The following is a 71,835-nucleotide window of genomic DNA, read 5'->3' on the forward strand; positions in this document are numbered from 1 at the left end:
GAGGGCTAGAATCAGGTGGGGCTCAATAATCTCAATGCTACAGGACCACCATAGTCCCTGACACTACCTACAGGAATTGCCTTTGAAGTAGAACCATTGAGGAAGGGTATCAGCCCATTGAACAGCACTATAGTATACTGAAGAGTATTGTATAATTTTTTCTTCAGGCACCGGTGACAGCTGTTGCTTTGTTTAGTTTGGCTGTAATGAATGTTTAATTCCCTTATTCTCATCCTTGCATCTTTAGCAGAGATAGAATCCCATTGAGTACCATTTAAAACCCAAATGACATGAATAGCATGAATGTGGAACTCCAATATATGTTTTTCCTATTTAAAACCAGTCTGGTCATTGACTGATGGCTCCTTCTGGAAGGGGACAACCACCACCAGCATGGAAGCATTCAAATTTATAGGGCACCAAATTCTCCAAAGCAATGTGGATCCTCTCACATTTTATCACAACCACTTATACAATGCTCCTCTGTGTGCATTTATTTATACTACACCAGGATGTAGTGCCTTAGCTTATAGTTTGCAGGGTACAATTTATGTATTTCACATTCTCTTCAGCCAACAGAGCAGCAGACCGTGAATTACACAAGGACAAGAAGCGAAGGACAAGAATTTGCTCGGTAAATTACACGCAATCAGTTCTGCATCCCACAAGGGAGCCATTATGGCAGAAATATGCAACTTTTTTTTTCTTCTGTGCTCCCTGATGATTTGGCCCTCAGTTAAGAAAGTCTTTTGGCTCCATCAGAGGAAAACATATTCTGATCTTTTAAAATGTTATGAGCAACTTGTCGCAAGTGGCCTTCAGGGCTGATAACCATTGTTCTCCACAAAGAGATCCCTTAACTTCACATCATATATCCAGGTTTCCTTAACATGGAGCCTTTACCACTGATGAAAGGCAGTTGGTGTTTGCTGTGCTGAAAGTAAACGAGAGCAACATTTTAAAGAAAGTTCTTTTACAGACCTAAAGAAAGATCCATCAACAAGGTTCTGGTCATCCTAAAGCCTGGATACACAACTTTTATGGGTGATGAGGGGGAGACAACCGGGGGGGGGGGCAGGGAGAGAGATCTAAGAGACATGTATGTGGGTTTAGGGCAGCATTTTTCAAACTTGGCAACTTTAAAATGTGTGGACTTCAGCTCCCAGAATTCCCCAATCAGCAAATGAGGATTCAGAATCCTGGGAGTTGAAGTCCACACATCTTAAAGTTGCCAAGTTTAAAACACACTAGTCTGCATTATCTATAGATCTATCTATATGAAAAGGCACAGAACTTTCCTGATTACCCAATACTGTGGGTAATTAGCATGAATAGTCCCAAAAGGAGTAAGCTTTGGTTGTTCCAGCTTTCTCCCTTTTATATCCAGAACAGTAGCAGATTAGAGATGGAAAATAGGACATGGGGTGATATATCTTTTATTATGCACTATGAAGGAAACAATTTAATGGGTACGCATGATGTATCCAATACCTTTCACCATGGACCATTGTTATGGTGGCTGTGAATTCTCAGGTTACTCCAGAGCCCACCACAACCACCCAAGGTAGGGAGATTGAAGTCCTTTATCACCAAAACCCTGAGACACTCCAACACAAGACCCTTGATGAAGTCCAGAAGCTTTGGAAGGTCTGATGTCAGGCAACAGGGTAGTCAATACACCAGCAGTAGCCCCAGTGATAGAGGGCTTGATTGCTGGATTCTGTAGTAGGTTATCTTCATTATTCAGACCAGCAGTTTGTAAGACTGGGAGCACTGGAAGCACAGAAAATAGCTATATTCCCACAACCCACTTAGACAGGTTAATTAAAAATATAGTGGCTACACTGACATAGCATTCTAAGCTTGTTAGAGTTAACTTTGTGTGTGTGTGTGTGTGTGTGTGTATGTTTGAGCATATTGTGCAAATCCAGCCTGTCTGCTTGATTACCACCTCCCATCCCCATGGATGGCCTTGGATTGATGGTTATGCCTCTATTATCACCATGCACGGTCAATAACTTCAAGGAATGAAGGAAAACATGAAGATGGCCTCTTGACATTATTGTTGATTGGGGATAGCAATGTATTTGCTGTTGTGTAATTTCTTGATTTATTTTAGTGCTTTTCACACTTTTTCCCCTACTGGTTCTTATTCCATTTTTGAAATGATAGCTTAATTTTCATTTTTTTTTTCCGATGAGAAGAAACCTTTGATTATATTCTCACAGCAACACTTATTCAGTAATGAGACAACCATAGAGTATGTGTGAATATTTTATCTTTCACTGTACAATCCACTGTTTCATGATCTATGGTCTCCCTGGCTTCCCATATTTCCAACAGATCCACTGGAAGTCTTCATGAAGGCACTCCTCCCATTGGGCTTTGTCAGACTGGGAAGTATGGCCAGCCAGGAGAGGCTTCAGAGCGTCAGAAAATTATGTGATGGAAACAACAGCCACAAGACCTACTCCTGCCATCTCCATTAAGAGGGTAAGCCCAAAACACCCCCAAGAAAAAAATGGAAAGAAATTCTCATGCTGTCTGAGAATAAGGTAAAAAACATGGAACGGAAAATTTTTTGAGAAATGTCCACTCATATCTTGAAAGAATATGAATCCAAAGATGCTTGAGGGCAACAGCTAGATACATTCTAGGAACATTTGGGAAACGAAGTGGGATTTCTTTCTGCTTTACTTAACTCGCAGAGCTTTAGTCTGCATCCCGAGACAACATTTTAATTCATTTTCAGTGGATTTTGGCACATGAATTTCAGTATCTTGAAATTAAATTCAATTGAAAGGAGAAAACATCCTTCTAGATTCCAGAGTACCACAGTTCTTAATGCTTATCACGGAGCTGAGGTATTTCAATATGTCCTCCATTGCTTATGCTTTTCTGCCTCTCCAAATCCTAAACTGTTCCTAATATAACTGAGGAGTCTGTCGTATCCTGTTTTATTTTATTATTTTTTTTAACTCTATTAAGATCAGGATTAATTAATTCCAATCATGTTTCCATGAATGTCTTGTTCTGGAAAGAAAATGAGCTATGGCTGAACATACTTTCATTAGAATGGCATCTTTCTCGATCCTTCTTTCTCTCTTTCTCTCTGAATCAGCTTTTTTATCTTGAAGGGTTTTTTTTCCTCCACCCTATTTGTTTTTAATACTCTTTTGGCTATAATCCCAGAACACAAATACAACACAGATATTTTTGTCTTGTTTCATGCTGTCAGCACAATGATTTTCCCCAAGGTTTTGGTTTTTTTTAATTGCACCAGAATGAGCATAACCATGGTTTTATATACTACCTATTTTAGGTATCAGTTTTGTGAGATCAGAGGCCTTGGGGATCAGGGATGGACTCATTGTATAAGATAAGGAAACAGGAAAAAAAAAAAAAAGCAAAAGCAAAACAAGAAGTAAATTGGAACTTATTTCTACCTCATCTTGCAATTGAACAAAATCATTGATGTCTTTTCCTTGCCTTTGCTCTTTTTTTTAAAGATTTTTATTCCACCTTTTTTTTCCCATATACAACTTAAGGCAGCGAACATACCCAATACTCCCTCCTCCTATTTTCCCCACAACAACAACCCTGTGAGGTAAGTTGGGCTGAGAGAGAGCGACTGGCCCAAAGTCACCCAGCTGGTTTTTCATGCCTAAGGTGGGACTAGAATTCACTGTCTCCTGGTTTATAGGTCAACACCTTAACCACTACATCAAAGTGGCTCTCTTACTGTCATTGTTGGATTCTTTCTTCTTCTCTTAACAGATCTTCCCATTTCAACATTTTGTTATTTTCATAAGAATTTCACATATTGTTTGCCGCATATCCTCACTGGAGAGCTTAGAACACTGGAGGTGGAGGCTTCCAAATAGACAACATGAAAACTTGTGGATCTAAGGGCTGATCTTCCCACTGTGCATATCCTATGCAGTCACTGAACTTGAACATAGGTGAGCTATTGCCAAAAATTATAAGACCAGTCCTGATGTTTCTTTGATCCACATGAAATGATGGAGGCCACTAACTTAGGCTTCAAAGGGGATCCAAGAGATTCCCAGATATTCGTGATGATTAGATATTTGTGATGGAATGGAATAATGAAGGCCAGGCTCAGGGAGAAAAACATTTTCTTTCATCTCCTGAGGAGCGTGGGAAATACAAGAGGATGAGACTGGCACCCCCCTGAGGAATTCACAATGTTGTGGCTGGCATTACTTGGGTGCTGGGGTTTCAGTCTGGGAAGAGTCTTGCTACAGGTTGTAGCTAATAAACATAGCTGGACTGAATGTACATGGTCTGTTGGAGTTCCTTGGGCTAGGCCTGACAATACTACAACTAAGCAGCAGCAGTCACGGAGGGATTGGGTGGGGTGTAAAAAAGATGGCAGTCAGATGATGTGTCCCTTCTGTACATGCATCAATGTCACACACATGTACAAAGGAGCCAGGCTTTGATCATACTACTGCGTCCATCACCTTGAAGTTTTTTTTAATCCCCTCTGCAGAATACCATTGCCACTAATAAAACCACATACAGTACTAGGTCCATACTGTATGCCTTTCAACACAACTTGCTGGGGGAGAAAAAGTAGGGGAGTTATTTTACTCACGTCCACCTAGAGTCTTCCAGGAGGCACCAGTGCAAAGAAAGGATGCTGGATTAGCATAGTTTTACTCATAGTTCTTATGCTCAGAATTCTGTTGTTTGTTGTAGCAGCACAGCTTGTTTCAAAATAATGACTATAGAATGGACCTCCCCAAAGGTAGCAAGAGTCAAATATTCTGGGTCCAGTTGCGTATATCGCTTAGAAACACGATCCTGCTTTTGCTATCCTGACACCATCTGCTGTGCAATCAATATATCTGCACTGCCATAACATACGAAGACTACTAAGAAGTCAGGTCAGAAGCTTACTGATCATTTGTTTTCATTAATAACAAAATGCCTGGTAAATCACAGGAACCTCTGGAAGATCTGAAATGTGGTTCTTTCGGGTAAGGAACAAAACACACCTTACATCCATTGGATAAGGGGGCTTTAAAGCTTATGTTGCTTTGCTGCAGCCCGATGGAATTTTCTCTAGCAGGAAGGCATAAAAATGCAACCCAACCCAAGTCACCATATATAAAAAACGATCTTGGTTTAATTTGATTTCCTTTCAGAGGTTACATTCTAAGATGTCTCAAGACTGATTTATTCATTTAATTTGAATTCAAGTGGAAATATTCTTCTTTATCTTTTCTTCCAGGCATTTCATAATCAAATAGTCAGAAGCTGAAGAAGCGGAAGAACAGAACATTCAGATATTGGAGGAACAAATAAAGCCCCTTCTCCATAATCTCGAAATGTACAAGTCACATGCAAGGAAATGAAGGTAATAAATTAGTACACACGTCAGGCTATTCTACGATGGGGTAGTGACCAGTCAGCATTTTAAAAGACCATATGGAAATCAAGTGCCTTTTAATCTTTTAAATATTTGGGCATGGTTTTCTACAGCTCCACTAAATGCAGTGCAGACCAAAATTATGTTATACAAAACGCTCAAAAGACAGTGGCCACAATTCCGTTTTTCACTTCACCAGAGGAGCACAGCATATCCCAGCAGCACTGAAACTATACTCAGCTAAGGCTTGCGCATTACTACTTTTTGGCGCCCAACTAGAATCTTACACTTCCTTTACTCAATAAAATTATTTTTAAAAAATAATTTTATTGAGTATTACAATTATGCAGGTCAAACTAATACAAAAAAAAAAAATAGAAAGAAAAGATAGAAAGTGAAGAAAAGAAAAGGAAAGAAAAGAAAAGAAAAGAAAAGAAAAGAAAAAAGAAGAATATAAAAGGAAGAATAGGAAAGAAAGAAAAGACAAGAATATAACAAAAAAGAAAATATAAAGAAATAACTTCCTCTTTCATCACAATGAGTACAAACAATTTTAACAACTTGTCACTTTCTCTTAAAATACAACAAACAATATCTTCATCCCATATCACATCTCTTATCTATAGACAAATCCTTAAAACCTCATCATTCAGTCCTAGTCAGCAAAAGTCCATTAAGGGTTACCAGAAATAACATCTATTTTAACCTTGATCAAATAAATCAACCTTATACTCCTTCCCTTTATTTTTAACAATCTTCGTCTTTAATCCCTTCAAATAATGTCCTAAACTTGATCTCTTTTCTTTTTTTATTTGTCCTTTCCCACCAAGTCTTTCAAAACTTTAACAGGTCTCCTTTGTAAGTCCAATATAGGAAAATTATCCAAGTCATTCTCCTGGTTTGTTATTTGTATGTCCCTTTTAATTATTAAATTTAACTATTAAAACATCAGCCAGTTTCATTTGTATATCCAGTATTTTTTTTTTCCAGATCATTCTTATAGTCAGTCATTTTTAAATCCATGTTCAAATCTACTTCCATCTTGTTTATTAAAAGACAGAAGCTTTTGTGAGCTACAGCTCAGTGTATTGGATCTCCACTGCATCTGATGAAGTAAGCTGGAGCTCACAAATGTTTATGCCTTTTAATAAAAGGTGCTAGTCTGAAAAGGTGCTACCAGAATCCTTGGCTGCCATAGAATAATACGACTCTCCTCCTACAATGTTCAAAAGTATTACGAACTATCTGCATTCTTAACGTCTACTGACAAAGGACAACTTCTTTCAAAATGCCTTTATGCTTATGTTTATTCAAATGCTCATTTTACAGTTACTTAAAAGTGAGACAAAGCAAAAATAAAAACTATCATAGAACAAATTATAAACAAAAGAACACCAATGCTACATACATACCTATGATGGATGCCCACCACTGATGGTCAAGGAGATGTTGGAATAACATGGTTTTAACAGCTGGTTTTGAGATCACTTAGATGGAACACCTGTAACCCAGTGCAATAGGACTAGGATTCCTGGTGACTACATGGATTTATTCATTTAATGATATTTATAGTCCACCCCATACTACCCCAAATCCAGGTCCTGATGAAGATCATCAACTAATACAACCAATACTGTTTCCATCCCATAATCAAGTCTGATTCCTAACTGAAAAAAATCTAGATAAGATCTAGATGAGCTGTGAGGAAGTTTGGTGTGGCGCCTGGTGGGAAGTGTACCTTTGTTTTTAACTATATTGTATGGATTCTTGTGACATGCAATTCTAGAGTCATTGTATGAGATAGGCAGCCATACAAGTCCTGTAAATACAAGTCCTACAAACAAACAAACAAACAAATAAATAAATAAATAAATAATCAATCAATCAATCAATCAATCAATCAATTTCATTCAAATTGCCAAGGACTCTATCTACTTTCCCCAGCTTCTACAAGGTCAAAATAATCTCTACAAGGTATTACCTTGCTCACTACAGTGGACTCTCCCCAACTGGTATCCAGCCCAGAATGGATAAGAGTGAATTTATTTGTTAAGAAACCAACAAATTCATCTGGTATGTCTCCAGGGGTTTGGGGGGCTGAGGGGGCCAAGATGGCCACCATAACCATGGATCATAGTTCTACCACTTTGCATATGCATACAATGGGAATGCATGTAGATTGATCACATAGTTGTACCCACCATCTCAGCCCCCTTGGTACCCTATTGCAGGTACACCTGGAAGTTAAACAGGGCTGGGCTTAGTATTTCGATGGGGGAACCACCTGGGAATTTCATGGCTGTTGGGCTAAATGGGAAGTTAAATATATACCCTGGAAGAAGCTAATGGTATGCTATTTCTGTAACTTCATCAAGAGAAATGCATGGATGCAGTTATGAGCAGTTGAGTGGATTCCAAGGCATCTGGACCTTTAATTAAAAGGTAGAGAGCAGCAGACCTTTGAGAGTCTGTGGCTTCCAGCATTTAATACACTGGGTGGCAATCCTGAATGGCAGGTTTGTCCCAAGACTTTATCAAGCTCAGGAGGAGGAATTATCATTTCCTTTACAGGGCAGATAAGAGTCACAGGGAGCAATTCAGATTCAGAGGGGAAATTCAGCAGAAAAAGGATAAGGCCACACCCCATCATAGTGACCTCCCTCTAAATATCCCCACATTATTATAGGTATGTGTGTGCATTCAAGTGGAATATCTTGACCACCGTGTCTCCCATGTAACAACTGGCTTGGCCTTCAGCAGTATCAGCAGTGTATCCATGGGAGAAGTAAAAAAAACCAAGATGGTGGTTGCAGTAGCATATTGAAGTATTGTGTCTTTTGTATGTGTGCTGACTTTGCACAGGCATCCAAGGGGCAGGGCTTCAACCAAAGTGCACTGCTACCATCTTTATCCCCATGGATGCCAGTGAGTGCCAGCCTGACCATTATGCAAAATAAGGCAGCTAGACAGTTGATTTTAAGAATCAAGAAAACACAAGCAAGTGGAATAATTATTTGATGTATGGTTATTGGATAATTATAACTCATTATCAAAGAGAGACTCTGAGGTTTCTATCTTGCTTTGAGTTGGAGGGGTTGCATTATTTGCTTCCCTGTCTCAAGTATCAAATAACCTCGATTCTTACCTTATGATCCATCTTCTGAAGAGCCCACTTCTTTGAGTGTGTAATCTTAACTGACAATGCTGGCCCTATTAGTAGTTAAAGCAGTGTTTCTCAGCCTTGAGAACTTTAAGATATGTGGACTTAACTCCCAGCATTCCCCAGCCAGCCATGCTAACTGGGGAATTCTGAGTTGAGGTCCACATATCTTAGAGTTGCCATGTTTGAGAAACACTGAATTAAAGGGTTATTCTGAGCAGCAGATTCTGGAGACAGTAATATTATGCTTGAGAAGAGATCTTATATCGCTTACCTTGCCTTGCACTCCTAATTTAGCCTCCTGCTTCTCCATGCAGCAGAAGCCTTTCCCTATTGCTAGTGTTAAAGAAACATTCAGCTTTCACTCCACTCAAGGTTAGAGGGAGAAGTCCCTTCTTATTCTTTGCCTTATTCAGCAAAATATCCCCCTATGGCATCTCTGCTGAATAAAAGATGGATCCAGATCAGTGACCCATTAAGTGACAGGCAGCCTCTAATAAATGTTAGTCACCATTACATCTTTAAGTTGGGGCTGGCTGAAAGATTCAATTATCCTGGCTAGAGAGATGGATCTAAATTACCTTCTGAGAAGCTAGAACAATTACATTGCATGAAACACATGCCTTCTCTAAGAAAGCTGCTTTTGGCTCACCAGAAACATGGATTGTTCAGTTCATACTTCTCTTTTGCATGCAGTTTGGGACTGGCTGCCCTTTTCAATTGATTCCAGCATGCTCCAGATTGGGAGGGAGGAGATCTTTTTGTCAAAGTCAGTGTTGTAATTTGAGTCTTCTGTACTCAGGAGATCAAAATCTTCCTCTTACTACTCCTGTTCCTTTGATCTTAGCAGTAACTAACTAGGCGTTCAGACATGCTTCATTATCCACTCCTATTTGCTTCTTCTTCTTCTTCTTGTTTTATTCTTCCAAAAACAATTACTGATCATCAAGAGTGAAAAGGATCCAAGTAGAGGGAATTGACAACCGCCTGTAACTCCACTGAGAACAATTACTCATATTTCAAAATACAGCCAGCCTTGGGCTACAATTCAGAACTAGAAGTGTCTTGGATAATTTGGTTGATGAGTTGGAAGGCACCACCAGCTCAGCTGCATTTTTCTATGCAGAATGTGTGAGCCCTGCATTATGTCAAAGGACTGTGGGAAAGATTAGCCTAAAGCCATTTGGTTGTTCTGGATTTTTCCTGGAGACCTGAGTCATCACACACCCAGGCTATCAATCAGAGCAAGCTGCTGATGATTTTCTTTCTTCATAACTGTTGCTGGCTCAGTTTGAATTCTCTCTACTGTGAGGATGGGGAAAGATTCAATGTTAGCATCTCTTGACAACCATACATGACCACTTCATTTTGAATATTCTCAGTAGTGAGAAATACAAAAGTCTCTTCTGACATTCGTCATTCTACTTATGGAGGGGAGACAGGAATATGCACTGTAGCCCTTCAGTGCTGACATTCCAGTGCTGATAAGGAACATTTAAGCAAAGGGTGGAAACATATTTTAGCTAATACATTGACAGTATTAATTTCAGTTAGATACCATCCAGAATCACATGGCAGATGCAACTCTAGTCACTTGATGCGGTTACAGCATCTCTTCAGACCTTCCAATTCCCAGGAAGTCTGAAGAGGTCAGAATCAAAATATGTTCCTATTTCCCTTTTGTGATTAAAATAAGAAATGCCTAAATAGAACTATAGTAAAACCAAGAAAGCTATTGCCCACACAGAGGAAGAATACTTTACAGTATCAATTCTAGCACCCTAGCATAAGGAAAAGTTTATATTTGCCTTAGGGTAATATCCATCAGAAAATTCTTCATCCAGGCTACTGGGGTATATATCCCAAAATTATTTCTTGGGAGAGATTTAGGACCAAGTCCACTGTGAAGTTCTCAAGGACAAATCTTATGAAAAGCAATGCAAGCTGTCACTTTGGGAAACTCCTTATGGGATTTGCAAAATCAATTGCAGCCTGGATGGACATGTTTTGCCACTTGCTGAAGGAGATTTAAAGAAATATAGGACTTAAACTGTTACCACATTTCTTGGTTGGTTGGTTTCAGTTTGTGCTCTGCCCATTTCTGTGGGGCTCCAAGGCAGTTTACAAAGCCAGAGAATACATATAATAAAACAAAAGGAAATGACAACTAATTAAGCTACCTAAAATTAACTCACACACAATGAGGCCCCAAAGTTTGATGGAACAGTCAGATTGTAATTTGTGAAAGCAATTTATGAGAGGCAAGGAGAGTCAGAGTATTCTGGATTTAAGGGACAAGATGTTGCATGGCAGGAGGACAGCTAGAGAGGCCATCATCAGGCCTCCAATCCTTTGACTTGATATGAAGTGGAGACCTTCAGCAATTTCATTTAAGATCAAGAAGAAAGTTCTCTCCAAATTAGCCAGTGAAGATTTTTGTTTTTAATTATGTAAATTCAACTTAGGAAATTCCTTATATTGAGTCAAATCACAGGTCCAGCTATGGTAACACTTATTTATGGAAAGGCTGGGTTCTCACAACACACTTGACTGGATGAGCTCACCAGATGGCATTAAACAAATAGCTCTCCATTCATTTCAGTCAACACCCTAAAATGGGAAGATAACATTACAACAGCTTTACTGTCCAAATGATGATAGTACCATGTTGAACCCTATAAAATTCTAGGTCACATATTATTGTGTAACCAAATATATTTGACAATGGGCTGATACCTTGAAGCTAAATGAAACGTTTGCAGCCATGAGGTCTTTGAAGTCCCTTCCCTTAATCAACTTGCCTAAAGATAAATGACATTCATCACTGATAAAAATCTTCATGTAAATATGAGCACAGGCACACATTTTGAGGCCGTCTAGAATCTCTGGCAACACCCAGAGTTGGACAATCTCCAACTTTTCATCTATTCATTTTATTGTTTTAGTTTATTAAAAATATTTATAGGCAATGCCTATGAAATATTTCCAAGAAGTTTACAAGCAGATCTGAAGACAATCACAGAACAAAATATTAAAAACAGTCAATATAAAACATTCATATGCAAATGAATAGGACAGGAAAACAAACAAGCAAGCAAGCAAACTAGGTCTCTACCGGTCATATCATCCTAATTCAGTGTTACTGAAGGCATTTCATGGGCAACTCAAGGGCCTCTGCAGTCCTATACTACCTTCCGTGCAGTTTTATCAAGCAAGTTGCTATTTTTGTTTTCTCTACTCAGCAGTTGACTGAGATTTGGAAGAGTGGAGAAATGTGCAGATAGGCACATTTAACTTTTCACAGGGCCAATGAATTGGAAAGTAGAGGGAGATGCATAATAAGATCATTTAGATCCCATCATATGCCTTCCCCCAACTATCATGTTGTTCTTTCAACCGGCACTGGGAACATGTACGCGCTGCACAGACTTTTATTGTGTAAGAGACAACTTGCAAACCTTGAAAGTATTTCCAAAGTTGCTGCTATGCTGTAATAATTAGAAGGTAAATTCTAAAAATTGAGCTTGACTCCTAGTGCCTACATGGACACATTTGTGCAGTTTTCTTGAAAAGTCTAGAAATTATCCTCTTGTGGGATGTTTCTGACTTACCAATCTAGTGTACCACTCTGGAATGCCCTGATAGTTTCTCAACCAAGTACTGACCAGATGTAAACCCACTGATTTCAGAGCCCAGACAAGTAAGTATAACCACAGCAATTATATTAAAAGTCATATTCAGTGAATGCTGATTTAAAAAGCATGCATCCTTTTGCTCGGCAAGATATGAATCCCATCCCCATGAGTGACAACTCCCAAATATTTCACTAGCTTATAAGAGGACTGTGTTCTGACTCATGGCAAAGCCTGAGTGAGGCACAGATCAAGGCAACCTGGAGTAGATTATTTGTTAAATTCACTAGAGGCAGACAGACCCCTCTAGTTATCCTTGATTTACTATCCACAACAAGACTCCACCTCTTAAATATATTTGGAAGTACCACAGCATTGCAGAGAAAAGCAACACACACACACAGGGAGGGGGTATTTTCTTCCATGAAATGTTTTGGTAGGGTGGGATGAGAAAGGGAAGGAGGAAAATACTTCAAGGTAGTCCAAATTAAGAAACCAAAGTCATGTAGGCCAATACTACCTTTACTGTAAATCAACAGTAACAGAAACTTGCAAGTCTGAATGTGCCTCCCCCCTCCCTCTCTTTATCTTTGTGTGAACTAGAGAGAGGCTTGGCTAAGTTGTTTATGCATGCCACATTCCTGCCTTGGACTCAGGTTTCTTTTATCTGACCATTGCCTTGGCAGTGGCTCTTCCTTCTGTCCTTCAAGGCCATTCCCTCTTCCCTCTACAGTCTGCCAGTAGAGATCTCCTGTACAGAAAATCTACATACGTGGACACTCAGAAACCGTGGTGTGCCAAGCATTTTGAATTTGAAACAAGTCAAGTTCAGAATATCCTATTTCAAACTCAGAACTCTCTTTTCAAAAACTCAGAAGTGTCCCAGTATAGCTTCTACTTTTCTGGAAATGTATAGGACCTGGTTGTTTGAGGGATCTCCTGTCTCTTATAGTATCTGCCCAACCAATTCAATCTGGCAGAGTTGGTAAGCTCTGGGTTCCTTTGATTAAACACTGTCATTTATTGGGACCCCAGAAGTGTGCCTTCTCTGTAGTAGCACCTGTCCTCTGGAATGAAGTTCCCTCCCCAAGATCTCGAAGGCACCCACCCTGCTAGTGTTTCAAAGGACCCCTTTGCCCAGGCCTTTGGTAAGGTGACTGAAGTCCCTTTTGGGTTGCGTGGGTCTGTTTCTTTGTCGTTCCTGTCTGGTTTTTGTCATCTTTGCTCTCTTTTACTCCTTTATTCTTGTCTATTATGGATTTTTTTTTCTGGTTTTTTAATAGTTTTTACTTGTGAACTGCCCAGAGTCATTGGGAGTCAGGTGACAAATAAAATAAAATAAAATAAAATAAAATAAAATAAAATAAAATAATAAAAATGTCCAACCCCATTTCAAAACAGGGCCACATCATACTCAGGACTTTTCTGGAATGGTTGGGGCAGCATTGGAATATTTCTGACATGGTGAACATGAGTATTCCAAGCCCAAAATGCTTCTAGTTTAAGATGATTTATATTCTTCTGTTCTAATTCAGGGTATTAAATAGGGCCTCACCATTTTCTTCATTAACAAATACAGAGGGAAAAAAAATAGACGTGCACTCCTAAGAACAATGGGTATGTTTCTTTTAACACTAACTGGGGGTTGGGGGCGGGGGGCTGAGTCACATGCCTGAAGCAGGAAGAGTTAGAAAGAGTCAGGTAGGCGAGTCAAGAAAAAACAGTCTTGGAAACACATTAATGTAGTTAGGTATAATAACTTAATCCTGAAAGCCTATGACAGCCCCTCTCTGCTTCTATTTATGCTTAACACAGACAAGGCAAAGTGATTTTGAGATTCTTTCTCACACGTTCTGCTTTCCCAGGACTCCATGTCTTTTCTGTAACAGCTCAGTATTCTCTTTCCCCTTCTCTGAGTCAACCTCCAGCTTTTTCCGGAGCTGAGGATTCCACTGTAAAGCAGGTTCGGTGGTTCTGGCACCCTCTTAAGATCTAGCCCTGTCTACTGCAGACTCTCAGGCAAATGAATCTGAACTGCATGTTTTTTTCCTTTGCACCCAATCTCTTGCCATGACCAGAAGGGAGTTGCAAATGAAAGACTCTGCAGCCCTCCGAATGCTCCTCTTGAATATTTTCGTGCAGGCCTTGCTTATAGCGAAAGGAAAGGGCCTTACTGTGACTCTTCTGTTGGGAATTCTGCTTCAGTGGAGGACTGAATTCATCCAAGCACACAACAGAGAGAGAAATTTGTAGCTGTGAGAAACTCTGGTGGGATACCATTGAGTGCACAAGGGGACACTTTGAAGTGGATCCTCCTTTCAATTAATGAGGGAACCTGGGGCTAGAAAGAGATTTTGGCAGAGTTTAGCTTTTTCTTTGGTTTGGCCTTGAAATCAAAAGGAAAACTACAGAAGGAAAAGGCAAGGAATCCACTTCAGTCATACATGTACTGTATTATGATCGCTTTGCTTTGCACTAATGTGTGTACTTCAACATTTTATAAGGTATAACACTTTAAAAAATGACCTAGACCTCACCCCTCCTCCTTTAAGGCAGACTGAACTGCAAAAGTTATTTGGAGATTTGGAGAACAAATAGACAGACAGCTATTTGGGGTATGTAGGAGAGCCAGTTTGGTGTAGCAGTTTAAGGCACCAGGCTAGAAAACGGAAGACGGTGAGTTCTAATCCCAGCTTAGGTACAAAACCAGCTGGGTGACTTAGGGCCAGTCACTCTCTCTCAGCCATAGGAAGGAGGTAATGGCAAACCACTTCTGAAAAAACTTTACCAAGAAAACTGCAGGGATATGTCCAGGCAGTTCCCAGGAGTCAATATTGTCTCAAAGGCACAAAAAATAAAATAAAATAAAAAATAATTTAAAATAATTTAAAAATGTAGCTGCAGGTGGAAACAATCAGGCTATAAGAGGATAGAAGTGATTGCACAGCATTCCAGTCTTGAGAGCCAGTTTGTTTAGCTTGCTATTGAGGTTCATTAGCCCACTCACCAAATTGGGTGACTTTTAAGAAAAGCCTCTGGAGGCTGCACCCAAGCCTTTGGAGGGCCCCCATTTGGTCTCAGACCAGGAGCTGCCATACCACAGACAACTGACATAATTTAATGTCCAGAAAATTTAAAACAAGATCCAAGCAGAGGCAGCAAAAAAGGCACTTTAATTTTCCTTGCCAGCAAAACAAAGGCCAGGAGCTGCTGCTCTTCTCTTGGCTGGTCATTGGCAATTACCAGCATAAAACAAGCCATCTGAGCTTAGCTGGCCCGTTTTTCGCAAGCAAGACACAAAATATGCTTTTGTGGCATTCCAACATGCACAGTAATGTCACTATGTAGCTCCCCCTCCCAGCAGTGTCACAATGCAGGCGCATAAAGGAGGCACTTGCACAATGATGTTGTGTTACTGTCAGGCAGGGCTTTATTTCTTCAATTTATATGGCTGCCCATCTCACCATAGTGATTCTGGATGATTAACCCCACATTAAAAAGGACATTACAAAATGAACAACAATATAAAAAAACATATAATGGCAACCAAGGACAAAACTTGTCCCAATTTGTTGCAGACACCCTGTCTTAAACCCATCCCGATGATGTCATTCCACCTTCTAGAGAGGAGCCACTTGAATGTACTAGAAGTCACTTCAACAAAGAGTGCCTTTACATACTGGTTCCTAAATAGCCAACTGTTTAAACCCATATTGGCTATCCTACAAAGCCAGTTTGGGTCCATGAGCTAGAGATTCCTCATCCTTCCTATATACATTTTCTTGCCCTGTTGAAATGGATGAAGTTCATTACTGGGAAGACATGCATAAGATCATTGACCACAACTCTTGGGAGTTCTGAGAGACAATTTTATTGAATAGTACAAATTGCATGAGATTAGATGTATTGGAAGAATGTTGTAGAATATGCAGCAATAGGATCTGTGATAAAAAATATGACTTTAGCTATGAAAAGAAATCTTAAACATTGGGAAAGGCAAATAACCCTATGGGAAGTTTGGACAAAGGGATCACAAAAGGATAGGATCAGGCTTTTTATCAGTGTGGAAAATAGCCCAAAATGAGAGAGTGTTCAACACGCATGAAACTAATCCATTTTGGCTCAGCTCTCCTCTCCTCTGCACTAACAGTACCACCAAATAATGCCTTGGGCCATGACCAAATCTTAGCACCCCTTGTGTTAAATTACCCACTGTGGTTTCCAAGCACAATTTGCATCACTGAAGAACAGATGTGAAATGCAAGACAGACTTCATTCTTCTTTTGCAAAAATGCAACACTCCCACCCCTGCCCCCCTACCAGTTTCCTCTTTCGTAAGATTCCCTTAGCACCTTTTCTGTCTGAGTGCCAGACAGGGGTGCATTAAAAATTGATGGCTCGTGGTATTCGGTTGTAGGCTGATAGCTATAATGACATTTTACTCGGAAACAAGCAAACTCCCTGGGTGCTAAGGAATAGAAAAAGTTGGACAAAGATAAGCTGCTGACAGTGGCAGCTTGAAACAATAGATTCAGCCAGCATGAAAGGAAAGGTCTGGAGAAAAATAGCCTGCTTATTTGCTTTCTTTGTTCAGGGCCAACATTCTGCTTCCTTAATTTTGAAAGATAATGTGCAGAAAAAAATGTTTGCTTTGTTATTTTATTCTATTTCATTTTATTCTTAGGTTGCTTTAGCTATAAATTATGGGCAACCATGCCAGCTGAAGTTTGGCAGTTGTGCTGCTCAAATGTGGAAGGGTAACAGGTGGGGGAGAGAAGAGTAAGGTGGTCTTTTGCAGGGGTGTCTTTGAGTTAGTTTTTTGACTCCTGGTGACCGCCTGCACAAGTCTTGGCACAAGACCTGGCAAGGTTTTTCATATGTGGTTTGCCATTGCCTGTTTCCCAGGGCTGAGAGAGCACGACTGGTCCAAGATCACCCAGCTGGCTTCGTGCCTCAGGTGGGACTAGAACTCACAGTCTCCCGGTTTTTAACCTGTTGCCTTAACCACTGCCCCAGACTGGCTCTCAGGGTGGTCATAAAGAGCAGAAAATGTATGGGTTGGTCAAAATGGTGCAAAAAGAGCTTCAGAGGCTGCAGATTAATCAAGCTGGCACTCTTGACTTAATTATGAAGAGGTTAGTTTTGTAGGTCCAAAAGCCATCTTTACATACTGTATCCAAAATATTATGTGAAGATGGTTTTTGGACCTATAGGAGTAACCTCTTTATAATTTCTTAGGAAAAGGGCAAAGGATTTGACTTCAGCCATCAGATTTCATCCAGCTGATGGAAAGTACTTCTTTAGTTTTCAAGTGGAGTCATTCAAAGTCCTCCCAGGGAAGAGGTTTCAGTCATTTACTAAGGAGGAAATTCCCAAGTATGCAGCGGTGTCCGTTACAAGCCACAATGACATCCAAATGCCAACATGTGCATCACGATGTCATCACTCAAACTATGTCATTATGTAATTATGTCATGATTTCTGATGCAAGTAAATCATGTCATATCTATGATGGTGCTGATATCAATGAATATATTATTTGCCCATGTAAGTATGTTTTTTAAGCAACAAGATTGAACAAAAGGCCATCTCATCCTTCTGAATATTCTCTTGCAAGCACATATCCACTTTTCTGTTTTTGCCTTCATCAAAAGCATTATCTACTCCATCAGTGAGAATTGCCAAATAATCAAAACTTCAGCAAAATGACATTTTAAAAGAAATGCTGAGGTGGGCCCACTGAAATCATCTTTAAATAATGGAGAAGACATGCCATTAAGTCTGAGTAAGTCCAAAGTAACATTTAACAAACAAACATGCCGTTTCTTCTAAAATGGATGCCCAGCACTGTCAGCTAAGCTAGGCTTTTTAAAAGTTTTCAACAGTAGATTTTTACTGTGAAGGGATAGGGGGTCTGGCAAGATTCTTCATCATTATAAACAATGTGGAGAAGGGAAAACAAGCATATTCTTCTGAATGTCTTCCTTTCAGTCTTTTCTGAAAGATTGAATCATAAGCTAACATTTATAGTTTTAGTTTTCTACAGTTGCAAACATTAATATGTCGATTGATGGATAGATCACATGTCATCAAATTGATGTCACCTTTTAGGGAACACATAGATAGATTTTTCTCCATGACAATCTGTCCATAACCTGGTCTTTCAGGTCTTCCAGTGCTACTGGAAGCATCACCACTGTGACTGAGTCCATGCACCTTGCTGCTGGTTGTCCTCTCCTTCTCTTTCCTTCCACCTTTTTCACCATTAGAGCCTTTTCCAGAGAGCTGGGTCTTTGCATAATGTATCCAAAGTAGGGTAATTTGAGCCTGGTCATTTGTGCCTCAAGTGAGAACTCTGGGTTGATTTGTTTGATGATCTATTTGTTTGTTTTCTTGGCTGATTATATATGTTACTTGGCTTATATCAAGAAGCAAAGCAGAGTTAGACTTCATTGCTACATATGAGAGACCACCAGGACTTCCAAAGGTTTTAGGTTACACTGAGAAGTCAAAATATTGTGCAGGCCTATCAGAGCTCAGAGGGGAGGGTGTTCCATAAGGGGACGGTGTTCCATAGGGCAGGATCTGCAATGGAAAAGCCGTATTTGTGGACCCACAAGATGGCAATATTTAAGGGAAGGGACCTGGAGCATGCTCACTCTATCTGCTCTGGCAAGCTGAGTCAAAGTCAGTTCCTCCCCATCAAATTTAAAAGATAAAAATAGTATGTGCTTCACTAATTGGATGAAAATAATAGAGATCAATTTGCTCTCCTTTGAGCTGTGCATGACAGAACACTCTGTGTTCTTTTTTTTTAATTAAAAAAATAAGCTTCTGTTGTCAGCTTTGTTTAGGTTCCGTAAAACAATGCCTTTATTAAGGTAAAGCGATATGTAATGGCATGTGCAGTTAAATGATTAATTTGTCAATTACAATACAGAGAGTTACAATCTTTAATTAGTCGTGAGCTCTCTTCCCCACCAGCAAAATAATAAAAATAAATCTTTAGTAAATGGTAGGCATAAATAGCAGCCCACTTCTGCTGCCCAAGAGCCCCACTAGACCATGTGGGCATCATGAGGGCTGTGTGAGATTTGCCCCGTTCGACAGAGAAACTCTCGTGACACGTGTGGTTCACAAAGAAGGTTTACTCATGCGTAACGTAGTAGTCACAAGCAAAGCCAGGACTGGCTTGGTACAATTGCATCACTTGTTATATTCCCCCCTTCCCGCGCTTTTTCCCGCCTCGTGATCGCGTTGCGGCTGTGGGCTATTAGGCCCCCCCAATAATCCCCCTTGATTGTCCATGATGGCAGGTTCGGTCAGGGTCCATTGTCCTTGATGGGCAGTCCCCCCCGGCTTGGGTTGGTCCCTCCCCGTTACGTGCAAGCCCGCGGGTTCTGTGCTGCGCGCGATCTTGTTTCGCTGCCTGCGGCCCCGTTCATTGTTGGCTCGCGCCGTTATCAGTTTATAGTTAAAAGCTTCCGCTGCGGTTTTCCTGTTTGGCTGGGCGCAGGTGGCCCGTTAATTAGCGGCGCTTTCAGTTCCTCTTTTCCTCGCTAGCTGCCGCCGGTGGAGTTCGCTGGCTACGAGCTTCCCCGAAGCCCCGTGCTGACCGAACCTGACATACCGCCCCCCTGAAGACAAGTCCCCCTCTTAATTGGGCTACTAGGGTGTTGCCCCCATCTGCCATAACGGTGTGCCTTTCCTTGGCTAAGTCACTTATAGGATGGGTCCCCGAAGGTTCTCCTTCCCCTCCTTCCCTTCCTTCGCCGCTGTGCACGTCGAGCAGCTGGCCACGTACTCCCTCGTATCCCTCCGGAGAGACGGCCACCAGAACTGTTCACGCAGGAGGTGGAAAGTCCTAACAAACCCACAGTGTCCCGTAGCGTCCTCGGTGTGCCCTCTCCGGAGCACATCCACCCGGCAAGCTTCTGGAACGTAGAGCCTCCCCTTGTGCTCCCAGCCGGTCCCTTGTTTCGTCAGGGAGTCCTTGTTGTTTACTAACCAGGGGTCTCCCTCGCTCGCCTCTGCACAGCGCCGCCTCAGCTCCGGCTCGGCTCCCTTCCCCTGCTTCTCCCTTGGGGGTTGGGCTCCGCCTTTCGCCTCCAGCTGGGTCGTCCTTGTTGGGTCCCTGGATTCGAGCGGCGGCTCCCTTAGTGTCCTACAACCTTCCAGGTTCCCCTGGCCGCGGCCAGGTCCCGGTCTATCGCCGGTTGCTTCACTCACGCTTGGCGCGGACCAGTCGGCTCCCGGCGCCGCTCCTGCCCCCGTTCTTGATGCCAGTGTGATCGCTGCCTGCTTTGCCACGGGGCCCTCGGGTCCCGCTGCCACCGTCTCTGCTGTAGCCGACCCCTGCGTTGCTGCGGGGCCCTTCGTCGTCGATGCCACCGCCACCTCGGCGGTCTCTGACCCCTCTCGTTTGTTGGTCGCCCTCGGCGCCGTCCTCGTATTCGCCTGACGGGCGGTTGGTCGCCCGGGCCCCGCTGCTGTCGCTGCTGCGGCTTGCCGGCCCTCGGCTCTCTGTCGCGCAGTCGCCACCTCGCCTAGCTCCGTGGGGTCCTCAGCTCCCGCGCCGCCTCCGCGGCTCAACCTGGCTTCCCCGGTGGTGCCGTCGAATCGCACCGTCTCTGCTGCCACGCTCTCTCGTGCGCTTGCCGCCTCGGCTCCTCTGCCGGTCTCCCTTGGCGCCGCCCTCGCCGCGTGTGCAGTTGGTTTCCCGGGCTCTATTGCCGCCGCTGCCGCAGCTCGCTGGCCCTCGGCTCGCCGTCGCCCAGCCGCCACCTCGCCGGGTTCTGTGGGGCCCCCTGTTCTCGTGCCACCTCCGCAGCTCGACCCCGTCTGCTCGGTGGTGCCGCCGAACCGCACCATCTTGGCCACCCAATCGATGTGCGGGTTCTGGCGCGTAAGCCATGCCAGCCCCAGCACTAGTGCATGGCCGGCCCCCGGGGCAACTACTAAGCCTAGCTCCTCCCGGCTTGTCCCCACTGTCAAACCGACCGGCTCAGTGCGATACTGCGCCGGTTCCCCCCCTGCCGTCGATCCATCCAACTGGCTGAGTGCGAGGGGCTTCCTGAGTCTCCTCACGCTGAGCCCCAGCGCGGATGCCAGTACCGGGTGGATCAGGCAGTGGGTGCATCCCGAATCCAGCAAGGCATCGACTTTCGCCTCTGCTTCTGATCTCACCCCCTTGAGGTGGACCCTGATCCTCATGGGCGAGTAGCTTCTTCTGTCCCGCCCTTCCTCATGCTGCCACTCCGTTGGCTGCTCTGGGGTGCGCCTCAGCGTCGCCGGCCATCGCCTCCCGCTGGCTTGCTCTCCCCTCCTCGCCGAGCCGGGCTTCCTCGTGAGCCAGCCGGCTCCGCTGCACACCGCTCCACTAGCTGCTGTCTCCTCCCAGGATCGGTCGGGGTCCCTTATAGCCGGGAATCGCCGGCCCCCGTCCTTTGTGCAGCTCACCAAGACCCCCTGCCTCGAGGGGCACTGCACCATCCGATGCCCCTTGCCTCCACACCGGTAGCAGGTCCCTGCAGTCTGCCGGGCGTTTCCAACCTCGATCCTCTGCCGTCGGCTCCTGCGTCTCGCCTCCAGTGCCGCCTCACTTTGGTCCGCTGTGGCTGGTATCGGGGCTCGCGCCTCTCGCTTCCCCGGGTCTCCGGCATCCCCCGCCGTCTCCACCAGCCAGCTCCACTTCACTAGAGCCTCCAGGTCGTCCCTACTGGGTGCTCCCCCCTGGATCTCTGAGTGGAGCCTGTCCTGCACAGGGAGATAGGTTAGTGGCTTGGGGCGCCCCAAGAGCTCGCTCCTTGAGCTCCTGAATCGGGGCGCTTCTGCTGGCCGCCGACCTCCCTTCGCGCTCCCCGTCAGGCTGACCACTTCTGCTAGCCTGGTCTCCACGCCGCCCTCTGCGGCTGCCCCAGCCGGGGCCCTGGGTCCGCCACTCCATGCCTCCCGCATGCCCGGTACAGCTGTCGTCTGCTGCTGGAGGTCGCCCTCCAGCCCGTCCAGCCTCTCCTCCGGCTCCTGGCTCCTGGACCCTGCGCCGCTGCTCCCGGGAACCGCACATCCCGTCAAGCCCTCTGGCTCCGTCCCGCTGCTGAGCGCCCGCTTGTCGCCCCGCGAACTGGCCGTGGTTGTGGGTCCCCTCTTCCTCACGCTAGGGACTGGAGTCATCTGCGCAACCTCTGGTCTAGGCTCCGTGCAGTTTCTTGAGGTCATATCCTCACTGCTGCCGTTATCGCCCGATTCCTTCTTCGCCTGCGACTCTGCCCCTGGGGCCTTGCCCCGCCGGAAGATGGTCTGCAACATCACTTGGACAGCATCCATCCGCTGCTCGATCTTGGCCTCCAGTTGGGTGAATCGTTCCTCAAGCTCTCGGGCCTCGGGTTCCGAGTCACTACTCGTCGCGACCCCCATGCTGGCGACCCGTTGGGGCTCCTGCCCCCGCCGAACGACCACCCGTCCTCTGGCGCCCTCTTGGCTGTGTCCGTGCGCCATTCGCCCCGGACTGGTCCCGCCATCACGCCTTCGGATCTGGGCTCCTGGTAGCCCAGCTGGCACGCGGTTTCCCCATCGCTTGCCATCTCCTGGTGCCGTTAATCAATTCCTCTCCGGTCTTGGCTGCAGGGAAAGAAAGGTGAGCGCTCCTCGGTGTGTACCGGGTAGCACTCAATGTGAGTCCTGGCTTTATGTGAGATTTGCCCCGTTCGACAGAGAAACTCTCGTGACACGTGTGGTTCACAAAGAAGGTTTACTCATGCGTAACGTAGTAGTCACAAGCAAAGCCAGGACTGGCTTGGTACAATTGCATCACTTGTTATATTCCCCCTTCCCGCGCTTTTTCCCGCCTCGTGATCGCGTTGCGGCTGTGGGCTATTAGGCCCCCCCAATAATCCCCCTTGATTGTCCATGATGGCAGGTTCGGTCAGGGTCCATTGTCCTTGATGGGCAGTCCCCCCCGGCTTGGGTTGGTCCCTCCCCGTTACGTGCAAGCCCGCGGGTTCTGTGCTGCGCGCGATCTTGTTTCGCTGCCTGCGGCCCCGTTCATTGTTGGCTCGCGCCGTTATCAGTTTATAGTTAAAAGCTTCCGCTGCGGTTTTCCTGTTTGGCTGGGCGCAGGTGGCCCGTTAATTAGCGGCGCTTTCAGTTCCTCTTTTCCTCGCTAGCTGCCGCCGGTGGAGTTCGCTGGCTACGAGCTTCCCCGAAGCCCCGTGCTGACCGAACCTGACATACCGCCCCCCTGAAGACAAGTCCCCCTCTTAATTGGGCTACTAGGGTGTTGCCCCCCCATCTGCCATAACGGTGTGCCTTTCCTTGGCTAAGTCACTTATAGGATGGGTCCCCGAAGGTTCTCCTTCCCCTCCTTCCCTTCCTTCGCCGCTGTGCACGTCGAGCAGCTGGCCACGTACTCCCTCGTATCCCTCCGGAGAGACGGCCACCAGAACTGTTCACGCAGGAGGTGGAAAGTCCTAACAAACCCACAGTGTCCCGTAGCGTCCTCGGTGTGCCCTCTCCGGAGCACATCCACCCGGCAAGCTTCTGGAACGTAGAGCCTCCCCTTGTGCTCCCAGCCGGTCCCTTGTTTCGTCAGGGAGTCCTTGTTGTTTACTAACCAGGGGTCTCCCTCGCTCGCCTCTGCACAGCGCCGCCTCAGCTCCGGCTCGGCTCCCTTCCCCTGCTTCTCCCTTGGGGTTGGGCTCCGCCTTTCGCCTCCAGCTGGGTCGTCCTTGTTGGGTCCCTGGATTCGAGCGGCGGCTCCCTTAGTGTCCTACAACCTTCCAGGTTCCCCTGGCCGCGGCCAGGTCCCGGTCTATCGCCGGTTGCTTCACTCACGCTTGGCGCGGACCAGTCGGCTCCCGGCGCCGCTCCTGCCCCCGTTCTTGATGCCAGTGTGATCGCTGCCTGCTTTGCCACGGGGCCCTCGGGTCCCGCTGCCACCGTCTCTGCTGTAGCCGACCCCTGCGTTGCTGCGGGGCCCTTCGTCGTCGATGCCACCGCCACCTCGGCGGTCTCTGACCCCTCTCGTTTGTTGGTCGCCCTCGGCACCGTCCTCGTATTCGCCTGACGGGCGGTTGGTCGCCCGGGCCCCGCTGCTGTCGCTGCTGCGGCTTGCCGGCCCTCGGCTCTCTGTCGCGCAGTCGCCACCTCGCCTAGCTCCGTGGGGTCCTCAGCTCCCGCGCCGCCTCCGCGGCTCAACCTGGCTTCCCCGGTGGTGCCGTCGAATCGCACCGTCTCTGCTGCCACGCTCTCTCGTGCGCTTGCCGCCTCGGCTCCTCTGCCGGTCTCCCTTGGCGCCGCCCTCGCCACGTGTGCAGTTGGTTTCCCGGGCTCTATTGCCGCCGCTGCCGCAGCTCGCTGGCCCTCGGCTCGCCGTCGCCCAGCCGCCACCTCGCCGGGTTCTGTGGGGCCCCCTGTTCTCGTGCCACCTCCGCAGCTCGACCCCGTCTGCTCGGTGGTGCCGCCGAACCGCACCATCTTGGCCACCCAATCGATGTGCGGGTTCTGGCGCGTAAGCCATGCCAGCCCCAGCACTAGTGCATGGCCGGCCCCCGGGGCAACTACTAAGCCTAGCTCCTCCCGGCTTGTCCCCACTGTCAAACCGACCGGCTCAGTGCGATACTGCGCCGGTTCCCCCCCTGCCGTCGATCCATCCAACTGGCTGAGTGCGAGGGGCTTCCTGAGTCTCCTCACGCTGAGCCCCAGCGCGGATGCCAGTACCGGGTGGATCAGGCAGTGGGTGCATCCCGAATCCAGCAAGGCATCGACTTTCGCCTCTGCTTCTGATCTCACCCCCTTGAGGTGGACCCTGATCCTCATGGGCGAGTAGCTTCTTCTGTCCCGCCCTTCCTCATGCTGCCACTCCGTTGGCTGCTCTGGGGTGCGCCTCAGCGTCGCCGGCCATCGCCTCCCGCTGGCTTGCTCTCCCTCCTCGCCGAGCCGGGCTTCCTCGTGAGCCAGCCGGCTCCGCTGCACACCGCTCCACTAGCTGCTGTCTCCTCCCAGGATCGGTCGGGGTCCCTTATAGCCGGGAATCGCCGGCCCCCGTCCTTTGTGCAGCTCACCAAGACCCCCTGCCTCGAGGGGCACTGCACCATCCGATGCCCCTTGCCTCCACACCGGTAGCAGGTCCCTGCAGTCTGCCGGGCGTTTCCAACCTCGATCCTCTGCCGTCGGCTCCTGCGTCTCGCCTCCAGTGCCGCCTCACTTTGGTCCGCTGTGGCTGGTATCGGGGCTCGCGCCTCTCGCTTCCCCGGGTCTCCGGCATCCCCCGCCGTCTCCACCAGCCAGCTCCACTTCACTAGAGCCTCCAGGTCGTCCCTACTGGGTGCTCCCCCCTGGATCTCTGAGTGGAGCCTGTCCTGCACAGGGAGATAGGTTAGTGGCTTGGGGCGCCCCAAGAGCTCGCTCCTTGAGCTCCTGAATCGGGGCGCTTCTGCTGGCCGCCGACCTCCCTTCGCGCTCCCCGTCAGGCTGACCACTTCTGCTAGCCTGGTCTCCACGCCGCCCTCTGCGGCTGCCCCAGCCGGGGCCCTGGGTCCGCCACTCCATGCCTCCCGCATGCCCGGTACAGCTGTCGTCTGCTGCTGGAGGTCGCCCTCCAGCCCGTCCAGCCTCTCCTCCGGCTCCTGGCTCCTGGACCCTGCGCCGCTGCTCCCGGGAACCGCACATCCCGTCAAGCCCTCTGGCTCCGTCCCGCTGCTGAGCGCCCGCTTGTCGCCCCGCGAACTGGCCGTGGTTGTGGGTCCCCTCTTCCTCACGCTAGGGACTGGAGTCATCTGCGCAACCTCTGGTCTAGGCTCCGTGCAGTTTCTTGAGGTCATATCCTCACTGCTGCCGTTATCGCCCGATTCCTTCTTCGCCTGCGACTCTGCCCCTGGGGCCTTGCCCCGCCGGAAGATGGTCTGCAACATCACTTGGACAGCATCCATCCGCTGCTCGATCTTGGCCTCCAGTTGGGTGAATCGTTCCTCAAGCTCTCGGGCCTCGGGTTCCGAGTCACTACTCGTCGCGAGCCCCATGCTGGCGACCCGTTGGGGCTCCTGCCCCCGCCGAACGACCACCCGTCCTCTGGCGCCCTCTTGGCTGTGTCCGTGCGCCATTCGCCCCGGACTGGTCCCGCCATCACGCCTTCGGATCTGGGCTCCTGGTAGCCCAGCTGGCACGCGGTTTCCCCATCGCTTGCCATCTCCTGGTGCCGTTAATCAATTCCTCTCCGGTCTTGGCTGCAGGGAAAGAAAGGTGAGCGCTCCTCGGTGTGTACCGGGTAGCACTCAATGTGAGTCCTGGCTTTATGTGAGATTTGCCCCGTTCGACAGAGAAACTCTCGTGACACGTGTGGTTCACAAAGAAGGTTTACTCATGCGTAACGTAGTAGTCACAAGCAAAGCCAGGACTGGCTTGGTACAATTGCATCACTTGTTATATTCACCCATTCCCGCGCTTTTTCCCGCCTCGTGATCGCGTTGCGGCTGTGGGCTATTAGGCCCCCCCAATAATCCCCCTTGATTGTCCATGATGGCAGGTTCGGTCAGGGTCCATTGTCCTTGATGGGCAGTCCCCCCGGCTTGGGTTGGTCCCTCCCCGTTACGTGCAAGCCCGCGGGTTCTGTGCTGCGCGCGATCTTGTTTCGCTGCCTGCGGCCCCGTTCATTGTTGGCTCGCGCCGTTATCAGTTTATAGTTAAAAGCTTCCGCTGCGGTTTTCCTGTTTGGCTGGGCGCAGGTGGCCCGTTAATTAGCGGCGCTTTCAGTTCCTCTTTTCCTCGCTAGCTGCCGCCGGTGGAGTTCGCTGGCTACGAGCTTCCCGAAGCCCCGTGCTGACCGAACCTGACATACCGCCCCCTGAAGACAAGTCCCCCTCTTAATTGGGCTACTAGGGTGTTGCCCCCATCTGCCATAACGGTGTGCCTTTCCTTGGCTAAGTCACTTATAGGATGGGTCCCCGAAGGTTCTCCTTCCCCTCCTTCCCTTCCTTCGCCGCTGTGCACGTCGAGCAGCTGGCCACGTACTCCCTCGTATCCCTCCGGAGAGACGGCCACCAGAACTGTTCACGCAGGAGGTGGAAAGTCCTAACAAACCCACAGTGTCCCGTAGCGTCCTCGGTGTGCCCTCTCCGGAGCACATCCACCCGGCAAGCTTCTGGAACGTAGAGCCTCCCCTTGTGCTCCCAGCCGGTCCCTTGTTTCGTCAGGGAGTCCTTGTTGTTTACTAACCAGGGGTCTCCCTCGCTCGCCTCTGCACAGCGCCGCCTCAGCTCCGGCTCGGCTCCCTTCCCCTGCTTCTCCCTTGGGGGTTGGGCTCCGCCTTTCGCCTCCAGCTGGGTCGTCCTTGTTGGGTCCCTGGATTCGAGCGGCGGCTCCCTTAGTGTCCTACAACCTTCCAGGTTCCCCTGGCCGCGGCCAGGTCCCGGTCTATCGCCGGTTGCTTCACTCACGCTTGGCGCGGACCAGTCGGCTCCCGGCGCCGCTCCTGCCCCCGTTCTTGATGCCAGTGTGATCGCTGCCTGCTTTGCCACGGGGCCCTCGGGTCCCGCTGCCACCGTCTCTGCTGTAGCCGACCCCTGCGTTGCTGCGGGGCCCTTCGTCGTCGATGCCACCGCCACCTCGGCGGTCTCTGACCCCTCTCGTTTGTTGGTCGCCCTCGGCGCCGTCCTCGTATTCGCCTGACGGGCGGTTGGTCGCCCGGGCCCCGCTGCTGTCGCTGCTGCGGCTTGCCGGCCCTCGGCTCTCTGTCGCGCAGTCGCCACCTCGCCTAGCTCCGTGGGGTCCTCAGCTCCCGCGCCGCCTCCGCGGCTCAACCTGGCTTCCCCGGTGGTGCCGTCGAATCGCACCGTCTCTGCTGCCACGCTCTCTCGTGCGCTTGCCGCCTCGGCTCCTCTGCCGGTCTCCCTTGGCGCCGCCCTCGCCGCGTGTGCAGTTGGTTTCCCGGGCTCTATTGCCGCCGCTGCCGCAGCTCGCTGGCCCTCGGCTCGCCGTCGCCCAGCCGCCACCTCGCCGGGTTCTGTGGGGCCCCTGTTCTCGTGCCACCTCCGCAGCTCGACCCCGTCTGCTCGGTGGTGCCGCCGAACCGCACCATCTTGGCCACCCAATCGATGTGCGGGTTCTGGCGCGTAAGCCATGCCAGCCCCAGCACTAGTGCATGGCCGGCCCCCGGGGCAACTACTAAGCCTAGCTCCTCCCGGCTTGTCCCCACTGTCAAACCGACCGGCTCAGTGCGATACTGCGCCGGTTCCCCCCCTGCCGTCGATCCATCCAACTGGCTGAGTGCGAGGGGCTTCCTGAGTCTCCTCACGCTGAGCCCCAGCGCGGATGCCAGTACCGGGTGGATCAGGCAGTGGGTGCATCCCGAATCCAGCAAGGCATCGACTTTCGCCTCTGCTTCTGATCTCACCCCCTTGAGGTGGACCCTGATCCTCATGGGCGAGTAGCTTCTTCTGTCCCGCCCTTCCTCATGCTGCCACTCCGTTGGCTGCTCTGGGGTGCGCCTCAGCGTCGCCGGCCATCGCCTCCCGCTGGCTTGCTCTCCCCTCCTCGCCGAGCCGGGCTTCCTCGTGAGCCAGCCGGCTCCGCTGCACACCGCTCCACTAGCTGCTGTCTCCTCCCAGGATCGGTCGGGGTCCCTTATAGCCGGGAATCGCCGGCCCCCGTCCTTTGTGCAGCTCACCAAGACCCCCTGCCTCGAGGGGCACTGCACCATCCGATGCCCCTTGCCTCCACACCGGTAGCAGGTCCCTGCAGTCTGCCGGGCGTTTCCAACCTCGATCCTCTGCCGTCGGCTCCTGCGTCTCGCCTCCAGTGCCGCCTCACTTTGGTCCGCTGTGGCTGGTATCGGGGCTCGCGCCTCTCGCTTCCCCGGGTCTCCGGCATCCCCCGCCGTCTCCACCAGCCAGCTCCACTTCACTAGAGCCTCCAGGTCGTCCCTACTGGGTGCTCCCCCCTGGATCTCTGAGTGGAGCCTGTCCTGCACAGGGAGATAGGTTAGTGGCTTGGGGCGCCCCAAGAGCTCGCTCCTTGAGCTCCTGAATCGGGGCGCTTCTGCTGGCCGCCGACCTCCCTTCGCGCTCCCCGTCAGGCTGACCACTTCTGCTAGCCTGGTCTCCACGCCGCCCTCTGCGGCTGCCCCAGCCGGGGCCCTGGGTCCGCCACTCCATGCCTCCCGCATGCCCGGTACAGCTGTCGTCTGCTGCTGGAGGTCGCCCTCCAGCCCGTCCAGCCTCTCCTCCGGCTCCTGGCTCCTGGACCCTGCGCCGCTGCTCCCGGGAACCGCACATCCCGTCAAGCCCTCTGGCTCCGTCCCGCTGCTGAGCGCCCGCTTGTCGCCCCGCGAACTGGCCGTGGTTGTGGGTCCCCTCTTCCTCACGCTAGGGACTGGAGTCATCTGCGCAACCTCTGGTCTAGGCTCCGTGCAGTTTCTTGAGGTCATATCCTCACTGCTGCCGTTATCGCCCGATTCCTTCTTCGCCTGCGACTCTGCCCCTGGGGCCTTGCCCCGCCGGAAGATGGTCTGCAACATCACTTGGACAGCATCCATCCGCTGCTCGATCTTGGCCTCCAGTTGGGTGAATCGTTCCTCAAGCTCTCGGGCCTCGGGTTCCGAGTCACTACTCGTCGCGACCCCCCATGCTGGCGACCCGTTGGGGCTCCTGCCCCCGCCGAACGACCACCCGTCCTCTGGCGCCCTCTTGGCTGTGTCCGTGCGCCATTCGCCCCGGACTGGTCCCGCCATCACGCCTTCGGATCTGGGCTCCTGGTAGCCCAGCTGGCACGCGGTTTCCCCATCGCTTGCCATCTCCTGGTGCCGTTAATCAATTCCTCTCCGGTCTTGGCTGCAGGGAAAGAAAGGTGAGCGCTCCTCGGTGTGTACCGGGTAGCACTCAATGTGAGTCCTGGCTTTATGTGAGATTTGCCCCGTTCGACAGAGAAACTCTCGTGACACGTGTGGTTCACAAAGAAGGTTTACTCATGCGTAACGTAGTAGTCACAAGCAAAGCCAGGACTGGCTTGGTACAATTGCATCACTTGTTATATTCCCCCTTCCCGCGCTTTTTCCCGCCTCGTGATCGCGTTGCGGCTGTGGGCTATTAGGCCCCCCCAATAATCCCCCTTGATTGTCCATGATGGCAGGTTCGGTCAGGGTCCATTGTCCTTGATGGGCAGTCCCCCCCGGCTTGGGTTGGTCCCTCCCCGTTACGTGCAAGCCCGCGGGTTCTGTGCTGCGCGCGATCTTGTTTCGCTGCCTGCGGCCCCGTTCATTGTTGGCTCGCGCCGTTATCAGTTTATAGTTAAAAGCTTCCGCTGCGGTTTTCCTGTTTGGCTGGGCGCAGGTGGCCCGTTAATTAGCGGCGCTTTCAGTTCCTCTTTTCCTCGCTAGCTGCCGCCGGTGGAGTTCGCTGGCTACGAGCTTCCCCGAAGCCCCGTGCTGACCGAACCTGACATACCGCCCCCCTGAAGACAAGTCCCCCTCTTAATTGGGCTACTAGGGTGTTGCCCCCCCCATCTGCCATAACGGTGTGCCTTTCCTTGGCTAAGTCACTTATAGGATGGGTCCCCGAAGGTTCTCCTTCCCCTCCTTCCCTTCCTTCGCCGCTGTGCACGTCGAGCAGCTGGCCACGTACTCCCTCGTATCCCTCCGGAGAGACGGCCACCAGAACTGTTCACGCAGGAGGTGGAAAGTCCTAACAAACCCACAGTGTCCCGTAGCGTCCTCGGTGTGCCCTCTCCGGAGCACATCCACCCGGCAAGCTTCTGGAACGTAGAGCCTCCCTTGTGCTCCCAGCCGGTCCCTTGTTTCGTCAGGGAGTCCTTGTTGTTTACTAACCAGGGGTCTCCCTCGCTCGCCTCTGCACAGCGCCGCCTCAGCTCCGGCTCGGCTCCCTTCCCCTGCTTCTCCCTTGGGGTTGGGCTCCGCCTTTCGCCTCCAGCTGGGTCGTCCTTGTTGGGTCCCTGGATTCGAGCGGCGGCTCCCTTAGTGTCCTACAACCTTCCAGGTTCCCCTGGCCGCGGCCAGGTCCCGGTCTATCGCCGGTTGCTTCACTCACGCTTGGCGCGGACCAGTCGGCTCCCGGCGCCGCTCCTGCCCCCGTTCTTGATGCCAGTGTGATCGCTGCCTGCTTTGCCACGGGGCCCTCGGGTCCCGCTGCCACCGTCTCTGCTGTAGCCGACCCCTGCGTTGCTGCGGGGCCCTTCGTCGTCGATGCCACCGCCACCTCGGCGGTCTCTGACCCCTCTCGTTTGTTGGTCGCCCTCGGCGCCGTCCTCGTATTCGCCTGACGGGCGGTTGGTCGCCCGGGCCCCGCTGCTGTCGCTGCTGCGGCTTGCCGGCCCTCGGCTCTCTGTCGCGCAGTCGCCACCTCGCCTAGCTCCGTGGGGTCCTCAGCTCCCGCGCCGCCTCCGCGGCTCAACCTGGCTTCCCCGGTGGTGCCGTCGAATCGCACCGTCTCTGCTGCCACGCTCTCTCGTGCGCTTGCCGCCTCGGCTCCTCTGCCGGTCTCCCTTGGCGCCGCCCTCGCCGCGTGTGCAGTTGGTTTCCCGGGCTCTATTGCCGCCGCTGCCGCAGCTCGCTGGCCCTCGGCTCGCCGTCGCCCAGCCGCCACCTCGCCGGGTTCTGTGGGGCCCCCTGTTCTCGTGCCACCTCCGCAGCTCGACCCCGTCTGCTCGGTGGTGCCGCCGAACCGCACCATCTTGGCCACCCAATCGATGTGCGGGTTCTGGCGCGTAAGCCATGCCAGCCCCAGCACTAGTGCATGGCCGGCCCCCGGGGCAACTACTAAGCCTAGCTCCTCCCGGCTTGTCCCCACTGTCAAACCGACCGGCTCAGTGCGATACTGCGCCGGTTCCACCCCTGCCGTCGATCCATCCAACTGGCTGAGTGCGAGGGGCTTCCTGAGTCTCCTCACGCTGAGCCCCAGCGCGGATGCCAGTACCGGGTGGATCAGGCAGTGGGTGCATCCCGAATCCAGCAAGGCATCGACTTTCGCCTCTGCTTCTGATCTCACCCCCTTGAGGTGGACCCTGATCCTCATGGGCGAGTAGCTTCTTCTGTCCCGCCCTTCCTCATGCTGCCACTCCGTTGGCTGCTCTGGGGTGCGCCTCAGCGTCGCCGGCCATCGCCTCCCGCTGGCTTGCTCTCCCCTCCTCGCCGAGCCGGGCTTCCTCGTGAGCCAGCCGGCTCCGCTGCACACCGCTCCACTAGCTGCTGTCTCCTCCCAGGATCGGTCGGGGTCCCTTATAGCCGGGAATCGCCGGCCCCCGTCCTTTGTGCAGCTCACCAAGACCCCTGCCTCGAGGGGCACTGCACCATCCGATGCCCCTTGCCTCCACACCGGTAGCAGGTCCCTGCAGTCTGCCGGGCGTTTCCAACCTCGATCCTCTGCCGTCGGCTCCTGCGTCTCGCCTCCAGTGCCGCCTCACTTTGGTCCGCTGTGGCTGGTATCGGGGCTCGCGCCTCTCGCTTCCCCGGGTCTCCGGCATCCCCCGCCGTCTCCACCAGCCAGCTCCACTTCACTAGAGCCTCCAGGTCGTCCCTACTGGGTGCTCCCCCCTGGATCTCTGAGTGGAGCCTGTCCTGCACAGGGAGATAGGTTAGTGGCTTGGGGCGCCCCAAGAGCTCGCTCCTTGAGCTCCTGAATCGGGGCGCTTCTGCTGGCCGCCGACCTCCCTTCGCGCTCCCCGTCAGGCTGACCACTTCTGCTAGCCTGGTCTCCACGCCGCCCTCTGCGGCTGCCCCAGCCGGGGCCCTGGGTCCGCCACTCCATGCCTCCCGCATGCCCGGTACAGCTGTCGTCTGCTGCTGGAGGTCGCCCTCCAGCCCGTCCAGCCTCTCCTCCGGCTCCTGGCTCCTGGACCCTGCGCCGCTGCTCCCGGGAACCGCACATCCCGTCAAGCCCTCTGGCTCCGTCCCGCTGCTGAGCGCCCGCTTGTCGCCCCGCGAACTGGCCGTGGTTGTGGGTCCCCTCTTCCTCACGCTAGGGACTGGAGTCATCTGCGCAACCTCTGGTCTAGGCTCCGTGCAGTTTCTTGAGGTCATATCCTCACTGCTGCCGTTATCGCCCGATTCCTTCTTCGCCTGCGACTCTGCCCCTGGGGCCTTGCCCCGCCGGAAGATGGTCTGCAACATCACTTGGACAGCATCCATCCGCTGCTCGATCTTGGCCTCCAGTTGGGTGAATCGTTCCTCAAGCTCTCGGGCCTCGGGTTCCGAGTCACTACTCGTCGCGACCCCCCATGCTGGCGACCCGTTGGGGCTCCTGCCCCCGCCGAACGACCACCCGTCCTCTGGCGCCCTCTTGGCTGTGTCCGTGCGCCATTCGCCCCGGACTGGTCCCGCCATCACGCCTTCGGATCTGGGCTCCTGGTAGCCCAGCTGGCACGCGGTTTCCCCATCGCTTGCCATCTCCTGGTGCCGTTAATCAATTCCTCTCCGGTCTTGGCTGCAGGGAAAGAAAGGTGAGCGCTCCTCGGTGTGTACCGGGTAGCACTCAATGTGAGTCCTGGCTTTATGTGAGATTTGCCCCGTTCGACAGAGAAACTCTCGTGACACGTGTGGTTCACAAAGAAGGTTTACTCATGCGTAACGTAGTAGTCACAAGCAAAGCCAGGACTGGCTTGGTACAATTGCATCACTTGTTATATTCCTCCCTTCCCGCGCTTTTTCCCGCCTCGTGATCGCGTTGCGGCTGTGGGCTATTAGGCCCCCCCAATAATCCCCCTTGATTGTCCATGATGGCAGGTTCGGTCAGGGTCCATTGTCCTTGATGGGCAGTCCCCCCCGGCTTGGGTTGGTCCCTCCCCATTACGTGCAAGCCCGCGGGTTCTGTGCTGCGCGCGATCTTGTTTCGCTGCCTGCGGCCCCGTTCATTGTTGGCTCGCGCCGTTATCAGTTTATAGTTAAAAGCTTCCGCTGCGGTTTTCCTGTTTGGCTGGGCGCAGGTGGCCCGTTAATTAGCGGCGCTTTCAGTTCCTCTTTTCCTCGCTAGCTGCCGCCGGTGGAGTTCGCTGGCTACGAGCTTCCCCGAAGCCCCGTGCTGACCGAACCTGACAGGCTGTACTCCCCAAATGGAATACAGACATCACAGTCTGTTTTGGGAGGGGACAGCTGGAATATTAAGGGGTGAATGGGGGCCTTAAGCATTTGCCTGGCTTAAGGTACCTATTTCACCTCCTGAAATCCCCTATGTCTCAAAAAATACCACAAAAGCCACCAAATTTGGGCCCACCCTTTTGGGGGGCACTGGGGGGCTACAAAAGGAAGTTAGAAAGCTGCATAGAGCCTCTAGGCCAGTGTCTGTTTGTTTGTCATAAGCTGTTCATCTCACACAAAGGGATTCTGGGCAGTGTACAACAATTAAAAATAATAAATAGATAAAAAACAATTACAAATAAAAACTATAAAAGCACACAAAACAGGAGGGGATAAAATTAATAAGGGAGCCATCGCAAAATCTCCCCAGTCCCCTGGGAGCTCCAGGCCAGTTTCTTAGAGTGTGGTGTGAGGACCCCTAGGGGTGCCCCAAGACCCTCTCAGGGGCCCATGAAATCAAAATTATTTGCCAGATATTGAAGATATTTGCAAAAATTTAAAACAATGTCATCATCATCATCATCATCATCATCATCATCATCATCATCATTATTATTATTATTATTATTATTATTATTATTATTTTAAAAATATAGGCTTTTTCATGAAAAATATTTTATTTATGTTAATATCTAATGGGTTTAATATTGTTATTTTTACATGATTCAATAAATAAATATTCTATAAATGTGTCAATTTTAATTTCTAATATGGTAAATATCAATAAATATCACCCATACAAACAACAGCTCTTTTGGGGTCCTCCATAATTTTTAAAAGTGGGGAGGGGTCCTGAGAGCAACAAGTTTAAGAAACACTGTTCTAGGCCATACTTTTTGCATTTCTGATAACATTATGTATTCTGGAAAGATACCATTCTCCACGACTTGAACTCATAGGACTTCAAGAACCGGCAGCCATGCATGAACACAAACACACCTGTCCAAGGTCATTTTATGTTTTCATTTTTATTTTTTTTTACTATGGCTGTCAAGGCCTTCCTTCTACACTAGCTTGGAGCAGGGAAGATGATGTGGACTTATAACTACCATCAAATTTCTGAAACACTGCAATGCAGTGACAATCTATCGTAGGAAGAAGGAGATCACCTATCTTTGCAATTCTAACATTCAGGAACAAGAGAATTGTATAATTACATTTAGGTTCTGTGTTGTAGGCTTCTAATGGAGAAATTTGGAGGAAACAGAATGGTGAGATAGATAAGACTTTAACCTGATTTCGTATGGCCCTTGTGCTTTTACATTCAGTCAAAATTAGGCAAGCTGGATCAATGGTGAGGTTCAGTTTAAAACAGAATCTGGATCAACAGTGCAGCAAGGTTCTACTCATTTCATCTCATATAGGTTACCCACTGTTGTTAGAAATGCTGGACTCCCCCAAATGGTTTCATCCACAGACATTGTGTCACATTTCAAATTAGCCTAATTGGAGCAAATGAAAATAGTTACCAGCCTCATACATAACTCCGACCCTACAAATCAGTTGCCCTCTAGAGCTAGAGGCAAAATAATCCTAAAATAAATCCAAATGAATGTGCAATGAAGATCAAAGCTCTTTATAGAAATCCTGGGATTCAGAAAATGATCCATATTTTATTACTTTTTTTTTTTTTGGTATATTTCAGGAGAGGCAACTAACTGCAGACAGCCGGCAGCCACTCAGCTGTACCAAACAAACCTTGTTCCACAGCTCTTGGCTTGACTGATGAGATCATAATGGGCTTGGCTTGGCTAGTTCTGCTCTTGTCCAGCTGTTGCCAGACTTGATAAAGTCCCTCTATATACTCTCTGCACTCTGAGAAGATACAAACACCAGAGCCCAAATCTGCACCATGATTTGCTTGATGGATCCTGGCACAGTCTGTTGTTTTCTAATTGCTGGTTGCAAATTGCTGATGGCAAATACACTCTTTTTAACTAGCAATTTATGAAAGTGGCATTTTGATTAATCAGACATTGAAACACTCTGATTTTTTTTTCTCTCTCTCTCCATTGTTCTCTTCTCTGATCTAATGAAAATCCACTGTTCTATCTCATCTCTCCTAAATACAGATTGTTCAATTTGGCAAGTGTTCTCAGGTTTTCATTCATTGTATATTATTTAAAACACCCAACGAGAAATTAAACATGCACAAAGTACATTGTAAATCATTCATCAGCTCAGTGCTTAATGCTCAGAGTAACTTCTAAGTAAAGCTTTCTTTTGTTGCAGTGGTTGGGGAGTGCATAATTATTAACTAGGCAAGCATGAACTTATTTCCAGCAACTGGAAGGGGGAGCCTACAGCTCTCCAGATGTTACTGAACTACAGTTCCCAGCAGTCTAAGACAGCATGGGAAATGATTAAGGATGCTAGGAGGTATACTACAACAGCATCTGGAGCGCACTGAGTTCCTGTCCTTTTCCCATAGAACTTCATCTTGCCTTTAAAAACAAGTTACCATTACTTTAAACACTCCATAGGCAGACAAATCATGGGACTGCCAGGGGAGGTATGGCAAACTGAAGACAGTGCTGTGAAAGCAGAGCTGATGACCATGGCAAAGACCAAGGAATCAGTGAGTAGATCAGTCCCTTGGAACCCCTCCAGATAAGGAGAGGACAGGAGATTGCCCACATGTGCTCCAGATGGCTGTTCCCCACAAGAAGACTGACAGCAGTTTTCTGTGGGTTTGAGCATCAGGAAACGATGTGATTAGCCATCTTGCTGGCAACTGCAGTGGGCACTAGTAATGATGTCTGCTTCTATGGATAGACTATGTCCAAAAGAAGTTATTGAACAAATATCAGATGTAGAATAAATCTTATCTGACAAGATAGAGATGGTATTGAAAGTGGATCTACAACTGACAAGCCAAGAGAATGATTTAGAGGACACTAAGTTCGCAGATCTCACTGTCTAATCACTTTTGGAAATTGCTCATTAACTACTTCTAAGCTATTAGAGATATTTGGGATGACAAGTTTGAAAACACCTGGTGAGTCTGCCTTTAACTCTAAATTAAACAAAAATTTAATTATAAGCTGAAGAATTTGAAGAATCTGAAATAAACAGCAAAAAGCTAAATAAAATTGATCTTAGAAAGTTGTAAATGGACTAAGGGTCCAGATAAAATTGGAATATTGAAACTTTTACAATAAGATTTTGGAATTAATTATAAACTACAAGCAGCTTCTTGTGGAAAATGGATCCTGTTTTGGTTTTTACAAGACATAACATAGATAATTTTATGATTTCAAAAACTGGATACCAGAGGTAGAGGAAAGATATATAGGCCTGCAAGTTGGTGCAAAATATTATGACAGTCAAAATACTGAAGACAACTTTTGAAGAATGGAATCAGAAAATAGTAGCCACAATATCAACAATATTAGTAATGATGTCTGCTTCTATGGATAGACTATGTCCAAAAGAAGTTATTGAACAAATATCAGATGTAGAACAAATCTTATCTGACAAGATAGAGGTGGTATTGAAAGTGGATTTACAACTGACAAGTCAAGAGAATGATTTAGAAAAGGATGTTTCACTGGATCTACAAAAGAAACTGGCTGAGGTTTTAAAATTTAAAAAGGAAATACAAATGACAAACCAAAAGAGTGACCTGGATAATTTTTTCCCACTGGATTTACAAAAGAGGCTTGTTAAACCTTGAAGAACTCTGTATGATGGGACAAAGAAGAAATGAAGAGAAATCAAACCCTACAACAATATTTGAATGAACTAAAGATTAAGAATATAAAGTTGGTTTATTTGATCAAGGTTAAAATATGTTGTTACTTCTGGCAATCCTTTGTGGACTTTGTGCTGACCCCAGGACTGAAAAGATGATGTTTTATGGATTTGTTTATAGATAAGAGATGGGATATGGGATGAAGACATAAATGTTTGCAACTTTAGAGAAGGTGAAGAGTTACTAAATTTGTTTATACTTGTGACAAAGGTTGGAAGTCACTTCTTTATATATTTCTTTACTCATTCTTTATTATATTCTTACTTTTCTCTTTCTTGTCTTTCTTTTTCTTTTTCCTTGCACTTTTTACTCCTTCTCTCTATTCTCTTTTCTTTAAGTTTAGTTAGGATTTTTAAAGGTTTTTTTATACCACCATTCTTACTTTATAAATAACTCAAGGCAGAGAACATACCTCATCTCCTTCCTCCTCCTATTTTCCCCACAACAACAACCCTGTGAGGTGAGTTGGGCTGAGAGAGAAAGCAACTGGCCCAAAGTCACCCAGTCAGCTTTCATGCCTAAGGCAGGACTAGAACTCACAGTCTCCTGGTTTCTAGCCTGATGCCTTAACCACTAATAAAAAATATACATAAAACATAGGCAGACAAATTATGCATCACAGGATACCGTACACATTTATTTCAAGATACTGTTGATACCATTCAATCTGTAAATCAATTGTGTGTATTGATGATGGTGCTGATTGTTGAATTATTATTAAAGAGAAGAAAAGCCTAAGAGATGCAAAATTGAAGTAATCAGCATTGCTTTGAAGTCATTGCTATCCAGTAAAGCATCAGTCTACAAGATAGTGCCTGTTAGATGTCATCCCCCCAATTAAATAATATGAAAATCCTGAAATCTTGCATCCACTGAAATCGATTTGTACAGTCTCATATAAGATGTTGGCTTCTTCTTCTTCTTCTTCTTCTTCTTCTTCTTCTTCTTCTTCTTCTTCTTCTTCTTTTACTACTAGTACTACTACTACTACTACTATCAGACCACTAAACAAGATGGCACCCAGGGCTGGTAGGTGCAAACAAGTAAAAAGTCCTTTGGGTATGATCTCTACTTTTTTGTGCAGAAGTATTAGCTCTTATCCATATTCATCTTGGAGACTGTATCATACATTTCTGGTACTAACCACAATGATATCATGTGCGTCATGACATCTTCATGCAAATGACAGAAATAATGTAATTGTCCATCATGTGTCATGACCAATGCAAATGACATCATTTGCACGGGAATGCCATGATGCATGTGTCATCACTTGCTCTTTTGCCCTGCCACAGATGCCTAGGGATTGTGTGTGTATTGGGGGCTGTTTATTTAGGTCCCATTCTGAAGCCAAATCAAATGCTGAAACTCAACAGGGCTGGCTATAACCCTCCTAGTGCCAATCTATACTCCCCTTCATATGTCTTCTGCTTTTCTTTCCCTTCAGGCTCATTCTCCATTCATTACCCAGATCCCTTTTCTGCAGTACTACCAAGGGACCAAACAAATCGCAATGGGCTGATTACCAGGGAAACTTCCAGATGTGTTCCTTTGCGGACAGCAGCTCCATGCTTGTTTGTCAGTACTGATCTCACTGAACAAACGATTCTCTCTGCCCCCTGCCCAACCCTTCCCAGAAGAGTCACTTGAAAATACCTTTCATAGAGCAAAATGAAAATACTGATGGAAGACATGAAAGGGAGGGCAGGAGCCTTTTGGAATATTGCCAAGAAGGTCCTGTCCCTGTCCATTCTTATCAGTACAGCAGTGCCCTCCACCCCTACAGCTCCTCATTGTGGGAAAGAGCCCAATCAATGAATCTCAGTGGAGAGAGGCTTGTTGACTGTGGAGGCAATCTTTCAGGCTCTACATATACACTGAACTCTGTAATTTGTGCTGGAGGTTATCCAACTGCCTCCGCGTCCAATCTCACTTCTTCTCTGGCCCTTTTGTTGTTCACTGCCTACTTTCTCCTCACTATTGATGTCACCTGATTCTTGCCTTAATAGCAACACGGGAGCTGCAGAAAAAAAAGCAGAGCGATGAGACTTGCGTGGTCCTCTTTGTGTAATAGAACAGAAGTCAGGTATGTATTTCTGAAGCAAATGCTCTAATTTTCCGGCAGTGTATCCTCTGCAGAAAGAATTAGAGAGTTATCCAGAAGTTGCTCTGTTCTTAAACTTCAGTGGGAGTCTTTAAAGAATTATCCATCCCATCTTCAAAAAAGTCTAGGAAAATTATAATTGCATGTGGTTTTGGTCTTCCATATAGCATTTGCCCTAGCAAGAAAATGGAGCCACCAGCCTGTGGAGTTAATCCAGTCCGTGATTACCTCATCCTTTGCCTGATGTTGAGGGCCTCGTGAAAGTGGGAAGAACCCCCAGGTAGGTTTTGTAAAGTTTCCATTGTACATTCATGATCAGCTAAAAAGACATCAATCTTTTCTGCAACCTATATGGGAAAAAGTGCTCCATACAAGCTGTGACAGTAAGCAGGGCAACCCTATTTCACCTTGCATGGACCATCTTCATCTGAGCAGCAAAAGATGGGGAAACATTGTATCTCTTTTCCTATAGTCAAACTAGTGTCAGAGATTAGCTATCCCTACTCACTGACATTGATAAGTCTGCTGCAGCAGATAGAGAACTGGATCTGACTCCCAGATCATATTCAGTCCACCACTCGTCCACTAGCACAGTGCACTGGCATGGAAGGAATTAAGTGATTCAGCAACATGCAGAAATGTGCTGTTTCCATGGCTGCATTTGAAACTCTAGATACAGTTTAGAATCGTTCAAAGCTTTAAAGGAATGCTTGGCTTCAGTGAGCTCCATGTTGCTTTATCTCACCCTACTTCAGAACCTTTCTACGTTTTCTGCTATGCACGCTCTGGAGGACGACAGGAGAGGGTCCAAAGGTGAGCACTATAGAGGATGCACCATTTGCTCTTCTGGGCCTGGGGGGAAAGAGGAGCTTAGCCCCCAGATTCTTGCCCAATTGCTTTAGAGGGTAGATGCAGAAAGGGATGGGTGTGTCCCCTTAGGGCTCACCAACATTTTTGCTGAGCAAACAGGGGGAAGCAATGTTTCTCTCCCCTCCCAGCTTTGCAAATCATAGAGCAGTGTTTCTCAGCCTTGGCAACTGTAAGATGTGTGGACTTCTACTCCCTGAATTCAGCATGCTGGCTGGGGAATTCTGGGTTGAGGTCCACACATCTTAAAGTTGCCAAGGTTGAGAAACACTGTCATAGAGTCATTGAATATAAGGGCTGGAAAGGAGCTTAGAGATCATTTAATCCAATGCCCTGGCCAATGCAGAAATCCATCCCTGACATAGCCATCTAGCCTATTTAAGCACCTCCAGGAAAGAAGGATCCACCATCTCCCAAGGGAGTCTGTTCTATTGTTGAGCAGGTCTTACCATTAGGACATGTTTCCTGATGTCTACTTGAAATTCTTGTAATTTAGTCCCAATGTAATTTAGTCCCATTGTTTCTGATCTTGACTTCGGAAACAACTCTGAAAATTCTTTCTTGACTTCTACATGACAGCCCTTCAGACACTTGAAGACAACTATCATGTCTCCCCACCACCTTTTCTTCTCCAAGCTAAACATACCTAACATCTCCATCTGCTTCTTTTAAGTTTTTCCTTCTGAGAAACTTTTCCTATCAAAGGACTTCCAGTTCCAGCAGTGTTGCAGGCAATCCCAGAGCCACTCAAGCCTGGAGGCATTTCAACCAACAAGACTGAGAGGAGCCATCTCCTGTAGCACTGATTCAAAGAGGTGCAAAGCTACCCAAAATTGTTTCATCAAGGCAAATGAGATGGTTGTTTGCTTCACTGAAGCAAATATTTTTACCTCAATGGTCCAAATGGCTTTGTTGAAGTTAATCTACTTTACTTTGCCCAGACCTTTGCTCACACTAGTGAAAAGTCTTTTTGGCTGGAAGGGAAGGAAGTAAAAAAAAGTCAAGATGGCAGAAGGAGTGGCACAATGCAAGCCCCACCCCTTTTGTACATGCATGTGACCCAGGTATCAATGGAATGGGGCTTGCATCACAATTCTATTTCCACCATCTTGATTTTTTTTTAACACACATGCATCATGGATCACTCTGACAAACACTGGTTTCTCTCACCTCCAATCCATCAGTAGCTGAATCCTTTTGGTTATGCCTACTCCACCCTTTAACTTGGTTCTTTATTTTAAAGTAAATGTTAAAATATTAAGCATATAAAATACTACTCTGGGTAGTTTGGCTTTTAAGATTTTTTACATAGCTGGGCATAGATCATACCATTACTCAGCCCTTTTATCTGGAAGAATGGATTCAGTTCAGATCAATAACATGGTAGTGATCTTAACATTCATGGCTCTAAGAATCCCTTTATCTACCTTGGATAATGACAACATTGTGAAATGTGCAACACACATCAACTACTTGGATATGGTATACTTTCTCATAATCATTGTAGTAAAGTAAACAACATGTAATTCAAGCATTTATAAATGTATCATTTTGAAGAACCTACATAAAGGATTTTCTTTTCTTTTTGGTCCCCTCCAAAGTAGGCACAGGCCATGCAAAAAGTCTCTCATGAAACAGCTACGAATAAGGATGAAAGGTCAGGCCTGTTTTACTATCAGCATTGTAAGATAGTACTCAAGTCTGTGGGAGATTTTATAGATACTTTTTAAAGATCCATGAAAGAATCCACTCATTTGATTGTCTGCAACTTTTCCTAACTTACAAAGCTTTTGCCTGAATTCTTGGTGAAAGAATCTAGCTTGGAGTATAAATCCATCAAATCTGTGATTCTTCAACTCAAATTTCTGTAGTGGTTTTGTTTTTAACATATGTTCCCCTTGGATCATCTATATCCTATAAAACTTTCAGAAGTGTGGCCCCTTTTCCAGGAACACTTTTATAGCAAGATGGGAAGTGGGGAGGAGCCATTAGTAGCAAGGCAGGGGTGGGACATCTATTTGGAATATTGACTGCATCTCTTGCGCATTCTTACACAACAGCTGCCATGATGAGCATAACCTGTCCCCAAATACCTATTAACTGGAAGACAAACTTGAAATTACTCCTTGGCACTCTTCTCTAGTAAGCCAGGATGACAACCCAGCTTCCCTTTGTTCTTAGTAACTGTTTTTTCCCAATGCAGTTCTTTGGGTAATTCCGTTTTTAATTTAGTAGCTAGTAACCAGGCAGAGTTTTGATCATGCCATCATGGCTGCCTTCTTGACTATTTCTACTATATTTTGTGGGTACCCGTACTTTGCTCACAATCCTAGCTGCCTTGCAAATGTCTCATGGAACAGATTTTTCTCTCTCTCTTCCTCCTCCTCCTCTTGGCTTTGCTTAATTCCTGTTGTACTTCCTCCTGCTCCTCCTCTCCTCAGCCCAAATCCAGGTCAGCTGTTTATAGGCTGTTGGGCTCTGCCAACTGTTAAACATCAAATGCTCCTTGTTCTCTTGGCCTCAGTCCTTCCTCCAGCTGACAAACTGGTTGTTTCCTTTCAGAAGGGGGGAAGAACTTGCCAGCTGACCCACTTCCCTTGCCCCCAAGTTGAAGGCAGGCCATCAGCTGGGCAGAGTCCTGCATGAAGAAATGACTTGTGCCATTTTCTTTTACTTATTACAGAGATGTGTGTGACAATACAACACATGTAAAAAAGGGTTGTAGCCTGCATCATGACACTGGAATTATTTTGTTGGGTCAAACCTGCCTGTATCAAATGGAGTCTCTAAGTCTGCTCTTGCCCCTATCCTCAACTGCACATCTTTTATACCTTTTCCAAGCTCTATGTTTTGTTTATGCCTCACATTCAGGTTCTGGGGGTGGGGGGAGAGGGCTGGGTGTGAGGACTAAGCACACCCAGTACATTAAAAGGGCTTTAATCCCCTGGTCATGCCCACCCTCCATTTTTATTTTGTTGACCCTTCCTGTGGATACCCCTGCTCTCACCTGTTCAGGTGGGCCTCCCTTCTTCCTTTGGAATGTCCTCAGTCCTGATTTCCTTGAAGGCCCCATATTGTTTGGTAAGAGCCCTTTTACCTCATCCTCGTAATCTCCTCTATTTTTTCCAGTTTACTTTTACTTCTGAGGCCTTTTTCCTACATTCTGCAATTTACAGACTATGGACACCCAGATTCCTAGCACCCAAATTATTTCCTTGCTCTTCATGGCAAACTACTATCAGCTTTATTCATTTTCCCCTTTACTGCAATCCCATGGGTTACGCCTATGCAAACATGCTAGAAACAGAACCTGTGACAGGTACCCTCCTAGAGAGCCATGGTCTACTTTCTACTATGACGATTAATAGCTATGGATAGGACATGGACATTTAGATGGAGGCCTTGATCCAATTTTAATTTATCATCCACTCACTTTATTTTGCAATTATGGAACTCATCTCACTAGGGTTCTTATAAAATGAACTGCTGCAAAGAAAAAGTGACAAAGATAAATTAAGAAGCTTTCAAGAAAAAATGAAAAGTATCAACAAGAAACTGAAAACAAACGTTAATCCCATGTGGGAATGGTCTGATTTGTGTTTCATCTTTCTTTGTTTTTGTGTATAGAAAGCCAACTTGAACTTTGGAAAGAAAGGATGTATCACAGCCAAGCAAAACCCCAGAGAGATTTTGGAAGTATTATCAAGTTTCAGCCTAGAATGGATATGCACAGCTCAGCTTTAAAGCCCGAGGAGATGAGGGACTTTGTAAGGATAACACTGACCAATGAGTAACAATGATGGCAGCAGGACCATTGAAGTTTCTGAAATGAAAAGGTAATGAATTCATACTCCGAAAAGCTTCTGCATCGCTTTAAATGTGGCTCTGAGAAAGAAAGTCGAGCAAGTGATTAAATGGGGAAAGGAATGATAACACGACCATTTCCCTAGAGCCCACAGGGGAGAGGAAAGAAAAAGAAAAAGTTAGTTTCAGCATTTCCAAGTGGAAGGATCATTTATGCATTTCAGGCTTATAATTCTCCCCTTGTGACAGTGGAAGGGAACAAAATGAGGGATTCTGCTGTTGCAGCTAAACAGACTTCATTTTTTCTTTTGTAAACACACCACAAGACAATGCTTTCACCACTGAGAGAAATATACAAGGAAATCTTTAAAAAAAAAAAATCTGCATAAAGTAGAAAAAAAGTTGTTATTTTTAAACTTGATAGCACTAAAATCTGAACATGCCTAATGGCCCTATGTGATGTCTCATGTCACGATCAGACTGCTGCTAGAAATGCATTTGTTGGAAGTGATTTTTGTGAAACCAGGTCTAGCAATATCAGGACCAGCAGTGCACTGGGGAAGGCAGGGGGAGGTATTCTGCCCTAGATGCAGGCAATCAGGGGGGTGCTGCTAGTGGCAGTTGAGGAGTTGTGTCATGGCTGGTGGTGTGCTGATCAGCTGTTTAGTGATTAGTGGCATGGCACAGCCACGATGGAGGAAAAAAAATGTGCCTTCAAGTCAGTTTTAACTCCTGCTCCCCTGCAGTTTTTTGGCAGCATTTTTTGGAAGTGGCTTGCCAGTTCCTTCTTCCACGGGCTAAGAAAGAGTGACTGGCCCAAGGTTACCCTGCTGGCTTTGTGCCTAAGGTGGGACTAGAACTCACCATGTCCTGGTTTCCAACCTAAATGCCTTTAACCACTATACCAACCTGGCTCTGGGCAACACAGGAGAGGAGTATTTTAAAAAATGATTTGCTCTGGGTGTCAAATATTCTAGGTATGCCACTGATCAGGACCATCCTAAAAGCTTAGTCAATGTAAGATTCATTTCTGGATTGTACCACTTGGAATGCAGTATTATATTATGGAAAGTACCAGAAAAGCAACTGATCTCGCAGATAGAAAACTAACATGCTATGAAGAAATGTTCCATCACAGTTTTCTTCCTGCTGTACGAGTTTTCCTTGTGCTAAACAATTCATACTGCTGTCCATTTTGTTCTCAAAATATGGACATGTCACAAAACTAGGACACAAATGGTGGCATTGCTCTCCCCCACCTCTCCAATCTCCCCAGAACATTCTTTACCACTCCAGCTTATCTGTGTCTTTTTTTTTTCCAGGCTGCAGGAATACATCCACATAAAATACTGGACCCCAGATACTTACCATTTTTATTTTCTAAGGAAAACCTGGAGCCCACATGGTGTTCAAAGGCATTCTTAGAAATGAAAATAACACTGGACACTGGCTTTTTGTTTTCTAGCATGCTAGGGTTCCCATCTCCCCTTTCATAAATGATTTTTTTTTTTTTTAAGTTGAAGTCATGTTGGACAGGGAGCCTTGTAGGCTCCAAGCAAAATGTCCCTGCTGAGCATCACTTTATCAAGTGAAATTGGTGAAGTCATTTCTGGCCATTGCTGCTATCTACAACTGGGAAGGGAATATTTTCAGTTAATCTAATTGAAATAGTGAACAGTGAAAGATAATAGCCATTCATTCAAAGAGGCTGAAACACAAGGGAAAATGTTCACATGAACATCAACTGGATAAGGACTCAGTATACTGATAGGAGCTTCTGTATCAATGCAAAGAGGGCAAAGAGCAGAAGTCCCATTCCCGATAGAAGACCATCTATCTATCTACTTAAAAACAAAACAAAGCCTCTATCCTAGACTTTGCTAAAAGCATCATTACATTTCCTTTTTAGATCTTCCTTTTGTTCTTTTTCTTTGAGAATGATTTACTCTGCTTTTGGGTAAGATTTTCCCAAGCTCTAAAAAGGTATCTTTTATAAAAGATTTTTATAGGTTTTCTGAAATCTTTAACTGGACGAATTATAGAGCCAAATCATTCTTTGGGGGCATGTAATGAGAGAAATTAAGAGAGTTGAGCATGACAAAAGCCTGGAATTTGGAAGTGTCTTTATTGTTTGAATGATGCTTAATGTGGAAAATGTTGCACTTCTTTCTGGTTCCACAACACTCATTAAAACCATGCTTGATTAGCATAAATAGTCACTATTCCCTTTTCCCTTTTCTCTAAAAATTCCATCATTATTCTGTCATAAAGATAGGTAATGATAGGATCCATTTAAAATACAGCAGGATTGCCATTCTTAAAGTTTGAGACCCATTCTCGCATCCATCAATCTAAAGCAGCCAATTTTATACCAATCTACCCCTAAGTAAATCTTACTGAATTCTGTGGGCTTTCTCCTGGGTAAAATAAAGCTGGAAAAAATGTGGAACTCCACGTTCCTGTTAGCACAGTAAGTGTGGGACATTCCTCTAGTTATAGGCCACTGGGATCAAAAGTCTTGTGAGGAAAAGCACAAGACTGTATTATAAAATGCTTTGAATGACACATTTCCACCATAGCTAGCTATTAGAGCAGTGTTTTTCAAATTTGGCAACTTTAAGATGTGTGGACTTCAACTCCCAGAATTCCCCAGCCAGCATGCGAAATTCTGGGAGTTGAAGTACACATATCTTGAAGTTGCCAAGTTTGAAAAACACTGCAGCAGAGGAATGATGAAAAGGCTTCATTCTTGAATGTTCTTCTTTTCCTCTTCCCTCCTAATTCCCTTTCCTTCTCAATCATGTATTTGGAAATCACAGACTTATAGGTGGCGATTATCTTGTTTTTATTAGGACCGTGCAGGCTCCAGATTTGAAGGCAAAAAGCTGGGCACAAACATAAGCATCTTAGAATATCAGTGGCTTTTCCCATGATAAAAAGGATGCACTGGAAACAAATTTTTTGAAAGCAATCCTCGCTGCACCCAGTGGATCAGGAAATGCCCTGTTAAGGCTTGAGACAGGAATGCCTGGAATCCAGGTAAGGATCTGGAGGAGGTGGGGGATAAACTACTGGCTGAAAATCCCATTCTTCCCAGTCGGACTGACCCCTTCAGTTTTAATAGACAATTTTCCTTCTCCCTGGACACAGGCCGTAGAGCAGAAGTTGGTATTTTGGGGCTTTCTGTACCATTCCTAATTTCTTTAGGATATGACCAAGTCAAACAACTGCTCACCCCCAAAATAAGGGAAATGGAGTTTCAGGCTGAAGTTAACAGGCTGCCCCAACATGGCAGAAATGGGATACATCAGGGCAATTGGGAACCAGCAAGATATCTACAAAATCTAACTTTCCCAAGCTGAGGATAGCATTTTTCAAAGCATAATAGCAAGTTACCATCCGCACTGCTGCAAGGCAGATACTCCAAAACCCTATTAACCGAGCGTACCTGCCCACGTGGCGACAAGGAGATTGAAAACATTTTGCATGTACTATTACATTGTAAATTCTACAGGGATATCAGGTCTGCTTCTATTCTGCCCCTAATATGTAAATTTCCAGGAAGGCCAGGCAATTTCTATGTGAATCATCTTCTAGAAGATTCAAAACCCTTTATCGCTTGTGCAGTAGCCAAATTCCGTGTTGCTGCAATGAAAATAAGGCATAACTGGTTACAGAAATAATCACTTCTGGTTTATTTATCACTTTAGGTTTAATACATGCTAGCTATCTTGTTTTTAGATGATATATATTTTACTTCATGGATTGTAATATTTTAGATTTATACTTGCACAGGTAATTAACAATTAATGCACTATTATAGTAGTCTATGTCACAGTTTTATGTACAGTATTATTTTATCTTTGTTATGCTAGTATTTTATCCCAGTATTTGATTTTACTTTGGCATTGTATTTTTTTTTTTTTAATTGCTGGTCATTAACCAAATAAACAGTGTTCCTTTCCCAGGCAGCCATTCCATTTTTGGGGGAAAAAAAAACACCTTCAAGAGATGCTCTATATATACCTCTGCAGATTCCACAGTATCTTTGCCCGTGGATCTAAAGTGCTGCCCAGCCCTAGTTTTTATCATTTTCCAACCACTCTTGGTGCCTTTCAGGCTGAAGAGCCAGGGCCAAATGCTTTAAGTAAATGGAGAGATAAATTATTTATTTATTTGACTTGAACACTGACTCTATAAAGTGTAAAAGGCTGCTGCATAAGACAAGACAGATGCCTTTTGATTTCATTGTGTATGCATTTCAGCGCCGATGAAAAGATATTTCATATACGCAGCATCATTCTGCTATTATGGCTCATGACGGTAAATGTTGCTGACCTTTTATGTTGCAGCTGCTTTAAGATAGTTACAACCTGCTCCAGTGTGAGACTAAGAGCACTGCCTTAGAGGCCCTCATCTCAGGATTGTAGGTTCCAGATGAATACTGTTTTATCAGTCTCAGCTTCTCTGAACAATGATGAAGGGCACGTCCACTTCTCCAGTGTTTCCATCTTCCAAACTCTTGTGAAGCTGTTTGAAACTGATCCCCAATTCTCTCCACCATATGGAGAAATGTGATGAACATTGTTATCTCTACATTTTTGCAGTGCAGTGCTGTCAGCCTTACTAGGTAGACCAACAGGAAACATGACCAGATGAGCTAATTCTACTTTATTGTAAAGCTACATTAACAGAATCTTGCAAGTCTGAAAGTACAATTCTCCCACACACACACACACACACACCCCATCTCCTTTATAGCCTGAGAAACTAGGGAGGGTCTCTTCTGAGCCTCTTGCCCCTCCCACTATCCAGCTGTGGGCTATGCTGTCTCTTATCTGACCAATCCCTAGGCAGCATCTCTGGGCCCAGTCTCCCAAGGTCTTTCCCACATACCATTACGAGTGCTCATCAAAGACACCCCAAGTCAATATGTGCAACCTATACAAACTTTCCTTCTTTTTCCTCCCACCTGACCAAGAGAAAAGTATAAAGATTAGTTTCTATTCTTTCAGGCTTCACACAGATATGGCTGTAAATCTTGGCTTTGTAGATATTTAACCTCTTATTTAGGAATAGACGTATTCAGCAGAAAGCTCAGAGATTTGCCTCAGCAAGGTTAGTCCCTTTATTGTAGTTGAGAATGAAGCCATATTCACATAGAAGATTTGTTCAGTGCATTACACAGCAATCATAGCTCCTATATAGGTAGACGTGCCAGGATTTAAATTCTAGGCTTTTTCTTCCTACCTTTCAGAGTCAACTGATACTTGGCTAGGCTTTTGATGGCCTTGGAAGGCCCCTGATCTATGCTGACATGAAGGTTAGTGTGGGCACTGATGGTTTCTACCTCGCCAATTCCATTCCTTACACAATGTCCCATTGCCTGAGTTGTTACCAGTTGTTGAGTAACAAAACATCTCCACCCCTCCATTCCTCATAAAAAGTAAATAGCATAAATTGCTAGTGTTCCCCACACCCATTTATTTCTGTGCATTTCAAACTTCCTTTCTAATGGCTGCCAAAAAAAAAAAAAATCTGAGAAGTTGCTTTGAAGGGAAGCACTGGAGAGAAGCTTAAAACAAACCCACTGAAATTCCCCAGAGACTTCCTATTTACCATGTCATCCCTGTTTTCTTGCATTAAAAAGTTTCTATCACTTCCGAGGTAACATTACAGCATATTGGTAATTTTGCAACTGGACATTCTGCCCAATAGTTGACAGTATGGTTGTTATAGAGGATGACTTGGGGGAAGGAACAGAAGTTGAGCTCCAAACATAAAGAAACAAGATGAGCTCTTAATCATAAAGAAACAAGCTCAAGAATAGGACACCAAGCATCTAGGGCAGGAGTGGAGATAAAAAAAAAAAGTAATGGTTTGGCTTGAGACAAGGAGCTGGGAAGCAAGTGAGCCAAGAGTTCCCCTCCATGCAGAATTGCAATGTTTTGAGGGAAAATGCTATGTATGGCTGTGAGAGATGGACCATAAAGAAGGCTGAGCGCCGAAGAATTGATGCCTTTGAACTGTGGTGCTGGAGGAGACTCTTGAGAGTCCCATGGACTGCTAGGAGGTCAAACCAGTCAATCTTAAAGGAAATCAACCCTGATTGCTCATTGGAAGGATCGATAATGAAGCTCAAGCTCAGATACTTTGGTCACCTAATGCGAAGAGAGATCTCTTTGGAGAAGACCCTGATGCTGGGAAAGATTGAAGGCAAAAGGAGAAGAGGACGGCAGAGGATGAGATGGTTAGATAGCATCACTGAAGCAATGAGCATGAAACTGAGCAAACTCAGGGAGGCAGTGAAGGACAGGAAGGCCTGGCGCAATATGGTTCATGGGGTCACGAAGAGTCGGACACGACTTAACGACTAAACAACAACAACAACAAGCTGTCAATAAACAGAAGCAGCATGACAGGACTGTCAACCACTCAGAGTCACTTTTTAACAAGATGGGTGATGATAAATATGATATTAAAATAAAATAAAATAAAATAAAAACAACCAGGACTGGAGTCACTCTGGAAATGATACAAAACCTTGATGTACCTTTGGTCTTACTGCTAAGAACTTCCACTCATGTATAGAGTACGGAGATAGCCTTCAAAAATATATGCAGCAGCTATTAGGAAAACATGAGCTTAGCTCAGAAAAACAGAAAAAACTCAAGACAGCCCCACCCTGATTGTCTTTAGTATAAGAGGGAAGGACAGAGAAACTATATCAGGCTTTTAAGATTCTGTTATTATAGCCCAGTGTTTCTTAACCTTGGGAACTTTAAGATGTGTAGACTTCAACTCCCAGAATTCCCTAGTCAGCCATCTGGGAGCTCCCTAGGGAGCCATCCCTAACAGCACTGTTATAGTCTATATCAACAAAGTAGAGTTCTAGTGTTTCTTGTGGTATCTGTTTCCAGACCTGGTCACCCACAAAGTGCTCCCAGATCTAATCTGCTATCTCCTCTAGTCTTGTTCCATATAAACTTCACAATACCATTGAATAGCATTGCTTTGATCTTTTGTTTTTGTCTTTCTTTGACCCTACAATTAACTTGGTGAGCTTATATTTTAAACACGCTTCAGCTTTTTTCATTTCGGTCATGCACCGCTTTGGGAATTCTATCTAAAAATGAAAGCCAAACCCATGAAACCCATGAAATAAATAAATAAATGCCCAGCTATTTATGCCACACTATAAAACTTAAAACAACGAAGCATGACAAACAGTTCATAGGGCCCAGTTTAGAAAGATATATGGTGTACAATCTATTCTAAAAGATGAGAGAAGAGAGGCCACCTTTGTAACTCTGAAAGATCATTCCGTATCTTTGGAGAGACAAAAGATAAGAAATGGTAGATAGTGCTATTTCACTACAAATGTTATCAGGAAGTTCTATAGGGGATCATTAAACAACATCTAAGTAACAGCTTGTGTTTGGAGAAAACCCAATTCAGATCAACACTCAACAATGAAAATACAATCCATACCTACTTCTGGAATCCATCCAAATTCTGGCAATGCCTCTGTTCAGAATAAATACAGTAGCACTTTGAATCTTTGCTATAGGCCATTTTCAGCATTATTAAAAACAGATCAATATTTGCTGAATAAAGAGTGTGCACCCCTTGAGGAGAAAGACTGTCTTACCTAGGGCTTTTATTGAAAGAGAGGAAATCGACCTGGACAAGCTACAGAAATATGCATTGCTTTGGATTTGCAGAGTTGAATTTCAGGCCTTTAGAAAGAATTCAAGTAGTCAATAGACTGGGATTGGCAAGAATTAAAGCCCTAAAGGTTTGGGGACATCATCCCAGCCTAGGTAGCAAGATGGGGTCTCATAGCTGTGTCATTTTCCCTCTGCAGTCTTCCACAAAATGCTATAAATACATTTCCAGTCAGTGGATCAATACACATCACTTGTGATTAATCTGAAAACTCAACCTTGCAAAGAAATTATGTCTGGAAGTTCCAGTTAACTGGAAATTTTTAAAAATACAGCAAAATCATTCTGCTTATTTCTGCAAAAGTTTAGGAGAAAAAGCTCGGTGAAGGAACTCATGAACTTGGGGAAGTTCAGCAGAAATATTTGGATCATTCCAGTCGGATCTCCAGTTGGGAGAATGGAAAGCTAAAAGGAGGCCAGGAGATCAAAAACCAACAATAGGCTCTTCCCTTCTGCTCCCCAGAGAGCAGGAAAAGGAATGACAAGCTTTGCTCCATCCAGCAAGCAGAGAACACATTTTTCCTCCTAAGTCTATTTTCCTTTCCTTTCCTTTCCTTTCCTTTCCTTTCCTTTCCTTTCCTTTCCTTTCCTTTCCTTTCCTCTCCTCTCCTCTCCTCTCCTCTCCTCTCCTCTCCTCTCCTCTCCTCTCCTCTCCTCTCCTCTCCTCTCCTCTCCTCTCCTCTCCTCCTCCCCATTTGTGAAGCTATAAGAAACTGCCTTCTTTTTTTATGAATACAACATTTAGGTTATTTTTTAGATCATCATCCTAACCTAACAGTTGGGCACACAGCAAAGAACAATTTCCTTTTGTTCAACCCACACATGTAAAAAAAAAAGAAAGGAGGGGGGTGTCAGGGCTTCACTCACATAGTCATGATGGCTCTCATTTTAACTTTCTTGACCCCACTCTGCAGATGACCCTGCTCCTCCCAAGTATAGAATGATCCTTCAGAGTCACAACAGTTCCCCACTCTTTCATTTTTTATAAAAGGTGGTGCCGCTCAGCTTTGCAAACTTGACCTTATACATTTCTGGTAACATTTTGTCGTTTACAGTTTTATAGTCAGTATCTATGCTTTTATTGTTGCCATGTAACTTCGCTTGCAGGGCATTTGGGTGGTTTCAAGCCGAAAGAATATGTTAAAAGTATTAATAATAAATTAATTAATAACACTTATTTGGCAAGTTTGCTGAGGACAGAGCTGGCCTATAAGCTGAAAGAAAGAAAAACAATGAGAAAAATTCAGTTCAATTGTCCATGCCTGTATGCATGCACACACACCCACAAATAATAAAACCATGATTATTTTTTAACTTTCATTTGACCAAGATTACAAGATGGATTTCATAGAACTTGTCAGAAAATTATTTGCTATGAAATCTGTCACTTGTGGCTAGCTTATAAAATAACAATGTTATACTGGTAAGGAGAAATCAACTTTCTGTCCCCTTCCTTCCATAAATTGTCATCCCAGCTTCTGAAATTAAATGATAACAGGCTTTTGCTTTGGAAGAGGAGTAATCCCTTGTTGGTGGGAATGCCAATAGTGGCGACACAGAAATAAATCTCTCTCTCTCCTTTTCTTTGGTTTCTGTGCATTCTTTCTTCCCTCTTAAAAACAAAGGTGAAGACCTATCTTGCAAGAATCATCCTGAAGATGATAAAAAAAATTAAAATGAAGGCTATGTATATGATGTACCTTTGCTTTAGAAGATCATTTGTGGCCATGATCTATACAGGTAGTCCTTGTTTAGCGACCCTAATTGGGACCAGCAATTTGGTCATAAAGTGAAGTGGTTGCTAAGTGAAACCATGACTGTGCTTATGATCTTACTTCAGCTTTCCTTTGCTTTACAGGCCTACAAAGGTCATAAATGTGAGGATTGGTTGTAAAGTTATTTTTTCATCACTGTCATCTGTGAATGGTCGCTAAGCACAAAAGTAGCTAAATGAGGACTACCTGTATGCACACACATGTCTTGTCACCTGCTTTCCTATTATTCTCTTAGGAGGGAGTTTGGCAAAATTATGCCAAAGCTCAATTCAGAAACCAATTTTTCTTGGTTTGGTTACTCTCTCTGGAACTCAATTTCAGCAAGGGATGAAGAGAGAAAGGAGGCCACAAACACCATCCATAAAAAACCTCTTCTAGTCTGTTTTCATGAAAGATTTCAGGCCCTTGCTCCTCTAATCTACATTTTATGACTTTAGCTACTAATCTCTGTTTTATGACCTTAATCTTGGACTTTAATTGAAAAAAAAAAGGTAGAAAATTACAAGTATTCTTAGATGACTTAATAAGCCAATTCCACCAAGGGTCACCACAGCTACTTTGTTCTTTGTGACCTTGAATTTCTAATTCCTTAAGTGATAATAAGATGGAACCCATTTGCCATTTAGAGCTGCTGTTGTGGCAAGAAAGGCCAGGAGACCTTCTTTCTCTCGAAGCTTGATGACAATTTAAGATACAATAACCGGAAAATGATCTTAGATTTCACACCTTGAGTTTCTGCTTTAGCCTTTGAGATGCAGTGGCAATGTCTCTCTTTAATTACATTTTTCTTTTCAGTTCTGATCCTCCAGTGACAGCCTATAGTTAACAATAAATAAATAAAAAGTAATTTTCACTTTGAATCTAGCAAAACAGAAACAAACAAAAAGTCTAGATATAGTCAAGCCTGCTGACTCCTCCAAGCACGCATCAATATGCAACTACAGTTATGTATGTGTAGAAAAGAAGTACAAATTTCACCCACCAATACTATGGACTTTGATGGGTGGTTGAATTCTAGCTGGATGAACTCTCAGCAGGGCCTCTGGTAGAATTTTTTTTTTTTTTTTTTGCTAGTTCAAAGTGTAAGGTAGGGTGCATTGGACACTCTCAGAATATTGCAGACGTCGATGGCCCATAGACAAGGAGGCTGCACCTGAGGGGTTCAGCCTAAGAATCTGCTAACATAAAAGGCCTGCTTTTAACTACATTGAATGCTTTTATCAGGAGCAACTGCAGGGGGATCAAAAAAGTCAAGATGGCGACCAGAACCATCACCAATCAAAGCTCCACCCCTTTTCTACATGTTTCTCATGACACATGAAAAAAAGGTGGGGGATTAGTTGTACAGACACAATGGCCATCTTGACTCTTTTGTTTCCCCCTCTCTGCAGATGTCCCTAGACTTCACTACAAATGGAGGAAGATACTGTCTTCTCTAATCGTTATCTAACAGAACTTCATCATAGTCATTTAGGTTACTTGGATGTTCTCTGTATCCTATGGTTATTGAAGATAAGTATTCTTTCTCATTGGAAAAATAGGTCATAAATCAACTTCCCATCTGGGTACCCTTCTCATGCAGTAGCTTGGAATTCTGAGACTTCCAATTCAAAGTTATCAGAGCATGACATTGTATGGGAGGCTGCTATAAAGTGACACTGACCATCTTGTTGAAGATGTGGAGAGTAAATACTACTATTGAAATGCTTTACTTATACATTAAGATGTTATATTTTAAAATATTTAGGTTTAATATTCACTGTTACTTCAGCACAAGGAACTCTTATTTTATGGGCTTCGATTGTCAGATATGGATACAACTTTCAAAAACTGGCCATACATGATATGCTTCTGCATGCCCATCTGTCATTTTATGAATGTGTTAAATGAGTACAATGTATAAAATACATGTACTTAAATCCCTTTTCCATTTTATGTATTCATAAAGTACATAAAATATGCAAAATATGCACGTGAAAAAAAACCCATTTGGAATTAATGGATACCCATTTCCTCTTATTAATCTCTTAAATCAAGGTTTTACTGTTCCATAATATGGTCAGTATAATCTCATTAGAATAATACTAAGAACAATGGAACAATGGAGCTATGGAGCTATTATCCAGAGAAATAGAGGTCTCCTGCACTGGATGGTTCAAGGAGAGGTTGGACAGCCATTTGTCATGAATTCAACAGGGATTGGATTCAATGATCCCATCTAACTCCACGATGATGATTATGACTATGACTCAGATTTGGGATGGAGCAACCATAAGTGGGAGTACAGTATGTGTATGTATGTGCACACATTATATATATAATACATATATAAATAATCTGGCCATTCATTTATTAAACAAATTTACATAGCTGCTTATCTACCAAAAGGAACTGTGGCAGGTAAATTCTAAAGATATGGAGATAATAGCAAGTAACACTGACTCTGTGGCTTCCACATCAGCTAGATTTCATGATGTTCAGTCAAGAACATTCTGTGGAACACCTAAGCCTGCACATTATTTCAGTTGGCATCATATAATCATTGCCCCTAGTACAGCTTTTAGAAAGTATAAAGCATGATCATTACCCATTGACTATAAATGGCTTTTTCTGATGTTGTCATTTTATGATTCTCTGGACAGGCAGCCTGATTAGTCTCCTTTTTTCCTGCATCAACAACCTACAGTATTGTGCATATAGCAAATGTAACATCTCCATTGCTTGGCAGGAGCCCAAAGCATGAAGTTATTAGAAATGCAGTGGATGGTCAGAATGTTCACACTGAATAGTAAAGTTGGGGTTTAAGAGATTTTTCCAGCAAATTTATACAAAAACCTTGCTAATGTAAAATTTAAGGCAATCTGGTTGAACAAGTTGCCAGATTCAGATCAGATTTGGTTGGTATAGATTGGAAATGTCCCATACAAAATCAGAGAGAGAATTCTGAACTTGAAGTAAAAGATCCAATCAGAAATTCCAATCTCTGCTTCCATGGAAAATTCTGCTTCTATCAGCTGTTAACAATACCAGAGTTTTGACACTGAGAGACACAAGAAGGTAAAATGGGGGGGGGGTATGGAAGGTTCAACTTAAAGCTCCAGGTCTCCATGAAGCTTCCAATTGACTCCCTTCGGCACCTCCAAGAATCATCTCTGACAACTGCTGAAAATTGGCAGCATGATTTTCTGCCATTTTGAGGTGGGAAACCCTGAGAACAGGCTTAACATAACTTAAAAACAAAACCAAGAAACAAAATCCCCAAACTACTCCATTGATGCAGTAGTCAAAGCGGTTGACTAGGAGAGGGATGAACTTTTGCCATGGAAGATTTGGATTGCATTCTGTCTGCGTGTGTTTCTCTGCTCAGCCTACATCACAAGCTGCTGTTGTGGGGATAAAATGAAAGGCAGTCCCCAATGGAAGTCACCTTGAGTTCTTAAAGGAAAGGCAGGATATAAATCTAACAAACAAATATACCAGTTAAAAAAACAATCTAAAAAAGCTAGAAAATCTTGACTCTATTCTGTATCAAGTATCCCTCTTTCCCTACTGCAGCCCCCAGTGGTATAATCTGCAACAGAGGCTAAAGTTGAGGAAGCAGACCACATATCATGAGGGGAAGCCAGCAGACAATCAGAGCTGAAGCAACTCCCAGAGACAATGAACCTGAGCAGGTGGGGGATGATTTAGATAATGAGAGGCCTGATCCTGATAAGGTACCTGGATCAAGAATGGTCTTCCAGTTACAAAAGGCAGAGCAGAAATGGCCAGCTCAGCTCATATCCTTGAGGGGGAAAGGGAATGAACTAATTAAGCTACTTCAGCAACTAAGGCTATATAAGACCTGGTTCCCGTGGTGCCTTCCTCTGAGTCCCTCTTACTCCTTATCCTGTTTTGATCCCTGGACTGACTCATGGACTGGTTTACAGAACTCTCTGGTTCTAGAGTGCTTCAGAATACTCTCATGTCTCTGCCTCTGAATACCTCCTGGTAGCACCCTGTGGACCACTCATCTACAAGGTACCTAAAAACTCTCTGAACTTACCAAGACTTAATTGTTCTCTGACTAAATTCATGCCTTATCACCAGACACTATTGAAAGACTTACAAGATGGCAATAAAGACTCATACTTTGCTTTGTGCTTGCATCTACCCTGACATCCAAAGAAAGTTAAATGTGGCCTCTATCAAATACTGCCCATCCCTACTCTGGAATTTGATGAATTCCAGAACTGTCCTACTCTTTCCCAAACTGAACAGAAGATCTAGACCAGACCTCATTTGTCCTCTGCTGCTTTTCCTTTTTCTGAATGGAAACAAACTCTTACATCTGTATTTGGCTGCTACAGTATTGTGGCTGCTACATTCCAACAGATACCAAAAAGGGTTTTGTATTTACTTTATCATGCTGATTTCCTTTGCCTCTTGGACACCTGATGGCCATCTGGTGAGGCCAGGTAGCTTCTACAGGTTCTAACCTTTGTCAAATCCACTCTCTATATTTGCCATGGCTGTTTCAATTACCAGAATCTATAGGATCATATCTACAAATGTGTGGCTTTGTATACTGAATTGCTCATCAGTGAACTTCCCAAACTGACAGTCAAATGAAGACTTGATCTGAAGCTCACTAAGACTGTTTAGCCATGGTTTGTTGAATAAGCTGTAATTGGCTGCATTTGCCCAATATACTAAGCTATAAATCAGTGGTTGGATTCACACATAACTAAGTCAAAATTAACTAGTGATAATTATTACATTTGTATAGCATCAGATCATCTAGATTCGTGGGAGCTTACAATAGCATGAATATCATCAAAAATCCAGGGTAAGAAAAATTAACCCAAGCCCTAATGATGCTATACCACAGTGTAATTCAAATCCAACCCAAAAACAATATTTAAAATGGCAATCAATCATATTCCAAAGGTCCTCTGGAAAAGTTTGATTGTCATTAATTTCTAGAAGGCCACCACTTCTAGCTTCTGAAGGGATCCTGTTCCAGAACCTTTAAGCCATGATTGAAAAGCATTCCTTTTTCAACTCAGCCCCCTCACCTCCCAAAACTGGGGCACTATCAATAGCTTCTCCCATGCATAGTATCAACATACTATTGTTGTTGATAGCGGAAAGCTCTATCTCAAAGGAAGACAATAATTTTCTTCTCAGGGATGTGCAAACATCTTGCACATAAAAAAAAAATGAATTGCAAGTTGTTAAAATGTTTTAAAATGGACTTTACATTTCAGGAAGATTTTTGCTTTAGTTGAAAGACAGGCTCAGCAGAGCACCTTGAAGGGCTTTGGATGCCTTCTGGTTACCTGTTCTTAATCTCCAAGAGACATAAGAAGATGCACAATTTCTCTAGTTTGCTTTAACCATACTTTTGTCAAGGTCACAGGAGGCAGCTTTGTCTATGAAACAAGTAGAATTTTTCCTGAAGATTCTGCTGCAAAAGTAGGGCACCAATGTGCCCTGGATATCTTCCCTTGCATCACAGAGGATCCTTGGATGATGCAAGCAGGCATCTGCCAGGGTGATCAGATGATTGATTCAAACTAGGCCTCTTACCTGCAGATTGCATCCTTTGTTCATTTATTCATTAATTACTTAGCAGACAGAAGATGCCTATCAATTATTTCTAAGGTTTGATATATTTATTTCTAATGTTTGATGTGTTCCTCTCTCCATGTTTTTCAGATTCTGTTTGTAGTTGTGGTTTTATAATGAAATACGTTCCTGCAACAATATAGCATCAAACAAAATGTTTTCCCAATCAGGCAGCCATGTCATTTCCCTGGGTGCTCTATTTCACACAGACAACCCTCCAGATTTTCCATCCTTCAGCAAGGTTCCTTCCTTTTGTTTGATGGTATCATCACTTTCACTATTTAAATAATGGCACTCTTCAAGTGGTAATATAGGAAATGGAGACTTATAATTGCATTTCAGCCTAGACAGAGAAAGTGTAATTATTCAGCCCTTTCAGGTCCTGCACTTTCAAATAAATCTCTTCCTTTTTGCAAGTGCAGACCACTTTATTTCTTCCTATTGGCCGTGGCTGGGATATTAGTGAATAATTTCACCTTCAGTAGCTTGCCTCCAGTCTGTTTCTTTTCTTGTAGCAACTAATAAGTGGGTGAGTCTAAACAGTCATTTTCTTTTATTTCTTTTTTTCCCCTCCCCACGTTATCTTTTTGAAAAGCACTGTCAATAGCACCATTTTGAAGTTTAAAAAGGAAATGTAACAAAGAGGAAATCAAACCTTCCCCAGAAGAAAACATATTGGCATAGTCCCCCTCAAAGAAGGCAAGGAAAAACAAGGCAAAGTGAGGAATCTGATTTCCATGGTATAATCCACAAAGTCTGCTCAGACTTCAAAACAATATCAGAAGGTTCTTGTTTGCAATTACTTGTAGTCCCCCTTTCTTCTTGTTACTACTGTGACAGAGTTGCTTTTTAGAGTGGTCTTTCCAAACCTGGTTGAGAATGTGTTGGACTTCAGTGCCAAACTTCACAAGAGACAAGGGTGACATTGGATGAAGAACATCAGATTTGAAAAGTTGTTCTAGTTGAACAGAGATGGATCAGCTCCTCTGTTCAAATCACATTGAGTCATTGCATGCCCAGAGCTAAGAACCCAGCTCTAGGATGTTGTGCCTTAGTTGAGGGAATGAAAAAAACAATCATGATTAATTAGAAAGCTCCCCTCCAAAAGAACTTCTATGAACAGGAAAGCAAATATAAGATAGTGAAAATAAAATATAAAGTAGTAAAAGGAATGGACATGGACCTGAAAGAAGGGAGGCAGTATTTGCTTTTATACCAAAGGATGTTAGGAGGAGAACTGCTTCTAACTCCATGCTATTCAAGACACATCATAAGAGTAACAACATTACAATCATTTGTTAATGCTATGAGCTCCTTGAAAGTCAATGATGTGAGATACAAAAAGGAACAAGACAAGGCTGCCCATTGTCCCCTCTCCTGTTTATTTTGGTTCTTGAAATACTGAATAGAAATATAAGACAGGATGAGAGGATTGTGGGAGTAATGATTAAAAAAGCACAGACTGGGTCTGTTGGTTTGTAGCTGTGTTCTTGTGATGGAATGTGAGGGTGACCTTGGAAGATGGGGGGAAGAGATGCCACCTAGGGAACAATCAGAGAAAAGAGAAAGGAGTCCGCAACAGAGTAATACCCAAAGAAAGAAACTTAGGATGGGCCCACCCTAACTACTCAGGTGGTAAATAGAGAGGTGGGAGATTTGTACTTCAGACTTGCAAGGTTCTGTTAATGTAGCCTTACAATAAAGTAGAATTAGCTCATCTAGTCGTGTTTCCCTCCTGGGAGGGCTGACAGTTCCAGATGCTACATGCATTCTGTAGGATCTTCCCCAGATGTATGCAAAAGTCATTTGAGGATAAGGCGATAGGACGTGTAAGATAAGAGGAGGTTTTCTAAAGATGGTCCCACTCTTTGTTCACATGTTCCAGAAAGCAATCTCGATATTTCTAACAGCTGAGGTGGCTTTTACATCATTTAAGAGCCCACTATTTTTTGTGAGCTCCACTCCCATGCCCTGACTAAGGAATGCAGATCTTTAAAGGGGCTGCCTTTGAGCCTGTAGCTCAATAATTTCAAGTCTTTGATGCTTTCTCCACACTGATCAGCAAATACTGATGGAGGAAATAGAAGCACTTCACAGAAAGGGAGTAAGTTCCTTTATTAAATGTTCAGACTATCAATTGCCATAGTCTCATGCAAATGTACAATAAAATATAAAATAGAATGAATAATATATTAAAATAACAACTGAGCATTAAATATTAAATTAAAACCACCAGCAGTTAAACATCTGTTCCAAAATGGCATTTAAGGGCTTTTTGAAATGCCAAAAAGAGAACATCTTCCCCAAATCAGTACTGTAATGGGGAAATTCTGAAGACCAGGATGGCTAGAGAGAAGGGTTGAACTGAGTTATGCCCAATGAAGTGCCAGCTGAAGGCAAACCCAGTTGTAGGATGGACCTCAAAAGTCTATCCATTGGCCCTGACTTGCTAGGTTTTATCATATTCTTTGCTTTTGCTCTTCTGTGATTTCTTGCTACAGCATCCTGCCTGGCCTTTAACCTCCACCCAACTCTGCATGAATAGATTAAAAGCAACAAGATGGTCTAATATCCTGCAGATTTCCAGGCAGGAGTTAAACATTTAATACTGATTCATAGCTATATGCAAATTGCCCGTGTTTAAATATAAATTGACACTTTAATTTATAACAGAGAAATGAGTCTATGGGAGTAGAATTACTCAGTCCTTTTTTTGTTCCAAAATTGCTTGCTTTCTTTTAAACTGAGTTTTTCTAAGCTCTTGTTTCAATAAAATAAAGCTGTATTTGGCTTCATTCTCTGTTAATTTCCTAATATGACAAAATGAAGATTAATATGATAATCATAAATTAGACTGTATATTGTCAACCACATGGCATCCCCATTTTCTCAGAACCACTTCTCTGGCCCCATTGGCTGAGTTCATGTAATTCTCTAAACATTAACTAACCATTTTGACTGTGTTCACGTAAGATGTGATACCTAGATCAATGCACCATATTCTGGCATAACAGGATGCTTGGTTCAGGCAACAGACTGATCAGGGCCATCTACCATTGTCAGTTTGTTTTTTTAACCTAGTCTGCTGTGTTGTGGCCGCACAGCCACAATGTAATAGAAACAGAGCAAACAATCTTGCAAAGTTAAGATGTAATGCAACTGTATAAGAAGAATGAAGGGTGGGAGGCTGACCAGAGCAGGAAACAAAGGGAATAACTGAATAGGACCATTACTAGGGCTGTGAAAAACTTCTAATGAGCAAATGCAGCAAAGGGCAAGCTTGTGGCATCCCAAAAAAGCAAATAGAAATGTAAAATGTTATTTTTAATACCATTTTTGAACATTTGTATTGTTAATTGGAATAAGACCTTTCCTGCATCAATCTGGCCAATTTCTCTATGACTTCTTTGCTGGACTGTTTGTAGGATGTTGTGCCCTCCTTTCCTCATCTTGTCAACCTGTGCCCTCAAAGAGGCATGAGGGGAGGCGGGATACTTTCCAAATGTATTGTGGTAAACCCCATGAAAGTATCCAGCTAAAATTTGGAAGGATCGAAGCTCTCCAAAACATCTTCTATCCCTGGTTATTTATTTAGGCATTTAATTAATGTTGTTCAACTTACATAACACCAAATCTCAGAGGACTCCAGGCAGTTAATAATTCCATCACCTCCTCCCTCCAAAAAGTAAAGTATTTCATGCATCTTAACGTTTAGCCATTGTAGACTATGAAGAAAACTTTCTTTTTGGAATCAGCTCCTGAACCTCAAAGCTTCTTGAATAGAGTTGGGTTACCATTGAATCTTGAATTACAAATGTGAACCCTAACCTCTTCAGATCACCAATTCAGATCAGATGGGGACTACTTTATGTTAGACTTTGGGCCAGAAGAACTTACAGATTTTCTATGATTGGAATACCATCATGAGTAGAGCAAACTGAAGAGTCCCAGGTTCAAGTGAGGGCTACGCTGAAAATCATTGTTACTTATTTATGTCATGATTCTCATTTGATCAGTATAAATTTCCCTCTATTTTTTTAAGGAGAAGCAAACGTAAAGCATTCTGCGAATGAGATAGAAAAAGAAGCCTTGAGATCCAGTTTACGTAGCACCCCGGCTACCGCATGTTTTCAAGGAACAGTAACCTCCCATTCATATCCTCCAATACCTGGTATTGAAAAGCATTCTGCTCCAAAACCTGGAGAAACCTTGGATTAATAGCCAACATGGCTGCTAGCTTTATTCTCCCTGAAAAGATGAAGCTGCTGAGTGCTGATAACAAGAGAACATTTTTTTTTTTTAAGTGCTTTCTAAACTGATCAGAAAAGAGATGTTAAACAGAAATAGTCACTGATGTCTGCTGATGCCTCCAAAGCCATCTGCTTTAATTAAAAAGCACATCAGGGTGTGCTTTTTGAACTAGACACTACTTAAATAAAACAACTGATACCCAGAAGAGCAAACAGTACAGAAGTGACCTAGGTACATAGTCATAGAAGAAAGTCACAAGGCTGTGGGATCAACAAGATCAGTGTGCTCTGAATTCCCATTTCAGAATATACATTCCTCTGGTCTCTTATTTGTTTTCTGATCTAATTAGTGTTGCTCTTAAACTTTTAATTTTCCACGTCTATTCTGATTCCAGTCTTCTTTGCTGAAATATCATTTTTGCTCCTTTGAAATTATGCTAATGGTTTAGTGTCTTTGGTTTGTTGTGAACCTGCTTGAAGTAGTCTATATGAAAATGTATATAGAAATTCAAGTCTATCAAAATCCTTCACAAATAAATCCATATTTATCCATAGTATAATTTCTTTGCAAATCATGCCTGATAAGCTACAGACTGTATTTGATTATATTTCATTTGTTTCAGGATAACTTCAGGGAACTTGCCCATGGGGCTTTGATGCTAGATTGGCATCCTATCCTTACATTCTCATGCCAATTTACTTCTGGTTCAGCCATGACCCAACGTTATTACAAAAATTACAGTTTCAGCTTGAAACTCTGAAGTTTTGTGGGGCATTTTCTAACCTCACCATGCCTCTCAGCTTCTAGGCCCCCATACCACCCCACAACTGGAAAGCTGTTGTAATGTCATGGTATCTCTCAAGTCCCTGAACGGCACAGCATGCTCAAGAAAGCAAGATTTATATGGATTGTCTTGAATGAGTTTTCATGCCAAGCATTCTGGTCTGGAGTACAGAAACTGAGATAGGAACCCTCTAGCTTTCCTTCATTAGTGAGTTCATTAAGGTGGGGTTTCTTCTGAATTGCTTTTTCCCAGGCTGTTTCCATGACAAGCCGAGAATTCATTTCTTTGATAAGCCCATTACAACTTCTATCGTCTGCTGATTGATTATCTCTAGAGATACGAGAGCAAAATCTCTCATGCTATGCTTGCATTCCAATGCCTGGTATATATAACACCTCTACTTAGTAGGTTAGGCATATTATAGTGTTAGATAATGTACAACTCAAATAGCATGCGTAGCAGAGAGGCAATACTGTGAGTACTTAATAGCATTAATGCCCTCATCTAAATCAGACTTTGAAATTCAAACACATGCAAACATTATCCACCAAACTCCTGGTACATTTGAGAAATGATTTGATTTGCACAATGAACAATGCTAACAAAGAAAAGACAGCTATTCAATTCCTATATTTTTTTCCTTCTCCAACCAAGGAAATATGCATTCTACTAGAAATGGAATGAACTAAAGTGTGAACGGCAAGATGGAGGAGCAGGATTGAAGCTTCTGATTGAAAAATGATCAGGGAATACCAATGACCAATGAGGTCTACAGGGAGGACTCAGAATCTTCAAGGTGAAAAGACCATCATGATGCAAGCCCTGCTTCTTTTGTATGAGTCAATGTCACCCACAGGTTCAAAAGGGGTAGGGCTTGTATGGTAATCACTATCCCCCAGATTAATGGTTTTGACCCTCTTCTCCCCATGGATAGCCTTGCCGATGAGTTTAAATCTCCAGATTCAGATGAATTGCCTCCTAGGATATTGAAGGAAATAGCTGGTGGTCTGGCAAATCCTTTACATATTATCTTTGACAAATCCTGGAAAACTGGCCAAATGCTAAATGACAAGAGGGAGAACATTTGAACTCCTCCAGGTATGGGATGTCAATCTTAAAGGAAATCAACCCTGATTGCTCATTGGAAGGACTGATAATTAAGCTCAAGCTCAGATACTTTGGTCACCTAATGCGAAGAGAGGACTCTTTGGAAAAGACCCTGATGCTGGGAAAGATTGAAGGCAAAAGGAGAAGAGGACGGCAAAGGATGAGACGGTTAGATAGCATCACTGAAGCAATGAGCATGAAACTGAGCCAACTCAGGGAGGCAGTGAAGGACAGGAAGGCCTGGCGCAATATGGTTCATGGGGTCACGAAGAGTCAGACACAACTTAACGACTGAACAACAACAAGGTATGGGATGAGGAGAACCAGCAAATTACAAACCCATCAATTTGACATCAATACCTGAATGTTTCTACAGCAGATCATTAGAGTCCAATCCATAAGCACCTCAGCATCTGGTAACTTCTGGTTGTTTATTTATTTAGCTAGTTGGTTATTTTATAGGGCCACCCAACTCACAAAAGTGACTCTGGGCTCACTGCTGTGAGTTAGGCCCGTAACAACTAGGGATTGCTCCATGGTTGCTATGATAGACGTGAACTCCTAAGTCATCTCCAACCCCCTGCCCAGGGAGGACAGATTAAAATCCCCCAGCACCATTAGTTTGGGGAAACTCCATCACCAACTCAGCCATGGAGCTTGGACATGGACGATACTATGCAACAGGGAGGTTGGTATAATAGCATAATCCTGTTTCCTAGAACCAATCTTATTTTTTAATTAGGTAACTTAAGATTGTTCGAATGTTATAGATACAATATATATACTAGATATTATAGAAGACTTCAGTGAAGCATTTCATAAAATACCCAATGAACTGCTGATTAGCAAGCTCATTAAGTGCAGGCTGCATGGTGTAAGAATGAAGCATATATGTAGCTGGCTCAAAATTCATACTCAAAGTATACTCATCAATGATCCCTCATCAAATTGGACAGAGGCATTAAGTGGGGTGCTACAAGGTTTACTTCTAGGTCCTCCACTCTTCACTTTTTACGAATGACTTTGATAAAGGAGTGGAGGGAATGTTTATGAAAATTGCAGATAACATAACATTGGGTGAAATACCCAGCACCTTAGAACACAAATATAAAATTCCAGCATGCAACATGCTGAGACTGCAAATGCAGTTAGTTACTCTTCCAACCTTCTGTATTGGCATGTCTTCATGACTTTATTAGGCCCTTCCCCAGCAGCCAGGCAGAAACCAGCAAGGAGTGTCATAGCACATGTAGCCAATCAGTGTTGGGGGATGGGGATGGGGGGTTGTGTTACCAGACCTTGGCAGTGACTTCACTAATGAAGAGGCTTGTTTTTTCAGCCACTCTTCAAGTCTTTGGAGGACCAGTTTTGCATGTAAATTTGCATAATTTTATATGCAAATTTAAATTATATTCTGTCCAAAGGATGGCTAACTATAAAAAATATGCAAAAGTGAGTCTATTTGGCTTAAATCAAACTTCATGAAATTACCTGGGACTATTAACTCCCTTTTGGGGTTCCCACAATATACACCTCCCCTGTTGACCCAGTTTTTCATGTTGTGGGAAGAGGGACAAGCAGAAATAATGCAGACCATGGTCATAGCTGGTAGAATCCCACTAGCTAATTACTTAACTAAGAATACATGTGATCTGATCTTGACCCTAATTGCTAAAGTTAATTTTGCCCTGTGCAAACTCAGATCTGCACTCGTAAACAGCTAGCAGCAGTTTAATCTTAGCTTGCATATGTGGTATAACCTCCCCCCTACACACACACACACACATCAATGTTGCTCTGACACACAGGATCAGACTGCACATACTTACCGTATTTTTCCGACTATAAGACAATATTTTTTTCTAAAATCCTTACCCTAAAAACTGAAGGGCGTCTTATTCAAGGAAGTCAGCCGAGAATCGCGCGGTTCCAAACTGCCCATACTTTGTTTCTGCAGAGAGGCTTCCTCCTATTGCTAGCCTCCAATCACGAGTGAATTAGCTTGTCTCCCAAACAGACTTCCTCCAATCACGAGCCTGATGTAACTGACGTCAGCTGATGCTGAACAAACCAATTAGAGGAAGGCTGTTTGCAGAGACAAGCTATCGGCAGTTTCACTCGTGCTTGAATGTAATCAGTTAAGCAAAAGAGCCTGGAAATAGAGCTGCAGAGAGACGGTTTGGACCTCCTCCCACTGAGTGTATCAGGTCAATGTTAACTAATTACTAAATAAAAATGTGTTCTGCACTATCTTTAAAATATTGATTTTTTAATTTTGGGCTGGAAAAGTGGGGGTCGTCTTGTACATGGGGGCGTCTTATTGTCGGAAAAATATGGTATATGTTTGGTAGATATTAAAGGTGCAAGAGTTAGGCTACCAGCAGATAGATATACCGTTAAGACATTTTCAGACTTATCTTAGAAACCAGGAAATCTTAAAATTCATTTTTATAATAAATCTGCTCATACCCACAGAAAACCTGTGCACACTTTGGAGTCCTGTCAATCTACTTTTATGATGCTAGTGTGTTACATCTCAGTTTTTCTATATAGTGTTAAAGATACATCTTACCCAGCTACAATTTCCTGATTATGTCTCGCTAGTATACAAAATAATCTCAGCTCTTGATGACACCAAATGATATATTTCAAACAAATGGAAGATGTTGGAACATAAGGCTGACAGTTACACTGACAAACTACCCCTTTGTGGTGATACATGGCACTTTCCTTCTAATCATAAAGAAGTTGCTTTGATCTCAGCGAGGGACTTTGCACTGCCTGACAGAAAACAGAAAGGCTCTGAATGTAGATGTTCAAAACTCAGATAATGATACTTGGACATCAAACATCCATGGATGATTACTAAGTCAAGTTTGATAACTCCCTTCTCAGAAGAGATGATGCTACTATTTTACAATGACTCTCTCCTTCAACTACTTCCTCTTCCTTATTGTCAGAGTTGTGGAGAAAAAATAAAAAATCTTATTACAAGTCCAGTCAGTTTATTTTTTTCTATCTCAGGGGAATGTTGGGAAGAAATTATATTAAGGGGCTTGGGAATCTATAAGTCCATCAACAGGATAACTCCAAACCCAGAATAGTAGAGGACCAAAGCTGTTGTTGGTGAAGAAGGTACCAAAAGAAATATTGAATTTGAAAATGTGCCAGATCCATCATGGGACTGCTGAGAAAAACACTTCAGAGAAAATACGCCCCCAATGCAGTCCTATGGGAGCTGTCGTTGGGTAGTGCTTGGAATCTGCACGCTGCAGGTCCTGTCTGCCAGGGAATTCCATTTGGCGGGTCCCAGAAGGCGGGCCTTCTCTGCCATGGTGCCCGCCTTGTGGAATCTTGTTCCCCTAGAAGTGAGATTAGCTCCATCCCTCTCAATATTCCACAAGTCCCTCAAGATCTGACTATGTGCTGTTCTGTGTGCTTTTATAGTTTTTTATTTGTAATTGTTTTTATGTATTTATTCTTTTTAATTGTTGTACGCTGCCCAGAGTCTTTGTGTGAGATGGGCGGCTATATAAATACAATAAATAAATGAAAATAAAATAAAAATATTGCTGATTTCTCCATTCTAAGCCCCACTTAGAAGGGCTGGAAGGAATTCTACAAAACCTGCTCTGCCTTCTTTCCCTTCCATATCCATAACAACATATTCCATTGCACTGTTCATTCATTACACTAGCGCTCCATTTTCATATTCACATTTTGGTTTCTAATGTCCATTAATTTCAATATGAGAACCAGCTGGCTTTGATGGTAATTCAGAGTTTGAAATGTTCAGGAATCCTATTACTTTTTTCATTTGATAAGATTAGTGAAAGTTTTAAACAGGCAAGGGAGAAAAATCTCTACTTGATAGAGTCTCAAGATGCAGAAGAATCAGTAATTTAAGAGCCCTCAGTAAGTTTCAGTCTTACTGAGGATCTTATGCTAGGGCAGTGTTTCTCAGCTTTGGCAGCTCGAAGATGTGTGGACTTCAACTCCCAGAATTCCCCAGCCAGCATGCTGGCTGGGGAATTCTGGGAGTTGAAGTCTACACATCTTAAAGTTGCCAAGGTTGAGAAACGCTGTGCTAGGGCACAGTGGAAAGAAAAAAAAAAATCTCTAAAGTCTCTTCATGCTGTAATAAATAAATAGCCACAACAAATAAACAGATGGAATAACAATGCCACGATCTTGTTACCTTCGTACAAAATAATTAAAAATCATACATAATAATATCATCCTTCTTCCAGAATTACCTAACCCGTAATTGGCCTATTTCTATTACTGCAGTACAAGCAGCCTCTGAAGAACCACAGAGTAAAAAAGCCAATTAATAACCTTTTACTATTTTTCTAGGTACCCAGCCTTTCTTTTCTTTTTCCTTTGTGTTTCTTACGGATGCTATTTGGCATGTGTGCGCTCTTTATTTGATAGGGGCCAGGTTTATTTAAAAAAAAAAAAAACCCTCTCCAATGTTGCAAGGAGCTTCTTTTGAAAACAGAAGAGCTGGAACTGATACGTTCACCCCTACTTTTCCTCCTCCTCTCTTCTTTTCACCACATCCTCTCACTGTCATGGGGTTTAAAGAATTTTAAAATAATTCACGTCTTAAAATCTCCAATAAGCTTAAAACATCCATTTTATTGACGTTGTCTTTAAAAATAGCATGATATAATGTGCTGCCAAATGCTTGGGCCCCTATTATCTAACTTTGCTTCTTTTTCTGTCCATTTTTTCATTCACTGACACTTTCGAAAGAGTATTTTGGGCAGTGATAGTGATCTTGAATCTGTCAAGTCATTGCAGAGCTCCGCAGACAGCTCTTCTGCATTGTAATGAAAGCTGGCAATGCAAAGCTGAAGGATAAGCCCTCATGCATCTCCATTTTTTTTTCACATGGGTTTAACGGTGAGCTCTTTGAGCATTTGGTCCCAATTCTCTGTTGTACCTTTCCAATCATTTAGATTTAGAGTTTTAATCATCTTAGTAAATTGTCTGCTAATAAACTATAGTTTGTGGAATCGTTTGCCATTGGCCACAAGGTTCTTTCTGAGCTTCAAAGTATGAACACATTCCACCTGTGACTAAAGCTAAATCAGACGGCTGCCTTGACAATCCTATAATATATGCTTCAGGTGCAGGGATGGCCATACAAGGGGGGGGGGTGTCAAAAAAGTCAAGACGATGACCATGATCACACAATTGAAGCCCCGCCCCTTTTTTGTACATGTGTCACACTTCAAAAAAGAGGTGAGGCTTCAATCATGCAGTTGGGAACATCATTGTGATTCTTTGACTCCCCCCACAACACACACAGTTGCCCAGAAGAGGTGTGTCAAAAAAAAAAAAATGCCCGCAATATGCATTGTATACTTTGACTACCACCACCACCCCACTTAACAGCAAATCATTCCATTATTCATCTATTTAAAGGAAACAGGAGGACCTTTATACTGATCCATCTGGTGACTAATTATGATCTTTCCTGGATTGTGAGCCCCTTCTCACAACCATTCACACCTTAGTCACCTCCTCTTTGGATATTTATTTAGTTGGTTGATTTATAGGATCACTCAATCACCTAGAAATTCAAAGTGGCTTATAAGAAAGTTAAAGACAGAGGTTGGCAAAGCAATAAAGCAACAAAAGGGCAGTTGCACCAGGGGAAGATAAAAAGGTAACATATAAGCACTCTAATGGGTTCACTCTGGCCCTATGCCTGCTGGAAGATCCAGGTTTTTAAGGACTACCTAAAGGACAACAGGTCAGAGCCATACAACCTTTGGA

General features: G+C 44.8%; 2 protein-coding genes across 2 annotated transcripts; both read right to left on the reverse strand.

Annotated features, from left to right (window-relative positions):
* Positions 1-18,685: 18,685 nt before the first annotated feature.
* Positions 18,686-22,278, reverse strand: LOC148214668 (uncharacterized). The gene is made up of 3 exons (XM_088149906.1): positions 22,064-22,278; positions 20,816-21,946; positions 18,686-18,775 (listed from the first exon to the last, which is right to left on the reverse strand). Exons 1-3 carry the CDS (start codon positions 22,145-22,147, stop codon positions 18,686-18,688), a joined length of 1,305 nt encoding a protein of 434 aa, XP_088006032.1. The 5' UTR covers positions 22,148-22,278.
* Positions 22,279-28,064: 5,786 nt separating this feature from the next.
* Positions 28,065-29,479, reverse strand: LOC148214669 (uncharacterized). Its single transcript, XM_088149605.1, has 2 exons — positions 29,265-29,479; positions 28,065-29,147 (listed from the first exon to the last, which is right to left on the reverse strand). The coding sequence occupies exons 1-2, from the start codon at positions 29,346-29,348 to the stop codon at positions 28,119-28,121; spliced, it is 1,113 nt and encodes a 370-aa protein (XP_088005731.1). The 5' UTR covers positions 29,349-29,479; the 3' UTR covers positions 28,065-28,118.
* Positions 29,480-71,835: the final 42,356 nt, after the last annotated feature.

This window comes from Python bivittatus, unplaced genomic scaffold (genome assembly GCF_059951505.1).
Source record: "Python bivittatus isolate LINGU-HERP-01145 unplaced genomic scaffold, Pbiv_v1 ctg000580_np1212, whole genome shotgun sequence".
Taxonomy (NCBI): Eukaryota; Metazoa; Chordata; class Lepidosauria; order Squamata; family Pythonidae; genus Python; species Python bivittatus.

Excerpts from the sequence above, each read along its gene's own strand:
- LOC148214668 (XM_088149906.1), bottom strand. The coding sequence starts at position 22,147 with ATGCGGGAGGCATGGAGTGGCGGACCCAGGGCCCCGGCTGGGGCAGCC. Across the intron at positions 21,947-22,063 it reads AGACCAGGCTAGCAGAAGTG|GACAGGCTCCACTCAGAGAT; the intron begins GTCAGCCTGACG and ends CTCCCTGTGCAG. Across the intron at positions 18,776-20,815 it reads AGAGCGTGGCAGCAGAGACG|ATCCTGCCCTATGGAACACC; the intron begins GTGCGATTCGAC and ends TTTCCATTGCAG.
- LOC148214669 (XM_088149605.1), bottom strand. The coding sequence starts at position 29,348 with ATGCGGGAGGCATGGAGTGGCGGACCCAGGGCCCCGGCTGGGGCAGCC. Across the intron at positions 29,148-29,264 it reads AGACCAGGCTAGCAGAAGTG|GACAGGCTCCACTCAGAGAT; the intron begins GTCAGCCTGACG and ends CTCCCTGTGCAG.